The following is a 65,749-nucleotide window of genomic DNA, read 5'->3' as shown; positions in this document are numbered from 1 at the left end:
TCTTCTGTGCCCGCTGGTGTCGGGTGTGTTTGGTGGCGTCAGCAGACAATATGGTGAGAAGGCCAAAAATCAGTTTCATAATGTCGTGAAACCAGTTTGCGATTGTCTGCTCAGCTGGTCGATGGTGGGCCACATTCCCCGCCATCAGACATCGGAAACCTCATTGTAATATATCAGCATATCATTGGAAGGCCAGTCTGCTGGAATCATCCACCATCCCCCCCACAGCTGGATCGTCCGCCCACTTTGGTGGGAAAACACGCCGGTGCAGAACACATCTTGACAAATGTGACGTGTAGAAGCCGGGACTTAGTGCCAGGGCCTTGCTCACATTGCAAACATCCAAGGAGCAGAAGATGCTGAAGCCCAACACCGACGCTATCCTGGAAGAATGTCCATGGGTGGATTCTCATGGATCTGCTGAGAAGCAGCTCACGGAAGTTGGAAAGTCACCATTGATGCTCACAGTGGATGATGATCAAGGTGGCGAAAGGTGAAGGTCTAAGATTGATTGGGAGAGGAAGAGGTGCCGGGGGTGAGGTTGGCAGCAGGGGGAGGAAGAGGTAACAAGGAGAAAATGGCAACTGGGGAGGCAGGTGTAAGGGGCAGGGGGAGGGGGGGTGGGTGGGAAGACAAACGTGGCGGGTAGGAAATCTGCCACCCTTACCTGGTCTGGCCTACATGTGACTCCAGACCCACAGCAATGTGGTTGACTCTTAACAGCCCTCTGAAATGGCCTGGCAAACCACTCAGTACAAGGGCAATTAGGAATGGGCAACAAATGCTGTCTTTGCCAGTGACATCCCATCAAAGAATAATAGAAAAAACAGCCTGTTTGCAATCTTAAAATTCAAGCAAAATACTGCAGATGCTCAAGATCTAAAATATCAATAGACCGTGCTGGAAAAGCTCAGTGGATCTGGCAGCATCTGTAGAAAAAGCAGAGTTAACATTTCGAGTCCAGTATGGCTCTTCTTCAGGACTGAAGAAGTACCTCTCAGGCCTTCTGAGTTTTTCCAGCACTAGCTTACAACCTTTCTTGGTCCATTAGCTAATGAAACTCTCATCTCCTGCTTTGCCATCTCCAGACTTGATTATTTCAGTACTCCAAGCTGGCTTCTTATCCTCCACCCATATAAACTAATTCATCGAAAATTCTGCTATCCATAACCCATTTTGCATCAAGTCCTGCTCACCCATCACTTCTGCCTTGAATGACATAGATTGGCTTCTGGTTCCACTAATTTAAAATTATCATCCTCGTATTTAAGCCCCTTCATGGCCTCACTACTCTCCACCTTTGTAGCTTCCCCTAGCCCAACAAACTCCTTACCCACAACTCTCCAATCCTCTGACCATGGCTTCTTGTGTTGCCTTATCCCCTTTAACCCACCAGTGGTGGTTAGAACTTCAGCTTTTACTTCATAGATGTGGGAGCCACTGGCAAGGACAGCATTTGTTCTGCATCCCTAGTTGTCCTTCAACTGGTGATTTGCCAGGCTATTTCAGAGGGCAGTTAAGAGTCAGCCACATTGGTGTGGATCTGGAGTCACATGTAGGCCAGACCAGGTAAGGATGGCAGATTTCCTTCCCGAATGGACCTTAGTGAACCAAATGGGTTTTTATGACAATCGATAATGGTTTCTGGTCACTGTGACTAGCTTTTAAGTCCAGAGTGATTAATTGAATTTATGCTGCCATGATGGGATTTGAACCCTTTTCCCCACAACATTGGCCTGGGCCTCTGGATTACTGGTCCAATGATATTAACACCAACACGCCATCTTCTGCTCCACAGTTTTGCCCTAAGCTCTGAAATTCTCTCCCTAAGCCTCCCAGTCTCTCCATTTGCCTCTTCTCCCCTAAAATGACCTTTAGAACCCATCTCTTCCACCAAACTTTTGCTCACTACAACCATCTCCCATTTTCAGCATGGCAATCTATTCTCCTGATTAGGCCTCTTCAAAGGCATTGGGATGAGTCTTTGCATAAAAGGGACTCTATAAATACAAGCTGTTTGTATATGTTATTAGAAACGGTATCAGCTGACATCCATCTGTTTAAATGTACTATGTCAACAGTGACTATGGATTTTAAAATAGTAATTATACCCAGATCTAGGATTCTGTGTCCTGTTATGTTTTTAATAGGTTTGTCCCATAGATCTGACAGCCTGTGATTACATCCTGTGATTCCATCCTCCCTGAAATGGCCACCATGTGGTGCTGTGGAACAGATTTGTTGACATTCATCAGAATATTTTGATCCAATACTGCACTAAAATTCTAATATTCCAAAATAAAGGCTTTGAACTATAAAACTTTGAACTAAAAATTACATATTTTTCACTAGCATGACTTAATCTAGCCATTGGATTGTATTTTGATTCTTTCAATGCCTTATTATTATGTTTTATTTTACTTGAGGTTTTGACACTGCCTCCGAAGCCTGGGGTTCAGTTGGGCATTTTTACCTCACAACAGGTAATGAGCACTTTCAATGACATTGGCTGTATTGTCAGTACCCGCAGCATTTGCAGCATGTGCCCATTGCACCAAGAGGAGTGGGAAGGTAGATAGGTATATCCCTTCATCCTGTTTGAAAATCTCTTTGCTTCTTCCAAAAGCTTCTGAAATAAGCTGAAGAATGGATTCTCAAAGTTAACAGTGCAGCAAAGTGGTGAATTTAGATAAATATATTACAATAGTTCATTTTTATAAATAGTGCACACCTCAAAAACAAACAGAAGCACCATGTGAACAGCTGCATCTGTTAACAGTGGGAATGATAACTGATTGTGGAATTCTGTTCATATCAAGGGATTGATTACAGAGAATAGAATTAGAAAATCATCATCGTACATCTTTAGCATTTTCTGAAGCGATTTTTGTCTATGTATTAAAGATTCAACCTTGTCACCTCTGACCACTTCCTTGAATCTCTCACCACACACATCCTCTTATCCCTTTTCAACACCACTTCCTACTGTTAAACGTTTCTTCCAATTTAATATTGCAAAGCACAGAGCCATTGTCAGCTGTCCCTGCCAGCAATTCCTTCTCCCTCTCTGGCGACTGTCTCAGGTTGAACTCAGGTCCTAAGGGCAGAATCGACCCAGATTTGCGCTAGGTGCGGTAGCGGGCCGGTAAAACGATGTTTCACCCATCGGCTGCAATGGCGGTTTTTCACACCATATCGTCCCAAACCCACCACACTAATTATGCATTGCTGAGAAACACGCCATTTCCATGGTGGGCTCTCATTTGCCCACCATGCCATCACCTCGCTGCTTCATCATGTCAAGCACTATGTTTAAAGTCAATCTGCATGCACACCTCTCAGTGCTTCAAGACCAGGACTGCTGCATGAACACAACATGGCCCCAAAAGGCAAAAAGACTGCAGCCCCCATGTTTAGTGACCTGTCTCTTGAGCATCTTTTGGACGCCATGGAGGCCTGCCATGATGTCCTCTACCCCACTCTGGCCGCAGGAGGGCAGTGGCAGCACCAATCCAGCAAGGGAGGCTATGGCAGCGGTGGTCAGCACCAATGCCCTGAAAAAGAGGACAGTTACCCAGTGCCGCAAGAGGATGAATGGTCTCATCTGTTCCACGAGGGTAACTCACTCTTCTCATCGCTCTCAACTCACACACTCACAAACCCATCACACACCCACAGGGATCTCACACCTCATGGGACAACACCACTAACTCTCACACATACCCTCACATCTCCATCAGGCTCATATCCTCTTGAGCTCACATCCTCATCCTGACCATGGCTCCGCTCACCACACAAACATTCCACGTAGTGCCATGTGTCCTGCTCATACTCTCTCCGTTTGCATTCTTGGAGGAGAAGCTGGCTCACAACAGCAGGAAAAGGTCCCAGACCAGGGTGGAGTGGCCCACATTAGGCCTCTCACTCACTTTGAGGAGTGTGACATTGTGCTGACTGGTGAGGATGTGGACCCTGACTGTGGTGATGGTGAGGTTGGCAGCGAACACCCATGTGAGGATCCTGCACCACATCATCCCTCTTTCAATGCAACTGTGAGAGCTCTCTCACCTGCTTTTGACTCTGTTGCCATGCACTAGATATCTCTACTTTGGTTCACAGGTAGATCTGCCAAGCGACCGACACCCTCAGCCAGCCAGTCCCGCAGCTCCATCCAGGTCCTCACCTCCAGCCAAGAGGACACCTCCTCCATTGAAGAGCTGGAAATAAGCAGCCTGGAAGACCCGTCACAGCGCTTAACCACACCCTCCACCAGTGCAGAGACATGCACACCTCGGTGCGACCTAGGTCTAGAGCAGGCTCGGGGTTCACAATCTGGTGGTCACCACATGGACAGGCGCCTACAACTGGTTCAGCCAATCTCCCACGCACTCAGGGGACAGCTGGGCAAGAGGCAAGTATGAGGTCCGAGTCAGATGACGAGCCTCTGGATTCGGCTTTCCAACTCATCATGGAAAGTCAGCAGAAGGTTGGGGGGGGCATCATGCAGAGCTGTTGGAAGCCCTCAACAGAATGGTACATGAGTCATAGGAGTGCATCCGCCTGCCCTTATGGAGGTCTGATTGGGAGAATGGCAGACATCATGGAGACCCTGGTCCAGCAGAACTCGGAGATACGCGCAGGCCTGCACTCCATCACGTGAGCCATGGGTGTGCTCCTGCAGTAGCAATGCGAGAGGGAAGCGGGACCTCCACATCCCTCCAGGTGCTTTTTCCCCTGAACGAGTCAGGCTGGGATCCTTGGGCACCTGAGGGAGGAGGAGCAGCAGCTGGATACCCCTGGGTCATCCACTCAGGAATCTCAGAGGCTATTCTCTCCCTCCGAGTCCCCTTTGCCTGTGAGCCCCTCAACCTCGTCCTCTGTCACCACAGGGGGAGCAGCTGGTTAATGAGTGATTCTGGAGGGAAAAGTGTGTGTGTGGCAAAGCTTTTTGTAGTCTTGTGTAAACATTCTCACTCGCACGTGGATCCTTCATGTATCATACTCACCCCTCAGTGTCCTGAGCATTTTCAATGCTGCCTGCTGAGGTTCACTTTCAGTTGTCCATCTGATCTGACCCTGCATCTCTGCCCACCCATTGATCTCACTCCCATGCAGCACCTGTTCCCGCCCACCATGACTATTGTTTCACTTTTGACTTGGGCAACATGGTCTGGGTTCGGGTTTTCGTCAGCTCCCCCGTCTTTTCCCCTCCCCCAGTCACCCATTTCCTTTCCCCCATCACAGTTGACCCCCCGGCATCACCATCCGCCTACTCTCCGTGACCTACCAGCCACAGCCCTTTTCCTTCGGGGATGTCCAGGTGCATGTTCCCTTCCTTCCCAAAAATCCCACCTCCATCCACATTCACCTTCCCGACCTCCTCCTTCCAACCCGTGTCTGCCTCTGAGTCCCCACCAACCACCCTCGCTGACCCTTCTACCGCTACCATTGAACCCTCACCCTACCACCCTACCACCTCACTCTGCCCATGGTCATTCTCACCATTCCCTCATACCACAGCCACCCTCAGTTTGCTCCCCAGGAGGCAGTCATGGAGCCATCAGACCCCTCCCTTGCACATTCACCTGGACAACCCCCAACTCTGGCATTCTCCCTCCCACCCCACCCCCCAACCAGAACCCCTTCCCCTCGCCAAACCCCTTCTCCCCACCACACCTCTTCCCCCTTGGAATCCTTTCCCTCCTCTGGATCTCTTGCTCCCTGGAGTCCTTCCAGACTGCTTCCCCCATGAATCCCATTCCCATCGGAACCTTTTCCTCTCGCCTAAGTCCTCCCACCTCCCCCGGACTCTCCTTCCACTTAGTCCTTCCCCCTTCCTGACTCCTTCAGACACCCTTACTTCCTCCTCCACCCTTACTCCCTCTCCTCTTCGCACCCCTTCCTCCCCCGGACTCCATCCTCTCTCCTCACCCCTTTCTGCCCCTGACTCCTTCACCTGTCCACACTCCTTCCTCCCCCGAATCTCTCCCCTCTCCACACTCCTTCCTGCACCCTTACTACCCACCCCCTTTCCCGCACTCCCTCCCCCCTCCGAATTCCTTCCCTTACACCTTCAACACCCCCCTTACACCTACCTCCCCAGTTGCCAGCTTCTCCCAATTACTCCCTCCTCCCCCCCACTTCTTGCCCCCCAACCTCATCCCCCTGACATCTTCATTCCCCCTCCCAACCTCACCCCACCGATACCTTCATTCCCCCTCCCAACCTCACCCTTCCAACATTTTCATTTCCCCCTCCCAACCTCACCCCTCGACACCTCTTCCTCTCCCAATTGATCCTAGACTTTCCTCTCTTACCGTCTCGACCATCATCCATTGTGAGTATCAAAGCTGACTTTCTAACTTCGGTGAGCTGCTTCACAGCAGAGCCATGCCTGTAGAAATCCACCCAGCATGCCATGGATGTCCCTCCAGTGTGCCGTTAGTGTTGGTCTCCAGCATCCTCTGCTCCTCGGATGTTCGCAATGTGAGCAAGGCTCTGGCGGTAAAACTCGACTTCTGCACATCACAGTTGTTAAGGCATGTTTTGCACCGACGTGTTTTCCCGCTGACGTGGACGGATGATCCAGCGGGAGGGGGGTAAGTCCAGCGGGCTAGCCGCATTCTGATATTACAATGATGTTCCCAATGCCCATGGCAGGAAATGCGGTCTGCCATTGTCGGGCTGAGTGGATGATCCCAAACTGGTTTCATGATGTCGTGAAACCGATTTTTGGCCGCCTCGCTATGTTTTCCGCTCATGCCACCGAACACGCACGATGCCAGTGGGCACAGACGATTCCACCCTCAGTCTTGATGTTCTATTTGATCCCAAGCTGAGCATCCAACCCATGTGCTGCCCACCACAAAGACCAGACTTTGTACTATTGCCCGTTGCTGCTCTACCTCAACTGAGCTGCTGCTAAACCTTCATCCCCGCCTTTGTTCACAGCAACCATAGCTATTCCAATGCTCTTCTGGAGAAGCTCCCATCCTCCAAAACCTTTAGCTGATTCATACTTCAGCTGGCTGAATGCTGTGCTGCACCAATTACCATTCACCCTGTGCTGGCTGACATACATAGGCTTCCAATCCCACTGTTTCCTTGTTCTTCAGTCCCTTCATGCCTTGTTCCTTTCTATCTCTAACATTACAAAAGCTCTGCATTCCTCCAACTCTGCCTTCTTTTGCTTCCCCTATTCTCATCATTGGCAGCCATGCCTCCCCACTCTAAACCTCTCTTACTCTCCAGCACCCTTGTCCTTTAGAGCTATCCTTAAAGGCAACTCTTTGAACAAGCTTCTGGTCATTCCACCTAATACCTCCTTCCATCATTCAACGTTGATTTTCTAATAATGTTTCTGCGAAGATATGCCCTCAAGGGTATCCCCTAGTCTAGATGATCTACCCTTTCATGGTTACAAGCCAGTGTAGGCAATTTACCCTGTCAAAATTATTACCCAAGTCACTTGCCCTGTAAAGATTCCTACCCAATACAAAGAATCTTCCCTGGGAATGTTACCATCCAATTCAGGGCAATCATGGTTACTACCCACTATAGATGATCTGTAGCATTATTACTATCTATGTACCCCACCTTGAAAATGAATCCCTGTGGGATTTTGATGCCCCTTTGTAAAGCTATTTGGGAAAGATCCAGGAAATTGATACCATAAAGGGATTTAGAAAATGAATTCAAAATTTAAAAAGCAAACACAATTGGAAAGTGAAAAAGGGAAAAAGAATTTTGGAAGTGTTAACTCAGGAGGTGAATGTTGTAGGGTGTTGGTTAAAATTTGGCAGATCATTATAACTATTTGTGAAGTTCCAGTAAAGGGCACAAGCTAGAATCTGTCTCCATGCTTGCTGGTACACATGACTCTGTAAAGCACTCGACTGAGCCTGGGTGCTCTCTTACATCACTGTGTGGGCAGTACTGTACTCAGTCCCACATTAACCCTATATATATCAGACCCTTATACTACATCTTCCCCCAAGTCATTACCCAATGTATTTTAAGCGATTATAGTTTACCTTATGTCTTACATTGTTATTACTATCATATATTTACATTATCATTACTACATTATCGCTACATCATCTTCCTCCTTCAATTCAAAGGTTCAAATGGTCTGGAGATATTATAACCCTTCCATATCTTGTTCACACTACTGTCAGAGGAGTGGTAGGTTCGTTTGGTGCTAGTTCTTCCTGTAAGTTTAGATGTTGTTCTGGCATCTGGACATGTTTTCATCCTTTTCTTCCATTTTTTCATGTTGAACTGCAGTTGGTCAGTTCAGCTGTGGCTGCTACTCTAACTCGTTTCTTGTGAAGTGGATGAACATTGTGCTCATCTTCTTGCTATTTCTTCCAATTCTTCCATCATTATGTGGGTCATCGCGACACATGTGGAAGGTTACATTTCAAAAATGGAACCCTCGTTCCCGCTTGTTTCACAATTTGGCCCACGTTTTTTAGTACTTTCTTCTATTCCAGTTGTTTCTCAAGCTTATGCATATTTTCATTTTCAGCTCAGCAACTATTCTGGCAAGTTGAGTTGTCTTTGTTTGAGTTACCTATGGAACTCTTATTTAAGTTTGACAACTTCACCTGGGCATTCAGTTCTGTTCGGAATCTTTCTTCCATGGTCACTGACTGCTCCTTAGACTCTTTCAATTCATTCATCAGATCAACAATCTGTTTTGTAGAATTCACCTTTTCTGCTTTGCAAGTTTGGATTTGCTTTTTCATACTGCACATTTCATCCTTCATGTTGTTCAGATTGGACCAAAGTTCAAGAAGTTCATCAGTTTTGGTTGTTAATTCTGCTTTAAAGCAAGTGTCCTGATGCATCAGCAATTCCTTCTCCTGTTCCAGGCATTTTGCACGATGCTTACCAGAGACTCCTGATATTTGAAGTTCATCAAGGGCAGAATTTTATGAGTTGGCGAGCGGGGTGGGGGGCGGGGGAGGGGGGGTGTGGGGCTGCTCACCGACACGTAAAATGACGTGCGGAGACATCGGGGGGAACTCCCGACATCACCGTGCCCCATTTAAATTTTCAGGAAGGCGGGAGTGCAGCAAAATCAGCTGCGCCCCCGCTGACCTGTCAATGATCCAGCAGTGCAATATCCATCAGACAACCATGGTGTGAGCAATATGTCCTGTTTCACAGGCCACTGCCATGCACTAATTATCTCTCCTTACTTTTGCAGGCACATCTGGGAAACAGCCGAGGGGACCCACGACTCAGGTCCTCAACTTGAGTCCCAAAGACACCTTGGAAGAGGAATCTGCTGAAATCCTCATTGAAGACCCATCACAGCGCTCATCCACACCCTCCAGCAGCACAGAGAGATGCAACTCAGTGGGACCAAGGTTTAGAGTAGCCTCAAGGTCTCAACCTGGTGAGCACTTTGCACTGTCTGATCCACAATAGGCAGCAGCAGAGACTTCCCAGATTTCAGGCACTCAGAGGGCTGCTGGAGATCAGAAATCTGCTGAGTCCGAGTCAGATGATGAGCCTCTGGACTCATTCATGCTGCAGTTGCTGGAGCTGCAAAGGCAAGCTTGGGAACATCAGGAAGAGGTGTCCACTGCATTCCTCAGATTGCAAGGCACGTTGGAGGAGTCCATCTGCCTTCAGTCTGAGGTGATAGCACCAGCATTGCAATGCACCAAGGCCAACACTGTTAGGATGACAGCTGTCATGGAGACCTTCATCCAGGATATCAGTCCTGCACTGCTGCGCAGGCTGAACTCTATCGCTGATGCCATAGTTGGCCTCCAACAGTGTCAATGTGAGAGGGGTGCAGGGCAGCTCAATCTTACTCCAGCTACCTCTTCCGCTCATGGAGTCAGCCAGGGGCCCTCGGGCACCAATAGGGAGGAGGATCAGCAGGTGCACACTCCGGGCCCATTGATCCAGGTGACTCCGGGAGTGTCCGGCCCACCCGAATTGTCTCTTCCTATGACTCAGCAGTTCCAGCTCCACAGGCCAAGGTGGGTGTCACTGCCACACAGCAGGACCCTGAAAGTGGACCGGGGCCCTCCAGGTCTCGGCCCTCCAGAGAACAGCTGTCAATTTGATCGCAAACAGACCGTAGTAGTCAGCAGCCTGCCTTCACCCCCGTTGTGTGTTGGGGAGCACCAAGATATAGCGGCAGGTAAGGAAGGTTAAGAAGATGTAATTGCACAGCCTGGGCATGGGTGTTAATCAGTACTAATAATGTTCACTTTGTTAATAAACTCCCCAGAATGTCTCCCTGCCTGTGACTCCTCGTTCTGATGAGCAGTGTTCGTGTCACTCAGATGTGAAACCTAGGTCCCTGCACAAGATAAAGGCAGGTGTTTCAGTCCAGAGTCTCTTCCCTGTGCTTTGCCCAACCTTCCCAGTGCACTGATGGTGTGGCTTCACTGTCACTGGACACATTAGTCATGCCTGCACCTCGATGGGGCTTATCATTGTGTCAGAATGTTCTGGGCCGGTGGCACATAGTTCCGTCATTCTCTCTGTGTGCTCCTAGAACCTATGAGGTGCGATTGGCCTCTCCCATCTCATCAGCATCTGTGTCTGGTGACAGTGTGGTCCTGATGGGCTCAGCTCACGAAGGATGCCATAGGATCAGGAGAACTTAAAGTTTCCCCTTTGCATCTCCACAAGCGAGGTGCCATCAGCCCGACAGGAGTCAGACATTCACATAAGCTATGGAGTGTCCCCACTGCATGTCATCATCATCCTCCTGGAATGTAGGGACTAGGGCATCCACTGCGTCTCCATGACAGGAGCCTTATCACAGAGGTTATGTGCGCTGCCATCAGCCAGACAGGAGGCAAACGTTTACAGATGCAACGTGAAGATCCATGGTGTCTCCTCACTGCATGTTGTTATCATCCTTCACGAATCTAGCAGCTGTGAGGGCCTCCCAAGCATGCTTGCCTCGTCGGGCCAGTACAATGGCCTCATCACCACGATCTTCGCCTTCGAGGACCTTCTCACTTCATCCCTGTTGATGTCCTCCTCAGCGGAGGAGACATGCAGCTCCTTCATCTCCTCCTCAGGCAGCTCCTCTTCTGTTGCAGCGTCAGCTGTGAAGGGCGCAGCAGGCGATAATACGTGACACTCTGCGGACTGTATTGCTGGGCTCCACCAGACTGGCCCAGGAGACTGGCCCAGGCACCGCAACCTCATCTTCAACATCCTGATGGTTTGCTCTACCAAAGTGCGAGTTGCAGCATGAGCCTTGTTGTACCTTTGCTCTGCTGCACTCTAACGTTGCCGCACAGATGTCATCGGCCATGTCCTCTGTGGGTAGCCCTTGTCCCCAAGAAGCCAACCTTGCAGCTTCTGGAAGGCATCAGGGATCTGAAAACTACTGAGAATTTAGGAGTTGTGCACAATCCCTGGGAACTGTGCGCAGACCTTTAGAATACATTTGTGGTGGTCACACATGAGCTGAAAACTCAGCAAATGGAAGCCCTTGCGGTTGATGTAGTTGACTGCTTGTTGCTGAGAGCAGTCAATGGCACCCTGCACCTGTGTGAAACCTGAAATCTGGGCAAATTCCAGCGCTCTTGCATCCTGGCTTTCCTGCGCAGTCATCAGTGACACTGGTTCTTGGTTATCTGCAGGAATGACAAGCTCTGTCTATAGACCCTGGATCTAGTTAGGCGCGACCAGCAACAGCTTATGGTGACTCTTCAGCAGTGTGCGCTGGAACCCCAGCCTCAGTGGGAGCCCCAGCGAGATCACCCTTCCTAAGTATGCTACTCCTCCCTCTGCCCAGCCAGGCCCTCCATCGCTCTATTCTAGTTTGCCTCCACACTCTGTAAGACATGAGGTATACAGCTAGGTCACCAAGCTCTATGCTCCTGATGTACTCCTGCAGGATGAAAGAGAGATACGAATGGGTTAGCATGGGTGTACTAAGAACCTCTCTTGGTTAAGTCTGAAGGCCCCTTAATGCATTCCAGAGAGTGCCGGCCACACTTGGATGGCCAGAGTTTAGTGCGATGCATGGCTGCCTGAAACCCCTCCACCTCCATCCCACTGCACCAGATCAATTGGTGACAGCTTTGCCCACTGGACTGCATTCTGTGCTCTCAGCTCTGATGCAGGCATTCTCCTTAACCGTGCTGCAAGGCTGCACTGTTAGTTTGGACCATGGGGGAGACTGGTCCAAACTGGGATGATGATATTGCAAGAGGCTGTGAGCGCCTCCACCAGTCCATGGCCAACTTTAGCAAGGAGATTGTCCAACTTGCCTAGTCATCTAATTGCTCTGCAGTCCACTGAAACGCTTGTTAATTTGCAGTCTGTGCCTTAAGGGTGAAAAACTCTGGAGCACTTGGTGACACTTTAATGCCTCTGTGTTGCTTGAGTGGGCTTATAAGCTAGAGGCCTGACTCCAAGCATGTCAATGTGGCTGTGCTTGAACTGTCTCAGCTGCTGAGGAATGGTCACTTTATACAAGCTTTCCCTAATGTGTGGCCACTTTCCCCCCTGCCCCCACCCTGCACATGCTTGTGCCCTACCATCAACCACAATCCAGCCCTTGTCCTCCCACAACTTGCCCCAACCACAGTGCAGCCCTTGCCTCTCCCCAACCACAGTGCAGTCATGCCTATCTCAACTTGCCCCAACCACAGGGAAGCCCTTGCGCCACCCCCCTTCCAACTCAACCCAACCCAACCACAGGGCAGCCCTTGCCCCGGCACCGCACTGTCAGTCAGCAAGGAAAAAGCGACTTGCTTCTGCCCTCGCATGAATGCGCGGCACAGCAACCTTGAAGTCCAACAGGCGGCCCTCACAAGCGCTCACCTTCGAGTTCCCCTGAAAGTGCAGCTGGCCAATTGCACGCCTTATAAATGCTGTTGTAAACCATGTCCCGGATGATCCAGTGCTGGAGGATGATTCCAGCAAGCAGGGCTTATAATGAAATGCAGATTTATGAAAAGGAAGTTCCGGACACATGGTGAGGGAAACGTGGGCCACCATTGACGGGTGGAGTGGATGATTGCAAACTGGTTTCACAACAGCCTAAAACTGATTTTTGGCCTTCCACCATATTGCCCGCTCACACCCGCCATGATGCCCAACGCCCCCTTGGTGTCAAATTTTGCCTGATAATGTTCCTATGGAGCACCTAGGGACATTTACTCTGTTAAAAGTGCTATCTTAATGCAAGCAGTAATTGTTGTTAAAGGCCATATCAATGTAGATTATGTTGCTGTTATTGCTGTCCTGGGAGCCACTAATCTGTATTTCATCTAATGAAAGGTCATTGACCTGAAAAGCTAACTTAGTTTCTCTCCTCAGGTGCTGCCTGACTTCCCGATTATTCTAGCATTTTCTGCTTTTAATTACAGACACACTTGCAGCTTCCCCTTCTTCCTCCCATCCATGGGGAACATAATCTCCTCGTGGGCTGCTACAGCTGGAGCATAATGCCCAGGGAGACAGCTGAGCAGCTTGGTGATGCCTTTCACATTGACACCCCACTGGTAAAATCCCTGGCTCTTGACAACCCTTCAATTTAGACCTTTTTAGGGTTCCCTTTAAATGATGGAGCTGAAACAGACTGATGCGGCCCCACCATGCCCGAGAGCACCAATGGTCAGGACACCCAGAAATCAAATCGTCCAGTTAAAAAACCACTGACAAACATGTTGCTGAAACCTCCGGTTTCCTGACTCACCATCTGCCTCAACCTGCTGCAAACAGGCTGAGAAGTCAAAATTCAGCCCTATATTTCTCTTCCTGTATCTGATTTGATTCTAATTCACCCTCTTTCAAATGATTCCTGAAGAATGCTCTGAAGAAGGGTCATACAAACTTGAAACGTTAACTCTATTTCTCTCTCCACAGATGCTGTTAGACCTGCTGAATTTTTCCAGCATTTTCTGTTTTTATTTGAGATATTAGATGCATTGATTTTTATTGTTGTGGGGGTGTGATCGGTATGCCTTAAAGAAGTCTTGTAGACCTCCGCAGATTAACTGTAAGATTATATTAACTACTACAACAATTTACACATGTACAGTGAAGGGTATAGGCTAGGAGCTGTCTCCATGTTTAGGTCTTTACGTGCCTCTGCTCAACACCACACTCCCTTGGTCTCGGTCATGAGCCTTCTTACATCACTGTGTGGGCGGTACTATACTCAGTCCCACATTAACCCTGTACGTGCTAGACCGTTATACTACATTTATCGCCCAGGATTTCCCGAGATTCTAAATTTTAAAAATTTGTTCACGGGATGCACCGCTGGTTAGGCCAGTTTTTATTGTCCATCCCTACTTCCCCTTGAGAAGGTGATGGTGAACTGCCTTCTTGAACCACTGAAGTCCATGTTGGGTAGGTATACCCACTGTACAGTTAGGGAGGGAGTTCCAGGAATTTTTCCCAGAGCAGTGAAGGAATGGCGATATGATTCTAAGTCAGGATGTTGTATGACTTGAAGGGGAACTTCCAGTTGGTAGTGTTCCCATCTGTCTGCTGCCTTTGACTTTCTAGATGGTAGTGGTTGTGCTTTTGGAAGGTGCTGTATAAGGTGCCTTATTGAGTTCCTGCAATGCATCTTGTAGATGGTATACATCTATCTGCTACTGTGTGTCAGTGGTGGAGGGAGTGAATATTTGTGGATGGGACACCAATCAAGTAGGCCGCTATGTCTTGGATGGTGTCAAGCTTCTTGAGTGTTGTGGGAGCTGCACTCATCCATGCAAGTGGAGAGTATTCCATCACACTCCTGACTTGTGCCTTGTAGATGGTGGACAGGCTTTGGGGAATCAGGAGGTGAGATACTTGCTGCAGGATTCCTAGCCTCTTACCTGCTCTTGTAGCCACATCATTTATATGGCTAGTCTAATTGAGTTTCTGGTCAATGGATCCCCCAGGATGTTGATAGTGGGCGATTCAGCAATGGTAATGCCATTGAATGTCAAGGGGTGATGGTTAGATTCTCTCTTATTGGAGATGGTCATTGCCTGGCATTTGTGTGGTGCGAATGTTACTTGCCACTTGTCAGCCCAAGCCTGGATATTGTCCAGGTCTTGCTGCATTTGGACATGGACTGCTTCAGTATCTGAGGAGTCGCAAATGATGCTGAACACTGTGTAATCATCAGCGAACATCCCCACTTCTGACCTTATGATGGAAAGCCATAGATGAAGCAGCTGAAAATAGTAGGGCCTAGGACACTACCCTGAGGAACTCCTGCAGTGATGCCCTGGAACTGAGATGATTGACCTTCAAAAACGACAACCATCTTCTTTTGTGCTAGGTATGAATCCAACCAGTGGAGAGTTTTCCCCATGATTCCCATTGACTCCAGTATTGCTAGGATCCCTTGATGCCACACTCGGTCAAATACTGCCTTGATGTCAAGGGCAACCACTCTCACCTCACTTCGGGAGTTCAATTCTTTTGTCCATGTTTGAGTCAAGTCTGCAATGAGGTCAGGAGCTGAGCGACCCTGACAGAACTCAAACTGAATGGGCAGAATTGTCCATTCAATTTTAACACAGCAGCTACTATCAGATCTGCATTTCATTGCAGAGAGAGGAATGTAAATCTCCCCTTGCGTTTATGTTGGCTCAGGGATAACAAAACAATTTAATTACTGGCTGGCTGGCTGGCAATAGGAAGGGCACTGGCAGAGTGGCAGAGGTGGGATCAAGAATACTGTCATCCTGAGGCGGGGCAGCAGGTTCGTTCCTTTTCCACAGAGCCACTGGCACTCTTCCCCAGGCAATGCCTCAACAATATGAGTAATCCGTCAGGAGGACAGGTTGCTGGATTGTGAGAGTTCCTTTGAGCACTGGCCCATGTTGGCAGCCGTCTGAGCCTGCATGACAACAAGTTGGGCTTGCATGGCTTCAGTCTGAGCTTCCACTGCAGCAACCAGACGTTGGGTGTCTATTGCTGCTGCTGCAAAGAAAGCTGAGACATTGGCCATCAGATGCTGCATCATGGGCACCTGTAAGTGCTCTAGCGAACTTAACCATCACTTCCAAGCAGGGAAGGATGAGTCCTTGGTTGGCAGATTCCATTTGTACATACACAAATTGTTTAGGGGAGGCGGTGGTATAGTGGTTTTGTCACTGGACTGCTAATCCAGAGACCCAGGGTAAAGTTCTGAAGAAGAGTCACAAATTGTCTGAATTCCTTTCACGTGTATTTCCAAGCATGGGTAATGTCATCCTGCAAATACATTCCTTCACGCACATGGTGACACCATTGGAACTCCATTCAGCCTGACGCATGAACCTCTTGTATTGGTGTTTACCTGCATGGAGGATGATTCCCATGGCTAGAACTTGGGGTCACAGCCTCAAAATAAGGGGTTGGCAATTTAGGACTGAAATGAAGACAAAATTCTTCACTCAGGGTTGTGTATCTTTGTAATTCTTTACTTCAGAGAGTTGTGGATGCTCAGTTTTTGAGTATGTCCAACACAGAGATCAATAGATTGTTGCAAGCTAAGGGAAGCAAGAGATCTGGGGATACTGCAGGAAGATGTAGCTGAGGTGTAGGATCAGCCATAATCATGTTGCATGGTGAAACAGGCTTGAGGGGACCAATGGTTGAACCCTGCTTCTAACTTATGGCCGGGATTTTCTGTGCCCACTGGCATCGAGTGTGTTTGGTGGCATGAGCGGACAATATGGCACAGCATGAAACCAGTTTGTGATCTTCTGCTCAACCCACCGATGGAGGGCCACATTTCCTGCCATCAATTTTCGGGAACCTCATTGTAATACATCAACATGTCATTATTAGGCCTGCCCGCCGGACTCATCTCCCCGGCTGGATCGCTCGTCCACGTTGGCGGTGTCAGACTCACTGGGGATAGTGCGCTGCAATATCAATCCCCACTGCTCCCCGAGCTGTGACAAATGTGAAAAGTTTGATCAAACCACCTAACTGTTTAATTTAGGTTAATAGAATACAAGCACCTGGTTTGTAAACTTAATAAGTAAATGACTGTTTATTGAACAAATTGCCTTTAACCAGTGGCAAAAGAAAGAAATATGAACTGCTAATTTCTACCTCTATAACCTAAACTCTACTCCTTCTTAAATCCCTATGCACACACATGCAAGACTCAAAACACACACACAAACATTGATTTTAAGGGATGAAACAGTTCAATAGCACTGATTCTGGAGTACAGGATTTGAGGGGTTGATTTTGAACAATGTCTGCCAAGTTCCTTTCAGTTCTTTCTTGATGACATGAGGTGGTCTTCCAGCACATTCAGTCTTGAGTTCACTGGTTGAGCACTTGCCTTTCAATGTCTCAACAGCGATTTTCCCCTTTTCCCCCTGACAGGGGTTTTTCAGAGTGAGAGCAGGTTATAGAGATATGAGGGGAAAAAAACAGCTAGCTATTATTGTAGAATTACTGGAATCTTACACTCATAGGAGAAAGAGGTTTTAGGTCTTTTCCCTTTTCAGGCTAGGAGCTATTCTACTGCACTGCTGTCACATAAACCCTGGTCACCTGTTCAGGAGCCAATTAAAATATTGTTGCCAGGCAGCTCCCCATTAGGCCGAACTCTTCCTTGGCACCCCATCTTTCATGGCACACTCTGTTCCAGTGTAGCAACATTGTTTCTATCCCTCACACTGTTCCAGTGGACATGTCTTTCAAACTGCAGCTATTGTAATTTTGATCCACAATCCAACAGAAATAAAAAGATATGTTCTTTACAACAGTCCAACAGAAATAAAAAGATATGTTCTTTACAGTGGGAAAATACGCCGACATGTTTCACAACAGCACATAAACGACATGCACCTGACAAGCTACACTTCACTCAGAACTTCAAGGTTTGTTTGCCTACCTTGCTTTGGTAAGCACTAGCAGTCATCAGTGCCAGGCTTCACAGAGGGCACCAAATCACTTTAGAGGGTCGTGGGCAGGTCGCTACCTACAAGATCAGTCATATATGGCCGGGTTTTCAATAGCTGCAGGGTTAGGGCTTGCTTGGGAAAGGGGAGAAGTGGCCTCAGACAAGGGAAGAAACTGCAGGGCGAGGGTTGTACTGGGGAAGGAGGGTATCCCAGGGTGTGTGTGGGGACACATGCTGATCTGTGCAAGTGGCCGCAAGATCATGAGGGCTGAGGAGGCAGTCTCCAGAGGAGATGAGGCCAGATGGACATGTGAGGGTGTGTGTGTGAGAATGGGTGGTGATGTCCCTTGAGCTGACAGTAGGAGAGATGCCAGTGAATGTGTGATGGGCTTGAGTGTGTGAGTTTAGAGTGAAGAAATGGTTGCCATACCCTGGCTGCACAGAGGAGATCATTCATCCTCTATCTGCATTGGATGGCCAACCTTTTCTGTGCAGCATTGGCACTGATCACCACTGCCACCACCTGCCATGCTTGATTGGTGACGCCGCTGACTGTCCTGCGGCCAGAGAGGGGGTAGAGAACATCACGGCGGGCCTCCACGGTGTCCAAATGGCATTCCAGTGACGCATTATTAAACCTGGGGTCTGTAGTCCTTTTGCCTTTTGTGGACATCTTCCCTGCAGTAGTTGTGGGCTGGAAGAACTGAGATGTGCACGTGTGGCTGGATGAAGCAGCGAGGTGATGGCATGGTGGACAAATGAGACCACGCCTGCCATGGAAACGGCGTGCTTCCCAGGAGTGCATAATGAATGTGGCAGGGATGGTACAATACGGTGGGAAAACCCGTCATGGTGGCCGGCGGGTAAAATGGCATTTTACCTAACAAATTGAGAATTCTAAATGAGTTATTTAATTCCATCCTTTCTCCTCCCCCAAAGGCTACACTACCTGTTGATATTTTTGGCTCAACTTTTCTCCTCTTATTAAAATGCTGATTCTTCCTGAGGTGCAGCACCACAGCCATTGACACTTTTATTGGGACACAGCTCCATAGCTGTTGACAGCTGGCTAAGATTTTGTTCCATTGACACTGGTGCATGATAGTGTACCGTTCTACCTCTACCTCACCAAAACCTCACTTGACCATTGCACTGTCTCTAAATTATCAGGCTGCTTTGTCTGACATCCAGTTCTGGATGTGTAGAAAATTCCTTCAATTAAATATTGGGAAGACTGGAGTCATTTTCTTCATTCCTGTCACAACTCCAGTCTTTAGGCACTGACTTCATCTGTAACCCTGGCAACTGCCTGAGCCTGAACCAGACCGTTTGCAGCCTTCGGGTCATAGTTGACCATGGGATGACCTTCGGACACATATCCATGCCATACTAAGACCACCTATTTCCACCTCCATAACATCTCCCATTTCTGTCATTGCCTCAGCTCATTTGCTGCTGAAAACGTCACCCATGCCATTGTTACTTCTGGACTTCATTATTCCAATGAATTTCTGGCCAACCTCCCATGTTCTACCTTCTGTAAACTTGAGGCCATTCAACACTCTGCTGTCTGTGTCCTGACTTGCATCAAACCCTGTTCACTTATCACCCCTGTGCTTGCTGACATACACTGCGTCCTGATTAAGCAACACCTCCATTTTAAAATTCTTATCCTTTTCAAATGTTTTCAAATTTCTCCATGGCCTTGCCTTGCCATATCTCTGTAATCTCCTCCCACCTTACAGCCCTCTGAGATGCTTTTGCTCATCTAATTCTGGCTTCTTCAATATCTATGATTTGAATCTCTCCCCCTTTAGTGGCAGCTCCTCCAGTTGTCTCGACCTCAAGCTCTGAAATTTTCTCCCTAAACCTCTCTGCCTCACCACCTCACTTTCCTCATCTAAGGCACTCCCTAAAACTACTTCTTTGACCAAGCTTTTGGTCATCTATCCTAATAACTCTTAACATGATTCAGTGCAGAATTTTGTCTCATAATGCCCCTGTGAAGTACCATGCAAAGTTTTAGTATTTTAAAAATGCTATATAAATACATGTTGTTGTTACAGTTCCACAGGCACCAACTCATGTTGGCCTTATGATGAGGCCTCCCATATCCCTCATCAGCCTCCAACTCCAACTTCTCCCCCCATCTTGGGCTCTGATCTCCCAACATCCCAAGGCATCCGGCATACATTCTCCCAAGCCTCCGGTGCCCCCTTCCGGTTCAGAATTCATCCCTACCACATGGCCTCGACAGTTCGCCATGGCCTCTGACCTCACCCCGGGATTGGGTTTCCACCTTATTGACACCTCCCCCCAACCCCCACAGCATCCTGCCATGCCCCAGTCGGCTCCATCCTCACCTCTCAACCCCAGCATGGATAATTCTGCTGCTGCAGCCTTCACTGACTAATTCCTTAGTCACTCAGGCTCTCTTCTGGGCGAGCAGCCAATCAGTGACATCACTAACACTTTGTTCCGTCAAAACCCCACCACTTTCTGACTGACCAAAGAAGCAAACACTCCAACGATGTGTCCAGTGGTCATTTAGTTAAGAGAGGCACTGACTTCATGAAATGGTGTTTGGTAAACTTATTTCTTTTATTTTAGGGAGGGCAAAGGGCCATCACAGATTGATAGACAAATGTCACATTTCACTTGTGATATTGCATTTTGCATTGAACTAAACTTGTGAGTGAGAGTTCCACATTTCTACCACTGTTTGCATGAAGCAAACATTTCCTCATTTCCCCACAGCATGATTTTAAGGTTATGTCCACTTGCCCAAGGACTCCCAGCCAGCAGAAAAAGTTGCCCTTGATCTACCCTATTCAAAAATCCACAAAACCTCAATCAAATCATTGCCTAACCTTCTGTATTCCAAAGAATACAAGGCTATTTTATGTAATCTCTCCTAACCTGAACCCCAGAGCCATTGGATCATTCTGGTGTATCCTTGCAAGGCCAGTAGATCCTTTCACTGGTGCAGTGCCCAGGACTGTACACAGCATTCCAGATGTGGTCTAAGGAGAGCTTCATAACGCTGTTGCAAAATTTGCACGTCTTTATATTCCAGTCCTCTTGTTATGAAGGCTAACATTCTATTCAAATTTTTAATTATTTTTTGTATTTTACTTGACATTTTAAAGATTACGTCCATAGACCCCTAAATCCCACAGGCCTCCGCTGTTCTTTGCTTATCAACAGTTAAAATCTTCTCACTCCATTTTCTTTTGTTCCAAAATGGATGACCCCTCGCACATGCTCTGAAATCTATCTGCCACTTAAAATGTACTAAATGCTCCTTGTAATTTCATGTTGCCGTCTACACTATTTATTATGTCACTAGTCTTTGTGCCATTGGCAAACTTGGATACGCGGCGCTCAATTTCCTGATCGAAGTTAGGGCACCACCAGTCACTTCCTCCCAGGGCTTCTTAAACACGATCACTTTCAGATTCGTTTCTTTTCAGGGGAAACATGGCTGCAGCTGCTCTGACAGACTCTCTAAGGGAAGAGCTAACCTGCTCCATCTGCCTGCAGGTTTACAATGATCCGGTGGTGCTCAACTGTAACCACAACTTCTGCCGTGCCTGCATTGAAAACCTGTGGAAAGAGAACTGTACTGGCTTTTACTCCTGCCCAGAGTGTCGAAAGCATATCAAGGTAAGGCCCTTGGAGAAGAACTTCCAACTAGCAAACATCGTTCAGAAGTACAAGAGCTTGGCTATATTCCAGACCGTAGTTCCCTGCAGCTGCTGCATCAAGCAGCAGCTTCCTGCTGTTAAAACCTGCCTGAAATGTGAAATATCAATGTGCCCCACTCACCTCACGCCACATCAAGAAAATGTGGATTTTAAAAGCCACCCTCTCATAGACCCCATTGTGAATGCGGCTGCTGGAAAATGCACAGAGCACCAAGAGCTGCTGAAGCTTTACTGCAAGGACGATGAAGTCTGCATCTGCAGTCTCTGTGCTTTAGTGGGAGACCACAAGGATCACAATTTGATCAGCTTCAGTGAAGCGGTGAAGGAGCTGAAGGTATGTGTGCATTCGTGAAAACACATTTGAGGTAAATTCACTTTATAAAATGTAACGACTTGAAGTAATAGTGTCTCTGCTACTCCATGTTAGAGTAATATGGAAAATCAGCAATCCATGATCAAGATTAACATCATCATTATTCAAGAAGCTCTGGAGTTTCTTCAGAACAAAAATCAACGTACTTTGGTGAGTTTGAAATCAGCAGCATCAAATCAATTTTTGTAAAATTATTGGGCAGAGTTTTATGTTCACCTGCTGGCAGGTTTGTAGGTAGAAGATAGGCGTAAAATTTCTCGAATGGTTTTCCCGCTCTACAATTTTAGGCTGGGACAGGCAAGGCCTAGGCAGGTCCTTCAGCCCTTTCCCCTTTTGAGGCCCATTTGTGGCCAATTATTGACCACTTAAGGGCCATTTCCTGAACAGTCTCAATTTTCAGGATGGCGGGAGGAATTTTGGGGCTGATGGGGGTGGGAAGCCGGCAATGGGCCCCCCCCACCCCAGCCTCTCTCCCGACAACCCAATACCCCTCTGTCTACCTCCCCCAGGACTCAGCCACCCTCCCGGCCCTAAGACCCCCAAACCTTACCTGGTCCTGGACTCCCGGGACATTTGACTCTGGGGACTGCTTGTAGTACCAGTTCTGACCACTGCAGCACCTGGCACTGCAGAGACTAGAGAGCTGCTGGTCAATCAGATTGTCTGGTTGCTCTCTGAGGTGGGGTTTCCTCCCGAGAGAGGGGCGGGAGCCCCGCCTCCAGCCGAATAATACTCGATGGCGCATTAAATGGCTACAGGGCAGGCAGTATCGACGGTGATGTGTTGTCTGTCAACTCTTTGCATGATGGGAAGGGAAACCCCACCACCCTAAAAATCCTGGCCATTGAATTCTTTTTATAAATCAGGAGATAACATTTATATTGCATTGTGAACCAAATTGGATTTCATGAATAAGGAATTCCACTTTCTGAGCTTCCAAGCTGTTTCAGGCCAGCTACAATTCATTTCCTATATTAATGCAAAATTTGCAGGAGTTGTAATGATGCTTTTGTCATGAGGAGGTGTTGATTTCCTGTTCTGCTCAAGGAGGACAGTTAAGTGTTAGGGTGCATTTGCATATGGGCTCATGAACTTACTGAGTGTTGGCCTCTGAGGGGAGTGTGTTGGTTACAGAATGGTATGTCTTAAGGATATCTTCATAGCCTCCTGTAGGTTAACTGTAAGTGTCTATTAACTACTAGAACTATTTACACATATACAGTAAAGGGTACATTCGCGCCACACAAGTATCAGGTAATGACAATCTCCAACATGAGAGAGTCTAACAATCACCCCTTGACATTCAATGGCTTTACCATTGCTGAATCCCCCACTTTCAACATCCTTGAGGGTTACCATTGACCAGAAACTAAACTGGACTAGCAATATAAATACAGTGGCTACAAGAGCAGGTCAGAGGCTAGGAATTCTGCAGTGAGTAACTCAGCTCCCAACTCCCCAAAGCCTATCCACCACCTACCAAGGCACAAGTCAGGAGTCTGATGGAACACTCTCAACTTGCTTGTATGAGTGAAACACTCAAGAAACTAGACACCATCCAGGACAAAGCAGCCTGTTTGATTGGCACCTCATCTACAAACATTCACTCCCTCCATCACCAATGCATGGTGGCAGCAGTGTGTACCATCTACAAGATGCACTGCAGAAACTCACCAAGGCTCCTCAGGCAGCACCTCCCAAACCCACAACTGCTACTATCTGGAAGGACAAGGGCAGCAGATGGGCACACCACCACCTGCAAATTTCTCACCATCCTGTCTTCGAAATATATTGCTGTTCCTTGACTGTCACTGTTTCAAAATCCTGGAACACCCTCTCTAACAGCACGGTGGGTGTACCTACACCACATGGACTGCAGCGGTTCAAGAAGGCGACTCACCAGCACCTTCTCAGCGGCAATTAAGGATGGGCAATAAATGCTGTCCTAGCCAGCGATGCCCACATCCTGTAAATGAATAAAAAGAAACAAAAGTAAGTTGGTTCTTTGCTTCTCCAGAGTTAATGATACATGGTGATGAAGAGCGTGTGTTTACTGAAGGATTATTCCTGTGTAAATCACTAAAATGTTCCTTTTGAAGGAGATGATGTTTGAAACAAGCAAGAGTATTCAGGAGAAGTACAAAGCTCGCAGGGAGCAGATTGAAAATGAAGAGTTCATAGCTCTCCAAAAGCTCAGCAGAGAGCAGTGTCGTATAACAACAGTGATTCATGACAGGATCCTCACACTCCAGAACCAAGTGAAAGAGTATGAGAAATCTTTGACTGATCTGAATCACATTGGAACGAATGAAGATATCCTGCTTATACAGGTAATAGATTGCTTCAAAATTACTGAGCTACTTCTACAACAGACAGTTTTTACCAGCAATGATTGTTTTTAATTTTGCCTCTATAATGGTTAACAGGCTTCAAAATTGGTTCACTGGCTGTTTCATGCTATGTGATGCCGTTACATTATATGAATGGAAGTGCTTTGTTTTTTCTTCCTAAAGGTACTGTGCTAAGGCCTCAACTTTTTACAATTTATATCAATGACTTAGATGAGGGGAGTGAAGGCATGATAGCTAAATTTGCAGATGACACAAAGATAGGTAGGAAAGTATATTGTGAAGGGGACATAAGGAGCTTGCAGACAGAAATAGATAGGTTGAATGAGTGGGCAAAAATATGGAAAATGGAGTATAGTGTGGGAAAATATGAAGTTGCTGACTTTGGCAGGAAGAATAAAAAAGCAGAATATTGCTTAAATGGAGAATGGCTGCAGAATTTCGAGCAGCAGAGGGATCTAAATGTTCTAGTGCATGGGTCACAAAAAATTAGCATGCAGGTACAGCAAGTAATTAAGAAGGCCAATGGAATGTTATGATGAAAGCAAAATACTGTGGATGCTGGAAATATGAAATAAAATCAGAAATTGGTAGAAAAATTCAGGTCTGACAGCATCTGTGGAGAGAGAAACAGAGTTGATGTTTCGAGTCCGTATGATTCAGAGCTAAAAAGAAGTGGAAGTGTGATGGAATTTATACTGTTTAGGGGGGTGGAGCAGATAAAACAGGATAGAATGTCAGCGATAGGTAAGAGCTAAGGAGAAATTGACAAATATGTCATAGACACAAGACAAAAAGAGTGGCAATGGTAGTGGTGAAGACTAACAATGATGCTGATAGTAGCATAAAGGTACGAAAGTAGAATGTGCTGATAGCAGAACAAGGGTCTGCACTCTGTGAAAGAACAACATAGAACAAGTGACAGATGGCACATTTGGGGGTAGCGGGTGGTGGTTGGGGAAAAAAGATAAAAAAAAGGAGGGTAAAAAGGGATAAGACAATGAATGAGTGAATAAAAATGAAAATAAGCAAATAAAAAATAAATTTTTAAAAAGGGATTGAAAAATGTGGTGAGGATAGAGGAGAGAGTTCATGGTCTGAAGTTGTTGGGCTCAATATTAAGTCCAGAAGGCTGTAAAGTGCCTAGTCGGAAGATGAGGTGCTGTTTCTCCAGTTTGTGTTGAGCTTCACTGGAACAAAGCAGCAGGCCAAGGACAGACATGTGGGCATGAGAGCAGGATGGTGTGTTGAAATGGCAAACGACAGGAAGGTTCTGGGTCATGCTTGCGGACAAAGCAGAGGTGTTCTGCAAAGCGGTCATCCAGTCTGCGTTTGGTCTCCCCAATATAGGGGAGACTGCATTGGGAGCAGCAAATGCAATAGATCAAATTGAAAGAGGTGCAAGTGAAGTGCTGCTTCACCTAAAAGGAGTGTTTGAGCCCTTGGATGGTGAGGAGGGCGGAGGTAAAGGGGCAGGAGTTGCACCTTCTGCGGTTGCATGGGAAGGTGCCATGGGAAGGGGATGAGGTGTTGGGGTGATTGAGGAGTGAACCAGGGTGTCACGGAGGGGTGTCAGGAAGGGAGGAGTCATCACCCTGCCCTTGCTGCCAACCACCTCCACCCCTCCCCCATTGCAATTTCCACCCTGTTACCCCCTCCCACCCCTGTAGCCTGGGATCCAGCTATGATACTAGGAGCCTGCTGGGTGTCGTATGGCAGCAGCCACCACCCCGGCACTGCTTCTGCCTCTGAATGGCTGGAAGCTCTGGACGGGTGGAACTTCTGCTCTGGGGTCCTTGATCCTGGGGGATGGCTCGCTGCTGAGCAGTTAAGTGCCCGGGTACCACTGAATATTGTGGGGGCCTTCCCTAAAACAGGCTCTCACTGGCCCTCCAGCCAGCAGATGAGACCCGCATCCCCTCCAAGAAACACCGCCCATGTTACTAGGTTCAATAGGCTGGTAGTATTTTTATGGAACAAGGAGATGACAATAATTTTTGGCCCTGTTCTAGGGTGGCCTCGCACTGTGTCTTTAAGGATTGCTGGTTAGATCGCCAAATGCCTGGAATGGATGCGTCAAATGTGCTTGCTGCATGCTCTGTCCATTCTTACTTGAAACTTGCAGGCAGGTTACTACATCCAGGCAAGGGATACGGTTCACATGTTTCAGCAGCCTGTTACGAAAAACAGGAATGTGTGTTGCTCACCACATTCACAGGCCTTGGGCATCCATGATGCACCCGAGGATTATCCATCACAATTTTAAAAAATGAAATGGTTTCTAAAAGTTTATATATAAAAATCTGTTATCCCTTAACAGAATGTTAAATTAACTTAGTTATGCAGGATCTGTCCTTTCTAATAGTTCCTCCAAAATTCTACCAAATCCCATTCTCTTGTACATGTTTCGTGTATTTTATCTGACTTCAGTTTCCTTTGTCTCTTTTATTGCAGGCATATCACTCAATTGCATCCAGGTATGAGAAAATCAGCTTCATGTCATTCAGTATGTGAAAATTTGTCAAACGATGGACAAATGAGCCTCATTTTTCTACCCAAACCCTGTGCACTTTACTGTAGAATGTTGTAGGTGGGGAACTGGTAAAGATTGGCCTAGATTTAATCGAGCCCACTGGAGCAGGCATGATGGTGAGGAGGCCAGGAGAAATGCGTGGGTGTATCCACTCCCAATTCCCGACATCAGGAAAACTTAGTGGGTTCAGTAGAGGAGGGGAAGGGCCTGACATGGGAATCCCATCCACTGGTGGGGGAGTGATGTCATTTAGGCTCAGTGATGAACCACTTAAAGCCAATTATGCCTGAGCGCATTGGAAGTTAATGGTGGCCCAGGGATTTAACAGGGCTTGCACTAGTCTCCCCTGGTTCCTGAAGACTGTCCAGCAAACCCTGTTTGTTAAGCCAGAAGTTTACCAGATGGGTCCCTTTATTCACAGTCACTCAGTGCTTGATCAAGGAGCCCAGAGTCAGGAAGTGGTGGGGGGTGGGGAGCAGTCACTGAAAACCATCCTCCTGCCTTTGCATCTGACACCCCTTGTCCCTCTCCCAGTGACCCTCAACCCCCCCCACTCCTGTCTCAGGGATCCGGCAATAATCCCTGGTGAAGGCCTCAGAGCATTACCAGCAGCAGCCATAGCTTTGGGTGGTGCTGCTGACAATGGAGAGTTGCCAGCCTGGATTTCTACCTTACTGGGGTCTTAATCCAACGGGAGGCTCAACGCTGTCCAGGTAAGTGCCTGGTTACCAGGTAATGGCATCAGGCTGCCCAAAGAAAAGCAGCACGAGATTTCCACTGATTCGCCAGCCAGTGTGTTGGGTGTGCTGGTGGGGGTCCCTGTTGCTGAAACTAAATTCCACAGTAAATGAACTTTTTGTGATGAAAGGCAATTGGGAGATATAAGTCCCCCAACATATGGTCAACAATTCATGTTAATTGGATGCAAGGGCCACCTTATAACTTCAGTCACTATTGTTCAAAGATTCAGTGACGGTTTTCCCTGTCGAGGCTGTGTGTAGCCCCTCCCAAATCACTGCTGTGTAGAGGCTCTTAGAGGTAGGTGTAAAGATTAAAGAAGGGGATTTCCATTCTAATGATGACCCAGAAACCAACAGCTCACTTAATGCTGAGGTAGGCCTCAGCAAAAAAGAAAAAAACTCTCAGCTCAGCAGTTCAAAATTGTCAAAAACCAGTACAAATGGCACCAGTACTATTGGAGTTCCATGTTCAGGTATACAGGACCAGTTCGGCCAGTCCCAACCATTTCCAAGTTTTAATGTTTTTTCCTTATGGGGGACACCTTGGTGGGGACTGTGGAGATCTATATCCAGGTGAGCTCAAGGCTGGAGGCTCCAACAAAGTCAGACGTGCAAGTCCATGATGGCTAGAAGTCTCATCTCCCAGGACATGTGCCATAATTAACAGGGCCAGCAAGCTCAGGCCATCTCCTCCATGGTTCCAAAATTCCCATGGAATGCCGCACTGGCTCAGTTCCAGCAATAGATGCTTCTTTTAGTCTCATTTATTCTGTGTGTTCCTTCATCACTAAAGTACATTCTAGGCATCTCTGTATGAACTAAAGCACGGCTGATTTATGCATGCAAACCTGTGTAAAACAATTTGAAAAGTCATCATACAGCACGTCTAAAAATAGACCCACTGAAACAGACAATTCCAGAGTTTACTTCATGTTGATTGTGGTATTGTGGAACCAGATGTGAATGTTAACTCATGTCTTAAGCTAAGTTTTCTGTGATCCCTCCAATCTGTATTGTTTCTCCAGAATGAACAAAGCAGCTGAACTTTTGGATAAATCATCCATTAAAGAGATGACAAAGTATCCAAAGGACCAGCAGAGAGAGCTGTGGGACCGAGGAGAGATGATCAGACTCTGTAAGTACACCTCAAAACAGGGAAATTGGGGAAATAATATGCTGATTACTGTGACATGGCTACTGAAAAATCAGGGCTGGGAATTAAACGTTGTAGGGTATAATGTATTGAGAAACAAGTGAAAAGAGAACTCAGCAGAGCACAGACCTCCACCGCACTGTGTTAACTCAACATTATTACAATTACGCAGATTTTGCTTGTGGCTTTTCCCTGCCTGGTTGATGCTGCGTAACTACAAAGCTTAAAAAAGAAATCTTTATGAAGAGGTTCCATCTCACCGAGGAGGCTTCAGGTCATTCCACATCCAACAACTTGCTCTGAAAACAAATTCCATCACAGCAGCTGAGACAATCCACAAAATTCTAAAACAGTCAACGACGCTCTAAATAAAACAAATACTGTTCTAAAAAAAAAGTCAACTCAGCCTATTGCCCAATGTAAACAGATCCTTTAAAACATTCCAGGGTCCAGGTCTATATCTTGTCCAAAAACTAATCAGTTCTTCCTTGGGCCATACCCTATCGATGTATCAAGTTTCAATGAAATCCGTCAATTAAGTTTTGAGATATAGGACTGTATTTTACAGGGGTGAGAGGGGGGTGAACAGTAGGAAAGTCGGCTGGACGCCGACTCGCTCCGTGCCAGCCTGCTCCGCAGCCTATAACAATCTGTGGGTGGGCTAAATTGATGCAAGGTGCGACTTCCTTCTGTCACTGGGGAGGACATCCCTCCCTCAGGAGCTGCAGGCCAATCCGATAATCCGATTGGTTGTCGGCTCCAGCAATCCCAGCAGCGCAGTAGTGGGAGTTACCAGGACTGCAACCATGACCAAAACAAAGGCCTAATCAATCCCGGAGTGAGATAAGTCTAGGGTATTGAGCAGGAAGGGCTTGGTCAGCTTAAAGAGCGGAGTGGGAGTGGTGGTGTTTGGAGGCCAGGCAGGCAGGAAGAAAGGGGACTATTATCTTAGGGACGGCTGCATCCGCTGATATGCAAAGGGCAGCACCCCCGAAGATGATACCCCCTACTTCCTTCCCACCCTTTCAAAGATCTTTTACAAAAATGGCCTGCCCACTCCACCTGACTTCCCACACCAACCGTATTATGTCATGGGCAGTGTGTTATCGGGGTCCATTGGCTTGTTAACAAGCTCAGTTGACCCTTAATTATCTATTTACATATGGCAGGGGGTTGCTGATTTTGGTACCTGCCTGCCCACCCACTGTTGTATGGGGTGAGCTCGGGGATGGGCAGGAAGGTGGTGGGCTGCACATCCTCCTTATTTTATGTGCCCCCTGCTGAAAACACGACCAGCAGGGCCATGTAAAATTCAGCCCATATTGTTTACAGACAAACAGACTAACAGGGGCAAAAAACATTATCTCCACCCACATTCACTGGCGGAAGTTATAATGATAGGGGGGGAAAGGGGAGGTGGAGTAACTATTCTCAGAGAGAACATAATGGCAAACAGAAATAGAATCCATGTGAATAGAGATAAAATATAATAAAGGATCAATCACACTAATAGGGGTAGTCTACAAAGCATTTTTTAAATTCATTCATGGGGTGTGGGCTCGGCCAGCTTTTATTGCCCTAATTGCCCTTGTTCAGAGGGCATTTTAAGAGTCAACCACATTGTAGAGGGTTTGGAGTCACATGAAGGCCAGACCGGGTAAGGACAACAGATTTTCTTTCCTGAAGGACATTAGATTAGTGGAAGGGAGATGGAGGAAGAAATACATGGAATAATAATCATGGCTGATCTCAAATATATTGAAATTAGTTGGCTAGAAAAATAGGTAAAGGGGATAAGGGAATGGAGTTCCTGCAGTGTGTACAAGATTTATTTCTAACCCAGTATATGAGAAGCCCAGTAAGGGAATATTTGCTACTGGATCTAATAGTGGGGAATGAGGCAGAGCAGACGAGGGAAGTAAAAGTAAGGAGCATTTAGGAAATGGTGACCATAATATAATACTGTTTAGGACAGGCTTGTTCAACTTTTTCATGTGGGGAGCCACATTTCAATTTTTTTCTCACTCCAGGGGCTGATGAGCAAATTTTGGCAAGATAAGGTTTGGCACAACAGTAAACATGAATTTAAAAAAATGATGTCAAAGCAATAAATTAGTAATTTTTTGAAAAAGTAATTAAATAAAAAGACCATTGAAAAGTGTCAAGCAGCAGCGTTAACTAATAAAACCTTCTTTGCCTTTTTGCTGTGATAGGCTCACCAGAGAGCAGACACAGGAGAGAACTGGGCTCTGATTAGAGAAGCAGTGCCTTGCAGAATCTTTCATTGAACTTGTAGTTTGAACACTGGCTCCTGGGAGCCAGATACAGAGGCTTCCGGGGCCCCAGGCCATGGGTTGGACAGCCTGGTTTAGGATAATAATTAAAAAGGATATTAAGCATGTTGAAGACTAGGGTAATAGATTGAATAAGAGCTGATTTTGAATGCCTGAGAATAGAACTTAAGATAATATTGAACTTGGCAGCAATGTTGGCAAGCAATGATGTAGAAAAGCAATGGGAAATATTTAAACCACAGTTCAATATAGTCCAAGAAAAATATATTCTGCTAATGGGCAAGAAGAAACTGAACACTGATGAGACACTATGGAAGAATAAAGACACAAGGGAAATTTTGAGGGTAAGGGAAGGACACACAATAAATAGATGGACAACAGGACAGAGCATGATAAGGGAGAAAAAAAGAGATTAGAAATGAAGTCAAAAAATAAGTAGGGAAAGAGGAAAAATGAAATCAAATCACCAAAGGAACGTAAAACAAAATAATAAACTATTCTACAGGCACATAAATTTTAAAAAAATGAAGGTCGGGATGGAAATCAGATCATCAAGAGACGGGCAGGATAAAATCACAGAAAGTGACATCTAAATGGCAGTAATATTAAATAATTATTTTGTTTCAGTGTTTACCATGGAGATAGATCGGGTGGACGTGACACTAGAGGATGGTGTTAGAAATGATTTAAGTACATTTAAAATAAAAAATGAGGAGAATATTAAAAAACTAATCAAACTCCGAGAACAAACTCCTGCTTAAGACAGGTGATATCTGTGTATTTTGAAAGAATCTAGAGGCGCTATTGCACATACTTAATAATTCATTGGAAAGAAGTTTAGTGCCACAGGACTGGGAGTTAGCTAACATTATACATATATCTAAAAAAGGAAAGAGAACATGTCCATGGGGCTATAAACCTGTCAGCTTAACATTGGTAATGGGAAAAATAAAGGAAAACCACGCTTGAGAGAATCAAAATAATTTGGACACCAAAATATAATAATGTATAAAATTTTTCTTGAGCAACCTCCTTGAATTCTTTGAAGAGGCACCAGGGACAGTAGACAGGGGTAATTCAGTTCATCTACATTATCTAGATTTCCAAAAGGCCTTCAATAAGTTGCTACACAATTGACTAATGGAGTCAGGGAACAAGTTGTCGAATGGATAGCCAGCTGCAAGATAGAAAGCAGAGAATAGTGGTAAAAAGGTAGTAATTCAGAATGCCAAAATGTGGGACGTGGGTCCCAGGAAGATCAATGCTGGGACCACAATTTATATTAACAATTTAGACTTTGGAATAAAAAAAAATTCTAGATTTGCAGGTGACATAAAATTGGGGTGGATAGTCAACACTGAGGAGGACTGCTACAAATTACAAAAAGACATTAATAAATGTGTAAAATGGCCATATAATTTGGAAGATTAATTTCAACACAGAGATCTGAAGAAGAGTCATACGGACTCCAAATATTGACTCTGTTTCTCTCTCCACAGATGCTGCCAGACCAGCTGAGTTTTTCCAGCATTTTCTATTTTTATACTAAAAATAAAGATGTGGCCATAAAAATGTAAACCAAGAATTAGGGTTTATTACCAGAAGGAAAAGAATTGAAAAGTAGAGAAGTTATAGTAAACTTGTATAAAAGCTTTGCTAGACGACACTTGGGGCTGATATTTCACTGGGCGGGCAGGCATGTGCCCAACTTGCTCAAGTGTAAAATGACGCATGATGATGTCAGGCAAGCATCCTGAAGTCATCAAGCACTCGCGTGAGATTTCAGTTGGCTGGTGCGCGCGGGAGTTGGCAGCTCACCCGCCAGCAATTAACAGCCCAATTAGGGCCATTAAAGTATTATGTGAATGCAATTTTTTGCTGCCCGTCTAACCTTATGGAGCTTTCATTGTGCGCACTTACACGCATGCGTAGACTTCCACACTCACCCTCCTCCCGCCTCCACCCCAGCAGCACTGAGCACTGCAGCATGCATTTCATGCTGGCTGGCCATTAATTGGCTATATGAAGGTCTAAGGAGTGTCCTCACTGCATCTGGTCATCATCCTCCTGCAATCGAGCGACTATTAGGGTCTCCACTGTGTCTCCATGACAGGAGCATTCTCACAGAGGGTATTCACGCTGCCATAAGCCAGACTGGAGTCAAGCGTTCACAGATGTAATGTGAGGGTCTATGGGGTCACCTCACTGCATGTTGTCATCATCCTCCATAAACCTAGCAGCTATGAGGGCCTCCCATGTGCCTGCCCCATCTAGCCAGTGCGAGGACCTGTCATCATTGCCTTCGGGGACCTCCTCACCCTCATCCCTGTCGGTGTCCTCCTCATCGGAGGAGACCTCCAGCTCCTCCATCTCTTCCTCAGTCAGCTCATCTCCCTGTTGCAGCGCCAGGTTGTAAAGCGCGACGCCCTCTGCGAACTGTATTGCAGAGCTCCACCAGACCGGTACGGGCACTGGAAACCCATTTTTGGCTTCCCATGGTCTGCTCCACCAAGTTGCAAGCTGCAGCACGAAACTCATTATACTGTTGCTCTGCTACAGTCTGAGGCCACTGCACATTAGTCATCAGCCATGGCCTTGGGTAGCCCTTGTCCCCAAGGAGCCATCCCTCCAGCCTCTGTGGACCCTGGAAGATGTCAGGGATCTGTGACCAACTGAGGGTGTAGGAGTCATGCAAATTCCCTGGAAACCATGTACATACCTGCAGGATGCGTTTTTGGTGGTCATACACCAGCTGTACGTTCAGCAAGTGGAACTCCATGCAGTTGATGTAGCCCAACCTGTGTTGCGACGGAGATCTGAGCGCCACGTGAGCGCAGTCGATCATGCCCTGCACCTGTGGAAACCCAAGACCTGGGTGAATCCAATCGCTCTTGCGCCCTGGCTGTCCTGGTCCCGTGTGAAATGCACAAAGTTGTGTGCCATCATGAAGATGGCATGTGACCTCATGGATGCATTTGTGGGTAGAGGCTTGTGAGATCCCACAGAGGCCACCAGTGGAGCCTTGAAAGGAGCCACTGGCATTGCAATTCAGCGCCGTGGTCACTTTCATGGCCATTGGAAGTGGATGCCCTCATGATCCCGTAGTGCCAATTTTTAAAAATTCATTCGTGGGATGTGGGCTTCGCTGGTTGGGCCAGAATTTATTGCCCATCCCTAATTGCTCTTGAGAAGGTGGTTGTAAGCTGCCTTCTTGAACTGCAAGAGTCCATGTAGTATAGGGACACCCACAGTGCTGTTAGGGAGGGAGTTCCAGGATTTTGACCCAGTAATACAGTGAAGGAATGGTGATATATTTCCAAGTCAGGATGGTGAGTGACTCAGAGGGGAACTTCCAAGTGGTGGTGTTCCCATCTATCTGCTGCCATTGTCCTTCTAGATGGTAGTGCTTGTGGGTTTGGAAGTGCTGTGGAAGGAGCCTTGATGAATTCCCGAAATGCATCTTGTAGATGGTGGAGGGAGTGAATGTTTGTGGATATGATGCCAATCAACTGGACTGCTTTGTCCTGGATGGTGTCAAGCTTCTGGAGTGTTGTGGGAGCCGCACTCATCCAGGCAAGTGGGGAGTATTCCATCACACTCCTGACTCGTGCCTTGAATGGTGGACAGGCTTTGGGGAATCAGGAGGTGAGTTACTCATTGCATGATTCCTAGCCTCTGACCTCCTCTTGTAGCCATAATATTTATATGGCGAGTCCAGTTCAGCTTCTGGTCAATGCTAACCCGCACGATATTGATAGTGGTGGATTCAACGATGGTGATGCTATTGAACATCAAGGGGCGATGGTTGGATTCTCTCTTGTTGGAGATGTTCATTGCCTGACACTTGTGTGGAGCAAATTTTACTTGCCACTTGTCAGCCCAAACCTGGATATTGTCCAGGTCTTGCTGCATTTGGACATGGGCTGCTTCAGTATCTGAGGAGTCGCGAATGGTGCTGAACATTGTGCAATTATCAGCGATCATCCCCACTTCTGACCTTATGATGGAAGAAAGGTCATTGATGAAGCAGCTGAAGATAGTTGGGCTGAGGACACTAGCCTGAGGAACTCCCACAGAGATGTCCTGGGGCTGAGGTGACTGACCTCCAACAACTACAACCATCTTCCTTTGTGCTAGGTTTGACTCCAACCAGTGGAGAGTTTTCCCCCTGATTCCCATTGACTCCAAACAAAAACAAAAATTGCTGGAAAAACTCAGCAGGTCTAACAGCACCTGTGAAGAGAAAGACAGTGTTAATGTTTCAAGTCCATATGACTCTTCTTCAGAGCTAAAGAGAAGTAAAAATGTGATGAAATTTATACTGTTTAAGGGGGCTGAGGCAGGTGAAGCTGTATAGAAGGCCAGCGATAGGCGGAGGCAAAGGAGAGATTGACAAAGATGTCACAAACAAAAGGACAAAGGGGTGTTACTGGTAGTGGTAATGGCTAAAGGAGGTGCTGATGGTGGCATTAAGGTCAGAAAGCAGAATGTGATAATAGCAGGACAAGGGTAAGCACTCTGGAAAGAACAAGTGACAGATAGCCCTAGTGGGGGTGGGGTGGGGAAGGGGACAGTGGTTGGAAAAAGATCGAAAATAGTATAAAAGGTGGGGATAAAACAATGAATAAAAATTAAAATAAATAAAAATAAAAATATAAATAAGTGGATGAAAAATAAAAATTAAAAATTAAAATTAATATTGAAAAAAGGGAATAAAAAAGGGGTGATGGTGGAGGAGAGAGTTCATGATCTGAAGTTGTTGAACTCAATGTTAAGTCCGGAAAGCTGTAAAGTGCCTAGTCGGAAGATGAGGTGCTGTTCCTTCAGTTTGCGTTGAGCTTCACTGGAACATTGCAGCAGGCCAAGGACGGACATGTGGGCATGAGAGCAGGATGGTATGTTGAAATGGCAAGTGACAGGAAATGCTTGCAGACATACCAGAGGTATTCTGCAAAACGGTCACCAGTCTGTGTTTGTCTCTTCAATGTAGAGGATACCGCATTGGGAGCAGTGAATGCAGTAGACCAAACTGAAGGAGGTGCAAGTGAAGCGCTGCTTGATCTGAAAGGAGTGTTTGGGCCCTTTGATGGTGAGGAGGGAGGAGGTAAAGGGGCAGGTGTTGCACCTTCTGCGGTTGCATGAGAAGGTGCTGCGGGATGGGGAGGAGGTGTTGGGAGTGATGGAGGAGTGAACCAGGCTGTCCCGGAAGGAACGGTCCCTACGGAATGCCAACAGTGGTGGTGGGGCGGGAGGGGGGGGGAGATGAAGGGAAGATGTATTTGGTGGGGCATTTTGATTTAATCCCATTGATTCCAGTTTTGCTCGGGCTCCTTGATGCCACACCCTGTCAACTGCGGCCTTGATATCAAGGGCAGTCACTCTCACCTCAGCTCAGGAGTTCAGATCTTTTGTCCATGTTTGAACCAAGGCTGTAATGAAGTCAGGAGCTGAGTGGCACTGGTGGATCCCAAACTGGGCATCAGTGAGCAGGTTATTGCTAAGCAAGTGTCGCTTGATAGCATTGTCGATGACCCCTTCCATTACTTTACTGATTATGGAAAGTAGACTGATGGGGTAGTAGTTGGCCAGATTGGATTTGCCCTGCTTTTTGTGGACAGGACATACCTGGACAATTTTCCATATAGCCGGGTAGATGCCAGTGTTGTAGCTGTACTGAAACAGCTTGGCTCGGGGTGTGGCAAGCTCTGAAGCACAAGTCTTCAGTGCTATTGCCGGAATATTGACAGGGCCCATAGCTTCTGCAGTATCCAATGCCTTCAGCTGTTTGCTGATATTATGTGGAGTGAATTGAATTGGCTGAAGATTGGCATCTGTGATGCTGGGGGCCTCTGGAGGAAGCCGTGATGGATCATCCACTCAGCACTTCTGGCTAAAGATTGTAGCAAATCCTTCAGTCTTATCTTTTGCACCGATGTGCTGGGTTCTTCCATTATTGAGGATGGGAATGTTTATGGATCCTCCTCCTCCAGTGAGTTGTTTAACTGTCCACCACAATTCATGAATGGATGTGGCAGGACAGCAGAGCTTAGATCTGATCCATTGGTTGTGGGATCACTTAGCTCTGCCTATCACTTGCTGCTTATGCTCTTTGGCATGCAAGTAGTCCTGTGTTATAGCTTCACCAGATTGACACCTCATTTTTGGGTATGCCTGGTGCTGCCCCTGGTATGCCCTCCTGCACTCTTCATTGAACCAAGGCTGAGCCCCTGTCTTGATGGTAATGGTAGTGTGGGGGACATGCCGGGCCTTGAGGTTACAGATTGTGTTCAAGTACAGTTCTGCTGCTGCTGATGGCCCACAGCGCCTCATGGATGCCCAGTCCTGAGTTGCTAGATCTGTTCAAAATCCCATATAGCATGGTGGTAGTGCCACACAACATGATCAAAGTGATCTTCAATGTGAAGGCAGGACTATGTCTCCATTTCGTCCCTCACTACCTGCCGCAGACCCAGTCCATTTAGGACTCAGCCAGCTTGGTCAGGAGTGGCGCTAGCGAGCCACTCTTGGTGGTAGACATTGAAGGCCCTCATCCAGAGTACATTCTGTGCCCTTGCCATTCTCAGTGCTTCCTCCAAGTGGTGTTCAACATGGAGGAGCACTGATTCATCAGCTGAGGGAGGGTGGTACATGGAAGTCTGGGTCAAAATTGTGGAACTCCCTTTCTAACAGCACTGTGGGTGTACCTACACCACATTGATTGCAGCAGTTCAAGGCAGTTAACCACCAGATTCTCAACTAGGGATGGACAATAAATGCTAGAGCAGACAGCGAAGCCCACATCCCGTGAATGAATAAAAAAAAAGGTCAGCAGGAGGTTTCCCTGCCCATGTTTGACCTGATGCCATTAGAGTTCACGGGGTCTGTATACCACTGTGCCGCCACCTCTGCTGGGTCTATCCTGCTGGTGGGACAGGACATACTCAGGGACGGCGACCCAGGTCTGGGACATTACCTGTAAGGTATGATTCCATGAGTATGATGCTTGACTAGTCTGTGAGACAACTCTACCAATTTTGGCACTAGCCCCCAGATGTTAGTAGGGAGGACTTTGCAGTGTCAACAGGGCTGAGATTGCCGTTGTTGATGCTTAGGTCAATGCCAGGTGGTCCATCCGATTTCATTCCTTTTTTGTGACTTTGTAGCGGTTTGTTACAGCTGAGTGTCTTGCTAGACCATTTCAGAGGGTATTTAAGAGTCACTCACAATGCTGCGGGTCTGGAGTCACATGTAGGCCAGACCAGGTAAGGACGACAAATTTCCTTCCCTAAAGAGCATTAGAGAACCAGATGGGTTTTTACAACAATCAACAATGGTCTCATGGTCATCATCAGACTTTTAATTGCAGATTTTTATTGAATTCAAATTCCACCATCTGTCTTGGCAGGATCCAAACCCGGGTCCTCAGAGCATTACACTGGGTCTCTGAATTACTAGTCCAGTGACAATACCACTACGCCATCGCCTTCCCCGTAAATCCTGTGGTACTGGCAGATGTGACCAACTAGTTCTCTAGACATGCGCAGTCTTTGGTGAGACTGGTTCTCGGTCATCCGCAGGAATGAAAGGCGACTTTGATAGAGCGTGGCTGTCAATAGACTCCCTGTGACTCTTCGGCAGCGTGTGTGGGAGACACAGCCGCCCCTTAGGTTGCTGCTCATGCCTCTGCTCAGCTAGGAGCCTCAGTCACTCTCTCCTCCGTCGTCTTTGTTCTCTGCAGGCCATCTGGCATGCAGCTGGTTCACCAGGCTCCATGATCCTGATGTACTCCTCCTACAGGATGAAAGAGGGAGAGACATGGTTAGCATAGGTGTACTAAAAACCTGTTCTGGTTAAGTGTGAAGGCCCCTTACCACTTCCTGGAGAGTGCTGGCCACCATTTAGATGGCCAGAGTTTAGTGCACTGCATGGCTGCCTGAGACCCCACCTACCTCCGCCCTATTCCACCTGACCGATTGGCAGCAGCTTTGCCCATTGGACTACATGGACTCTCACCTCAGGCATAGGCATTCCCCAAACCTGCACTGCAAGGCTGCACTATTAGCTTGAACCATGGGGGAGACTGGTCCAAACTGGGATGATGACATTGCAAGGGACTGTGACTGTGACTGCTCCATAGCCAGCTTTAGCAAGGAGATTGTATAATGTGTGCAGTTGTCCAAGTCAAAAGCTCAAGACTTTGCAGTCTGTGCCAGGGTTGGGGGTGAATAGCTTTGGAGCACTTCGTGGCACTTTGATGCCCCTGCGTTGCTTGAGTGGGCAACTAAGCCAGAAGCCCGACTCCAATTATATCAATGTGGTTGTGCCTGAACTGTCTCAGTTGCAGAGGAATGGTCACTTTCTACAGGTTTGCTGAATGTGTGGCCACTTCCCTCGCTTACCCTACCCCCACCCCAAATTCTTGCACGCTTTATTCAATGGTAGAGCTGTCATTGCCCTTTCCCTCCCCACCCCCAGGTCACCCCAACTGCAAGGCAGCCCTTGCCTTGCGACGCCCCCACAACAGACCACCTCAGCGGCAGGGCTGCCCTTCACCGCACCCCCCCCTCCCACCAAATGCTCCTCAGGCTTGAAGTCCAACAGGTGACCCTGGTGAGTGCTGCACATCGCTGCTGTGCACTCCCCTCTGTGTACCCCTCAAAGTGCAGCCCGCCAAGTGCACGCCTCTTATACGCTGTTGTGAAACATGTTGGCTTGCTTTCCCACCGACGCAGACGGACGATACAGCTAGTGCGGTCGGGGGATGATTCTGGTGATGTGCTGATGTATTAAAATGAGGTTCCTGACGTCTGATGGTGGAAAACGCGGCTTGCTGTTGGCAGACTGAGTGGACAATCATGAACTGGTTTCACGCCGTCTTGAAGCCGATTGCACCATATTGTCTGGTCATGCCTCCGAAGACACCCGACGTCGGCGGGCACGGAAAATCCCGGCCCCTGTCTTTGGACTTGCACAGTAACCCGATGGAGCTAAATGGAAGTTAAGGGAATAGCAATTCACCTTTCAATACTGCACGCACAGGTTTAAACATGGCAGCTGTGCAGGTTCATGTGAAGGCAGAGAAATAGACTGCAGTAACATAGAAAGGGGACTAATATTTAGAATCCTCAGTCACTTTGCTAGGAGTGAGGACAGTGAGTTACTTGAGCCTATCTCTCACTGGCTGGGATTTTCCGCTCCTGATCCTGATGGGTGTCATGCCGGGTGCGGGAGCTAAATCTCACGAGGAGGCCCAAAACCGGTTTTACAATGATGTAAAATGAGGAAGTGATTGTACGCTTAAGGCGTCAATTTCCCGCCGTCAAATATCACGAAAGTCATTAGCATAAATCAGCATCTCATTATGACACCTGCTTGCTGGAATCATCCCTCCACACTGGATTAAGAGCCCACGTCTGTGTGCAATTAGAACAACGTGTTTCACAACAGGGTTCCAACAACATGCAGCTGGCGACCTGCACTTCACTCCTGACCCCAAGGTGAGTTCACATACCTGCCATCACGCAGCCAGGCTTCACAGGCTGTACCACATTGGTTTCAGGGGGGGTCTCAAAACAAGTGTACCACAGCAGGGTTAAGGCTTTTACTGTGCTGCAGGGCAAGGGCTCCATTGGGGACAATGAACGGGGTAGGTTGCAGTGAGTCACATGACTTGGGGGATTGGGGGAGCACTCAAGGGTCACCCAATTGAAATGATAGTTCCAACATGAGGACAGAGGCACAGCTGAGACAGGTTAGCAGATGTTCAATTGACATGCAGGAAGTCAGGAAAGTGAAGCAATAAGGCCCATTCAGCACTGATCCCTCAAAATGGCAATCGTGTTCCCCTAGATTTAACCCCTCGTTTGCAGCCTTCAAAGTCACCAGAGTATTATAGAACTGCAGAACTATTGAGTGATTGAAGAAGGTCTAAGGAGTATTTGCTGCATTTGGACATGGACTGTTTCAGTATCTGAGGAGTCGTGAAAGGGGCTGAACATTGTGTAATCATCAGCGAACATCCCCACTTCTGACCTTATGATAGAAGAAAGGTCATTGATGAAGCAGCTGAAGGTGGTTGAGCCTAGGACACTACCTGAGGAACTCCTGCAGTGATGTCCTGGAGCTGAGATGATTGACCTCAAACAACCACAACCATCTTCCTTTGTGCTTGGTATGACTCCAACCAATGGACTTGGTTTTGAGCCAGCTTGTCCTGCCTGAAGGCAGATGGAGAAAATGTGAGCAAGACACATGTGAGGGCAAATGATAAGGTGGAGAGTGGAGGCTTGGACAGTGTCAGGATGCAAACTCCAGAGGAGATGAGGCTAGATGGAGATGTGAGGGTGTGTGAGTGATTGGTAATGTCCCTTGAGGTGGCAGTGAAAGAGATCCTTGTGAATGTGTGACAGACTTGAGAGTGTGTGAGTTGAGAGATGAAATGGTTGACTTACCATGGCAGAATAGATGAGATCTATTCATCTTCTTCCTGCACTGGGTGGCTGACCTCTTCTGCAGGGCATTTGCACTGGCCACCGCTGCGACTCAAGCCGGGTTGGTTACCTTGGTGGAAGGCTTGGGGCCAGAGCAGGGGTAGAGGTCACTGCGGCAGGCCTTGACTACATTCAGCAGGTGCTCCAGTGAGGTGTCACTGAATTTGGGTGCAGCATGCCTTTTGGAGGCATGTCTTCACTGGAGCTGTTGCAGAAAGTGTGAGTGCTGTGCAGGTGTGCTGTTATGGCACAGCTGATGGTAAATGCTGAGCTGCTCCAATCCCAAAGGAAAACTTGAAACAACTGCCACAATTGTTTTGCAATTTGTATAAATTTTGAGATGCGTGCCTTGAATTCAGTAGTAATAAGATCACCAAGTCTTATAGGTTTCTTACAAAACCACATTAAACCTTAATTAATAGAAGAAATGATTTTGAGTACATACATAGATCTAGAAATTACTACTATGATAACTTCTAAACCCTCTAATTAATCTAACTCCCAGTTATACTTGCATTAAGGCAACAGTAAGTTACATAGATTTTAAAAGACCCAGGCAAAGAAACATGATACCTGAACAATCCAATTCAAAATGAGTTTTCTTAACTTCAGCTCTTTGCAGACAGCAGCTTGAGGCTTAGATGCTGGAGGCTTCTCACACTTTTAGATCTCAGTATGCCTACCCTTACACACAGTCTTTGCTCCTTTATATATATTTTCCACTTTGAATGCAAATTCCCATTGTTGCATTATGTGTTTGCACTTTGCCTCTCTGATAATAAAAAATCTCTCATAGTACCAATTTTACCAGTAATCTTTGGGAAAAATAAACACACTGGGCAAAATTTTTACCTTGGCGGGCAGGCCTGTGCCCGACCTGCTCGAGTGTAAAATGACGCGTATTGTCGTCGGGTGAGCGTCCCAATGTCAACACACAGTGGCGCAATATTTCAGTTGGCAGGCACGTGCGGGAATCGGCAGCATGCCAACCGACAATCAAAATGTTTGTAAGATCATTAAAGTCTCAATTAACTGACATTTTTCACTGCCTGTCCAACCTTACGGTGGGTGAGCAGCGAAAAGGCCAATCAGCCTTTTTGTTTATTAGGAAATCTTATCCATGGGCGAGATGAGGTTTCCTAAAGCAAATAAAAATAAAATAAAAATTTTTAAATTGCTTTAATAATATATGATTGCTCATGTGACAGAGTCATAGAAGGGACACGTTTTCTAATATTTTTCATTTCTTTATACTTTTTAAAAACTCGTCATCTCCCTGAGGCAGCTCTTTGCTTCAGGGGGATTCTCAAGAGTGCAATCGCCTGCATGAGCGAAGTTCACGCTTGCCCTCCTCCTCCCCGCCCGCGCAGGCAGTGCTGAGCGCTGCCACTCACGTTTCATGCTAGGCGAGCCTTAATTGGCCGGCCAGCGTGAAATCGCCTTCTGGCTTCGATCGCAGGTAGCAGTCGGCTTCCTGGCCACCCCCCACCCACCAGTCCCTGCTGAGCCCGCCCGACAAGGGCTAAATTCTGGCCACTGTTTCTTACTTCACCTGGCTAAGTGACACATTTCACCCCTCCTTTGAAATCAATCTAGCCTGGTTTATTTAAAAAGGCAAATCTTCCCTTTACCCCTATGTTCACCTACTTAACATTTCAAACCTAGCTTATCTTCTAATACACCAAAGCCTTAAGACCAGCTGCCTTTCATTCAATTAATTCACACACACACACACACACACAAACAGACATAGACCCATAGGCACAGAAACCACTCTACAATAAATTCCATTAACATTATGAAAATTATTATATCTTCCTGACATGCACCATTTAGATATGGTGTCTGGAGTTAGGCAGTGCTAAGGTCACAGCAGAGTGGATGAATCAGATGCTGCCCACCAGTGGAACGGTCTGTTCCCCGCGGATGGATAATTAATCAGCTGCAATGCGACGATTTGCCGCAAAAAGCAGCCATTGTGGCCGGCGGGTGGAACGACATTTCTTCCTGCCCGCTAACAGACTGCGCATTTCAGGGAAAATCCTGGCCACTGTAATTGATATCCTCAGTCACTCTGCCAGGAGTGAGGACAGTGAGTTATTTGTCAGCATCCCACTGAATTTAAAATCCTCAGCCTCTCTGCCAGGAATGAGGACAGTGAGTTATTTGTCTGTCTCCCACAGTATTTAAAATCCTCAGTCTCTCTGTCAGGAGCAAGTGGCTGATTTATTTTGATTTCTCCTTTGATTCGTAGATGGACGGACGCTGACTCTGGATCCTGATACAGCACATCCCTCCCTCATTCTGTTTAACAATAACAGCACTGTTTTGGGATCTTCAGATACACAGCCATATCCAGGCAGCCCACACAGGTTTAACGGCAAACAACAGGTCCTCTGCTCTTCAGGAGTGAGCTATGGCCGCTGCTATTGGGAGGTGGAGACCAGTAAAGCAGTGGGATGGAAAGTTGGAGTCTGTTACAGAAGCATCAGTCGAAAAGGGCGGGGTAATGAATGTTCTCTGGGACAGAATGATAAATCCTGGTGTGTTCAGTCAGGGGTATTCTCCTTTTTAGCCTTGCATAATCAATTTAAAACCAAACTACTTAATTTTAAAGAGCACCCCACCACAGTGGGAGTGTTTGTGGATTTTGATTGTGGGATAATCTCCTTTTATATTGTGTCAGATGACAAACTAACCCACTTGCACACTTTTGAGCAAACATTCAGTGAGCCTCTGTATCCAGCACTAGAGATAGCTAATAATATAGTTATGACCATGTTGACAATGGAGGACATTCACTAAGTTTGCACACCGATATGTTCATCTCAAGTTCTCTAGTTAGGATGGTATTCATGTTTCCCACCTCTTCATTGTGTAGTCCCACAAACCCAGGCTAAAACCTTTGTCAAGGATCCCCTCTCCCCATCTTGTTCCCATCACACCAATGTTAAATGCTGACCTTAATATTTACTTAATCTTGAATTTTCAAGCAATAATTGATCCTGATAACTGCAAGCAGAATTCTTCTCTAAATGTGCTTTCATCATTTCACTAAGTGGATATTTCTGTTCTATTTTGGCTTATTCCTGAAGCAAGGGTGGTATTTATTTTTGATTCCTAAGGCTACTTGTACAGGAGTAGAAGAGGTGCTGCGGGAATAAAACATCTAGAAAGCAGTCTAACAACTGGCTCAGTGCTGTTTCCTGGCAAAGCCCTATTCCTCTGTAGACACAGCAGACCAACTGAAGCTGCTTTAACAAGTCTTTTTTCATACTTGTTCATGGAACAAGTGTCATTTATTGCCCATCCCTAATTACCCTTGAGAAGGTGGTGGTGAGCTGCCTTCTTGAACAGCTGCAGTCCAATGTAGTATAGGAGCACCCACAGCGCTGTTAGGAAGGGAGTTCCAGGATTTTGACTCAGCAACAGTGAAGGAACAGTGATATAGTTTCTAGTCAGGATGGTGTGTGACTTGGAGGGGAACTTCCAGGTGGTGGGTCATCCCATCTATCTGCTGCCCTCCTAGATGGAAGTGGTCGTGGGTTTGGAAGGTCTAAGGAGCTTTGGTGAGTTGTTGCAGTGTATCTTGTACACACACTGCTGCCATTGTGTGTTGGTGATGGTGGGAATATATGTTTATTGTGGTGAATGGGGTGCCAATCAAGTGTGCTGCTTTGTCCTGGATGGTGTTCAGCTTCTTGAGTGTTGTTGGAATTGCACTCAGCCAGACAAGTGCTGGGTATTCCATCAGATTCCTGACCTGTGCCTTGTAGACGGTGGACAGGCTTTGGGGAGTCAGGAGGTGAGTTACTTGCTGCAGAATTCCAAGCCTATGACCTGCTGTTGTAGCCACAGTATTTAGATGGCTGTTCTAGTTCAGTTTTTGGTCAATGGTAACCGCAGGATGTTGATCATGGGGGATTCAGCAATGGTAATGCCTGTAGAATGCATTACCCTAAATTTCTCCATTTGCCACAGTTCTGTCCACCTGATTAGTCCATTGATACCTTTCTGTGGCCTACAGCCGACACCAGGGGCAGGATTTTCAGATCGTCGATTGGACGAGCGTGGTGGGCAGGCCCGGGAGCAGCTGGGAAACAGTCTGCCACCCATGATCGGCCCCCGACCACAATTTCACACTGGCTGGCCAATTAATGGCCAGCCTGCATGAAAGAAGCATTGAGAAGCTCAGTGCTGCTGGGGTGGGGGGTGGGAGGAGTGCGAGGGCAAAAGTCTGGGGGTGGAGGAGTGCACGCTGAAAGCTCCCTGGATGCAGGGAGCTGCCTTAGGGAGCTGAAAAATGTTAAAATCAAAAATAAAGATTATCAAAATCTGAAAAAATGTCCCGACGTGGGACTCACTCAGTACATTTTTATCACCGGCTTCTGTTATTAAAAGTCATGGAATTCATTACATGTTTGAACTGTTGTTTAAATTTTTAATTAAATTTTTATTACAAACAAAGTTTCAAAGTTTGTTTTACTTTCTCTTAGTATTTATGTGAAAGCTTGACTAACAAATATTGCGTATTAATTCACCCAAGTGAAACCTTCACAAGACTTTAGTAGAACAGAAATAACTGAAAGTGAAAGACCATCTTAGATGCAACTCCAGTGTCAGCATTAAATATTATCTAGTTGGAAAACTCTTTACCCTCAGTTGCCTCTGTGCCAAAACTAAACTGACCACCACTGATATACATGATCTCCAATTTGTGGATGACTGCAGTGTCGTTACGCACTCTGCAGCAGATTTGTAAGCCGCTCTCGAGTTCTTCAATTGTGCATGCAAGAAACTTGGCTATCCTTGAATTTTGCCAAAACAAAACTCATATAACAACACACACCTTGCGAGTTAAATATTCCACAACCCATGTATGTTGACGGAGTGACTCTGGAATATGTTGGCCACTTCCTATACCTCTGCAGCCGTCTCCCTCAAAAGGCCATCATTGACGAGGAGATCCAACACCAGATCAGCTGTGCCAGCTCAGCCTTCTGCAAAGTGCCCCAGCGTGTGTTTGGCAACAAAGACCTCCACAAATCAAGTCCTAGTGTACCGAGCAGTTGTCATCACCACACTCCTTTACTGCAGTGAGACCTGGAGTGAGACGTGTCAGTGACACAAGAGTGCCAGAAAAATTCCATTAGCAATGCTCATGCTGCATCCTCCAGATTCAATGAGACAGTCGTTGAACAAATGATGGTGTCCTTTTTGAAGCCAACTCCACAAGCATTTAGGCAAAATAACTTCAAAATCAATTTCGAAGGATTGAACACCATGTCCAGGATGGCTAAAAACCATCTCTCCCAGTCAGTTCCTGTTTCCTCAACTCTCAAATGGCCAATGATCTGGGGGAAGACAAAGCAAACACTTCAAAGACACTGGACTGAATTTTTCCGTTGGCGAGCAGAGGGCAGGGCCCACTTGCTGACGTGAAAATGATGTGGGATGACGCTGGGGGGAATCCCTGATGTCATCCCGCCCCATTTAAATCTTCAGGATGTCAGGGCAGAGCGCGATTAGCTGTCCGCCCGCCAACCTGTCAATGGCCAATTGAGGCCATTGACAGGATAATTAAAACAATTAAAGGCCCTGCCCGTCCAACCTTAAGCTGGCGGATAGGTCAGGAGCCCCAGCGGCCTTCTGAAAAAACATGAAACCTCATCCACTGGCGGGATGAAGTTTCATGTCGGTTTTAAAAGAGTTTATTAAAGTTTCAGTGAAATTTATGAACATGTCTCATCGCATGTGACATTGTCACATGAGGGGGACATGTTAATGATTTTTTTATTTTTCTATTTTTAAAGTTTGAAAACCTTCCAGCGATCTCCCTGAGGTGGCACTCAGGGAGATGTGCGCTCTTTTGTGCGCATGCATGAAAGAGCACACTCTCGCATTTGGGGAATTCCCCCCTCGCCTGCACAGGAAGCGCATAGCGCTTCCCACCGGACATCAGGCTGGGTGGGCCTTAATTGGTCCACCCGCTTAAAATGGTGGCGGGACCCGCTTCTCCAGTGGGGATCGACTCCCTGCCCGCCAGAGATTGGGTCAGGCCTTCCCGCCCATCAGGCAAAAAATTCAGCCCTCTGAGGCTCTCCTTGAATTGCAACAGCATTGACATTAATGACTGTGAGGAACTTGCTACCAGTTCTTCAGAAAGGTGACGATTTGTTCAAGCTGCATCAGGCTTTGAGTAACAACGGGCGGAATTTTACACCAACAGGAACTTTTGAATGGCTTGTCACATATTACGGCTCTGCCCCCGCCACAATGGGACCCTAAAATTCTGCCCAACGCCTTAATAATGAGATGCAGTGGCAGTAGAGATGTAAAGAAAAGAAAGCAAACTCTGCAGTCTGCACACTACTGTCTGGGATGTCCTGCCCTATGTGCAAAAATATATGTGGGTTAAGAACAGTCTGTTCAGACTCTTGGGGCCCATGGCAGAAACCTGCGACTCTGAGTGGACGTCATCCTTGAACTGAGGGACAGTCGACGATGAATCTACTCATATGAAATCAAGAAAATGGATGTGTATGTACATATTAAAATCGACCTTCTGTAACTGTCTACCGAATGCACATACAATTCAAACAAGAATTAGTATTAATATAATGCCCCAAGGTGCTTCACAGGGGCATTATAAAACCAATTATGACACTGAGCCACTCAGGGAGATATTAGAGTAGATGGCCAAAAACCTCGTCAAAGAGATAGGTTTTAAGGAGCTTCTTAAAAGAGCAAAGGGAGCTAGAGAGGCAGGGAGCTTTAGGGAAAGGATTCCAGAGCTTCTGGCCTAGGCAACTGAAGGTGCTTTCCATTAATGGTGGAGCAATTAAAATTAGAGATGCTCAAGTGACCAGAATTAGAGGATGTTGACATGGGGTTGTGGGGGTGCAGGAAATTACAGAGGTAGGGAAGGTGAGAGCTTAGGAGGGAATTGAAAACAAGGATGAGAATTTTAAAATTGAGGCATTGCTTGACCAGGAGCCAGCGTAGGTCAGTGAGCACCGGGGTGATGGGTGAATAGGACATAGGCAGCAAAGCTCTGGATGACCTCAGGTTTATGGAGAGCAGAATGTGGGAAGCCTGCCACGAATGCATTAGAATAATCAATTGCAGAGGTAACCATGAAAGAGGGCTTCAGCGGCATGAGCAGCTGAAACAAGCGCAGAGTCCGGTGAGTTATTGAGGTGGAAATAGCTGTCCTAATGATGGTGGAGATAGGTGATCAGAAGCTATCACTGGGGTCATGTGTGACCCTAAGGTTGTGAACAGTTTGGTTCAGTCTCAGACAGAGGGATCGAGTTGGTAGCTAGGGAATGAAGGTATGGCAGGGACTGAAGACAATGGCTTTGGTCTTCACAATCCTGTAATTAGTTGGAGGAAATTTCTGCTCATCCCAGTACTGGATGTCAGATACGTACTCAGATAATTTAGAGATAATGAGGAGGAGGGGGCGAGGGGTGTGTTGAGAGATGTGATGGTGAGGTAGAGCTGGTTGTCACATATGGAAACTGACATGTTTTGGATGATAAAAGCAAAATATTGTGAATGATGGAAATCTGAAATGAAAACAAAAAATGCTGGAAAAGACTCAGCAGGTTTGACAGCATCTGTGGAGAGAGAAACAGAGTTAACTCTTAATTTATTGATTTTGTTTCCAATTTCCACCCCTCTCTCACCTTCACATGGTCCACCTCCGACACTCCCTTTCCCTTCCTTGACCTTTCTGTCTCCATTTCTGGTGATAGACTGTCCATCAATATACAGTGTGAGCCCACTGACTCACACAGCTACCTTGACTACAGCTCCTCATACCCTGCTCTCTGTGAAGACGCCATCCCATTCTTTTAGTCCCTCCACCTCCGGTGCATCTGTTCCGATAATGCCACTTTTCAAAACGGCGCTTCTGACATGTCTTCCATTATCCTTAACTGAGGTTCTCCCCCCCCACCAACCCCCCCACACAGTGGTTGACAGGGCCTTCAGCCGCGTCCAACCCTTCACCCACACCTCTGCCTTTATTCCTTCCCTTCCCTCCCAAAACTATGATTGAGATGAAAGTGAAATGTCCTCACTTTTCACCCCACCAGCCTCCACATTCAAAGGATCATCCTCCTCCATTCTCACCAACCCCAGTATGAAGCCACCACCAAACACATCTTCCCCTCAACCCTGTGTCAGCATTCCCTCCGTAATAACCCAGTCTACTCCTCCGGTCTGTCCGCAAGCATGACCTAGACCTTCCTGTAGCTTGCCATTTCAACATATCATCCTGCTCTCATGCTCATATGTCCATCTTTGGCCTGCTGCAATTTTCCAATGAAGCCCAAGCACCTTATCTTCTGATTAGGCACTTTACAGCCTTGCAGACTTAATATTAAGTTCAACAACTTCAGACTATGGACTCTCCCCTCCATCTTTACTCCCCTTTTTTAATCTAACTTTTTATTTTAATTAATGCATTTGCCCTTTTATTTATTTTTTATCCTTTTTCCCAAATGCGCCCCCCCACCAAAACACAGGGCTATCTGTCACTTGTTTCTATGTGGTGCTTTCACAGAGAGAGCTGAACCTTGTTCTGCTCTTGACAAATTCTGCTATCTTACTTTTATGCCACTATCAGCACCTTCTTCAGTCTTAACACTCCCTTTGTCTTGTGTCTGTGACTTCTTTGTCAAATTTCTCCTTAGCTCCCACCTATTCCTCACCTTCTATTTTCCTCCACCAGCTCCACCCCCTCTTAAACAGTATAAAATCCATCACATTTCTACTTCTCTTTAGCTCTGAAGAAGAGTCATACAGACCCGAAATATGAAATCTGTTTCTCTCTCCACAGATGTTGCCAGGCCTGCAGAGTTTTTCCAGCGCTTTCTGTTCATATTTCACGTTTTGGATGATATTGCTGAGGACCAGTGTGCAGATAAGAAATAGGAGGGGGCCAAGGATAGATCCTTGTGAGACTCCAGAGGTAACTGTGCGGGAGCCTGAAGAGAAACCACCATTGCATTAATACACCGGATTCTGTCATGGACAGAATGTATTTGCTGTCTAATTGTCCATAATCAGTATGTTGTGTATGGAAAGAGGTGTCTTTTCTTACTCTTGGAGTGCGCATTCCAATTAAATAATTCAGCAGCAAGCTTCCATGAGCTTGAAATAATGAAGGTTATTTATTTTCAAATTACCATGAATTAATGCAGCATCACACACTAGGTCTCATGTATGAACACACGCACACACACACACACACACACACACACACAAAGATTGAATACAGATAAAGAAAGTGCACCTTTACAGATTACAGTTAAATCAGTCTCAGATTTACGATTTCAAGTCTGTCATGTGGCAGCTCTGTGGTTTCTTTAATAGGTTACATGGTTTAAAGTGAAGTGAGAGGCTTGTAAAACAAAGGGTTTGTGGCAGTTTGCATGGTTTCTTGTGGTCAAATATCTAGGAGGCTGGTCCTCAGGTGAACTTTGAAACTTTAATTATTTTGTATTTATCATGTTTACATGAATGCATTTTCTGTATGTCTAATTCTGAGGTGATTATTTCAAGCATTGGGCCAAAGGATATACAAGCCATATAAGGAACTGACCCAGTCTGCGTCTTAAACAAGAGAGAGGGTTTGTAGAAAACAACTGGAGGAAGACCATTCATCCTGGACATACGACATTCATTCTGGGAAATCTAAAAGAGAAAAACCTTGCCTGCTGTGAAATCTGGAAACAAGGGATTCATTCATTAGATTGTCAGTAAATAGTTCCAATTAAGACCGTGATGGCAGTTCAGTTAAACACAGGCAAAGCTGTAATCAAGTGAGTCCTCAAACTGATAAAGCTAATGACTGAAGAAAACTTGAGAAACCATGTTATCAGTAAAATGTCTTATTTAATTAAAGTTAAGCGCCAGGCAGAGGAAAGGTGTGTAATACCAAATTGAAGTCCTATTCCACATTAAATTATCAAATACCTTCATAAAACGCTCAATATGTACAAAGATTTTGACTAAAAAATATCCATTCCCTACAAACAATCTCTAGTCATAAACGGAATTGTACAATTAATTGCTTTCATTCCCACGGCTGTCTTGCACATGGTAACAGCTGCAGCTGTTGCTTCTGTATTTTTGCCATTCATTAAAAACGCACTATTGTAATATACGTATCTAAACTCACCATTTGTAGTTCAACTCGACAAACCTCCAGGAGACTCTGGTACAGGCCAAATTGTTTATTAATCATTCAAGCGTACGCAGGGAGAGACAGCCTTGGGCAGTCCAAGACCGAACTCTACAGATTACAGCAAAGTCACATTTTTTAAACACAGTCACATGCACATATTCTAATCTTGTCAATTCACAGTCACATGCTCAATAGATGCCTTTGGCTTTGGTCACCTATTTTCCATGTGCACAGACACTAGACATTGTTCTCATCCTTACAGGATCACCAAATCTTGCTGATTGTGCAGGAGCCTGGGCCTACTTGATATCAACATCCATTCCTTGGCCTTGTCCTTTGTTTTTTGAACTTGTCTGTCTCATTTCTTATCCTGTCTAAAGCACATCCGCTATTCTCCTGTTCTGCTTTTCTGCTTATATTTTATCTTTACTAAAAGACACTTCTAACTAAAATCTTTTAACCCTTCCACTTGCATTAAAAACTTTGAGTGTTCATCAATTTCTTTCAAAAGATTTTGGGTGAAATGAATTGACTTTCCAATGGTCAAAAAATGAGGGGACAAACTCTTCCACCTTCTCACTGCCCTTGGTACATGGATCACATACTGCAATCACTTCACATGCTGACAATACATCAATGTTGTCTAATCAACTGTTGTGGGGGAAAAAATATCCAATTAAATCCCAAGCTTTGGAGGCAGTCTCAAGACTTGAAGTTAAAGAAAAGAGGTATTGAAAGGCCCAAAAGACAGTTCAATGGCTGCATTGAATCATTGATTGTGAAATATGTGACATTTTTAATTTTTAATTTTGTTCCAACTGTTATCTTGGAAAACAAAAATTTCATTAAAGCAATGGACCAAAAATATTCAGATAAATGTTAACATATAATTCCAGATAAGCTTCCCAATCCTGCCCCTATGGGTTGTTGTCTACTGGGATGAATGATTGTCAATAAAATTGACTGTAAGATCAGCCTCACTCATGATCTTGAGGTAAGGCTTTCAAATTTCAGGGCTTTTTTTGCTACTGGCATGATTCACATGAATCTCCCCAATTTTAATTGCTCCAACATTGGTGGCTGCACTGTCATTTACCTAGGCCCCAAGCTCTGGAATATTCTTCCTAACCTCTGGAATATTCTTCTACCTCCATTTCCTCCTTTAAGACACTCCTTAAAACCTACCTCTTCATCCAAGATTTTGGTCATCTTACTTAATATCTCCTTATATCGCTCAGTGACGCACTTTGTTTTATAATATTCCTGTGAAGTGCCTTGGGGCATTTTGTTATTGTTGTCAGAAAAGGAAAATCAAAGTAAGTGGCTTCACTACAGGTGCAGATACAATGCAGGCTGAAGCAGTGTGTACCTAGTAAAAAAAAAAACACCAGGCTTTCAGATAAGCACCCGTTTCATCTTGCCTGTTCTACGGATATCATCATTGGGAATTCTGGAAAAAAAGCAACCCTCAGAAAAACACCTGGAAACGTTCAAACATGTAAATTGGGCCTGAAGATGCAACAGCCGATAACAGGCTTTTTAAGCCCAGCTCAGCAGACTTCAGGTCAGAAGATTACAAATGCTGATGTGCTTTTTTGAAAAGCCACTGTAGAATGTAAATTACTCATTGCATTTGCAGACCATTTCATACAATTGGTGAAGCTGATATTTCCCGACTCAAACATTGCAAAAGAATTTTCTGACTGGAGGGACACTGCATAAATAAAAGCTTCTGCTGCCTACTATTCTGAGATGGACCAACGCATGCTAAAACAGGCCTAAATCTCCCTTGTGATCAGGTTAATGTGGGGTATGCTTTCTCCCAGTGCAGAGAAACAAAACTACTTTGTGGTCCAAAAAGTGCGGCAAAGTTTTTGCTGCTGCACTTGTTACAATAAAAAATATTTCGGCCTACAATGAACCTTTCGACAAGCTACTGGAAATTGTTAAATTCACCATGCTCCAGCAAGTGTCATCACAATCACTGTCATTGTAACCTTAAACTCAGATAAATCTAATTGGTGATAACAGGCAGGATTTAAAAAAAAGTTTCTTCTAAAGCTTTTGGGATGCAGTGATGTTTTTGTAAAGAGCTCTATAAGAGATTGAATAAGCCTCTAATGTATAAAACAACTGTCAATCCATACTTGATTATGTTTAGAAAAAATAGCAACTCATTATGATCTGAAAGAGTTGAACTCAGTGTTCAATCCAGAAGGCTATAACGTGCCTAATCTGCAGTATACCTGCTTTTCCCTCACACCACTACCCCTTTTGTAATTTAATCCCTCCTGTCTTTGCCTTTTGTTCTTTATCTCCTCGTGCTATCCAGCCTCTGTACTTTTTAACTTTTTCCAATTCTGATGAAATTTTATTGATTGGCCTGAAACTTTGGGTGGAATTTTATGGCCCCCCTCACATCGGGGCTGGAAAATGCCACGAGCCATTCAAAAGTCCACTAACTTTGGCAGGGCTGGAAAATCCTGCAGGTAGGAAGGGACATAAAATTCCGCCCATTAACTCTATTTCTCTCTCCACAGGTGCTGCCTGACCGGCTGAGCATTTCCAGCATTTTCTGTTTTTATTTCAGATTTCCCACATCTGTAGTATTTTGCTTTTGTCATTCAAATGTTTGTTGCTCATATCCTATCCCGCACCTAGTCTCGCTCAGCCATTATCCCTCTGTGGCCCAAATCCTGCCTACTCCATTCTGCTTACCCATCAACTCTTTGCTATCCATATCCTACCTGCACCAAGTCCCATTCACTCATCATCACTGTGCTGCTCATGGTTTCACTCTTCCTTATCTCTGCAGCTTCCCCTAACCCTGCAATCCTCTCTTGATAATTCTACAGTCCTTTCCAAAAATATTTCAATTCAGGAACCATTCCTTTAAATTGGAAAATTGCAAATGTCACTCCATTGTTGAAGAAAGGTGACAGAGGAAATCCAGGAACAAGCTAGTCTAAAAGCTGTTGTTGGGAAATTTCTAATTAAAAATAAAATGACAGAACTCCTTGAAAATTTTCACATCAGGGCAGGATCGTGTGGGGCTGACCCACTGGTCGGAGAATTGGGAATGAAAGCCCATCAATTCCTTGGCGGAGGCCCGGTGGAAGCAAGTACCCTTCAGGCACTTAACTGGCTTAATTGGGCCTTCCCAGCAACTAAGGTCCCTGGCAATGGAAGTCCCACCACGCGCTACTGGCTAATCAGAGGTTTGCAGCTACTCATCGCTTAGCAACGAGAATCCCTTCGCTGTGGTGTCCAAGTTTGTTTTTACTCCACTGTCTACTCAGTATCACCCATCCTACCAAACCAGGCTGCCTTTTGAATTGCCTGCCGCCTGCAGCCAACACTGACTTTCCCCTGAGTTTCTGCCTTGTCATAGCTGGTGAGGTTCTGAAGATCTATTGTTCTTGTGAGCCCCTCTTAAAGTGAAAAAAAGCTGATATAACCACCTTTGTTACCATTTTCATGGAGACCAGTAACATTTTAAAAAACAATAAATTTCCCACTGACCGACAGAAATTACAGAAGGACAAGATTTGACATTTTAAGACTTCTACTGTAACAAACAAATATCATCATGGATCAAATAATACTTAACAGGCAACTAATACACCACATTAAAGAAAAGGTAGTTTTGCATTGCCTAATTAATTCAATCGAACTAAGCCTTATGACGTGTTTTAATGTTACAACACACTTCTAGCAGATGTATGGCATTAAAGATTAAGTCTCAAGGCAGTCACAGCTTCCAGCAGGCTTACTTCTCCCTACCACACCAGGTCAAATCTTCTGATGTCCTTTGAAAATCGTTCTACTTAGGCTGATCATTCAGAACAGACTTCCACCAGCAAGGCCCACCTCCGCGAGCCCTTGTTCCTTACATCTCAAAAATTCCCACCAGTCCTGTTCCCTTCCTTTTGAAGTGAAAACCAACTTTTACAAGCATTCTGTTTAGTTGTTAACAGAAGAACTGTTGCCCCTACTCTTTACAGCAGCAGTTGCTGCTTCTCCCCTCATAGCAGTAAATCCTTTGTCTCTCTCTCTCTCCCAACCTGTGTGTCTGCCTCTGTGTCTCTGTATCCCAAAACCAACTCTCCCTCTTTCTGTGTCAAGGTGTGAAAACTGTGACTTAATTTTCAGTAGATTTCAGTTTGGATCACATGGTCCTGTCTCTAGGCAGATTTAGTATAAATCCCACCCAATCCCTCAACCCTCCCAGGACATTCTGTTTTACCTTAAATTAAAAGAGACACTTTAAAACATAAACATATTGCAATGCTCTAAATTTGTACCACCATTAGCTGCCTGTTTAACAAGTTTAATTACCATTCCGTCCCCTTCAAACATGGCCTTTCTGCTAGCCCAGCCATCTCTGGTAATATCCCTTTGTGACGTAAGCACATCAGGCTTCCATCTCAACACAATTTGTTGCCATTGTACCCCACCAGCTGTTTCTTAGCCCATCTCTAAACCTCTGAGAATATTGAGGCCTATCACGCTATGACCCTATTCGTAGTGAGTGGCTGTATGTGATGGGAATGTTAATGGTGAGTCTGAGTTAGCTGTTCAGATGGAGATTTGAGGAGGTGGCTGGAGAGAAAGGAATGCATGGAACTGCACACTGTGTCAGTCAGAGGGCTGCTCGACAGGAGAATCTTGGGGAAGTCAAACAGTGATGAATGCTACCTGAAGTTGGTATGACACTCACCTTTACTCACCTGGCCAAATGAGATCATTAAACCATTTCTGACACTGTATTGAGGTCCTGGACACCACACTCCTGTTGCTGAAAGCCTCCACCCTCTGCAACTTCCAACCATACTGGTTTAGTTGGGATGGCTGGTCTCTTCCTCCCATCTAAGTCAATTAGGGAGGAATTAAGCAACTATGCAAGCAAAAGTCGTATCCAACCAGTCCATGCTTGCAAAACTCAAAACATAGGCTGGAAATTTTCGTTCGGCATGCGGGCGTACACACTCGAGTGTAAAATAACGTGTGATGGTGTTGGGCGAACATCCCGAAGTCATTATGCACTTGCGCAATATTTTACTCAGCAGGCATGAGCATGAGTTGCAGCCATGCCCGCCATCAATTATGAGGCCAATTAAGGTCATTAAAAAGACAATTGAGCTGTATTTTGCATTGCCCGTGTAATTTCAAGCTCATCACATGGGCAAAATGGGCAGGCAGGCTGCCAACAGTTTCAAAAACCTCATCCAAGGGCAGGATAAAAAGGGTCAGCAGCATTGCCAGTGTGTGCAGTGAGGAATTTCGGAGGTAGTTTGCTGCTGGTTGTTTATTGGTACTTGGCATTTTCACCTCTGTTTGGGGCTTCAGTCTTAACAGTTCCAGGCTTCATTTCAGGTCTCATTGGTGTCTCCAAGGCCCCTAGAGGATTCAGACATGTGGACCCTTCCAGGTATCAGACAGCCTTCCGTTACCCTGGTAATGGGGATTGTGGTCTCCACTGGGGCACCTCCGCTGAGGAGGAAGAGAGAGGAAGAAGGGAGAGGAGGCCAGGTGTCCCAATGCAGCTTCCAGCAGAGGGACCTGTGGGAGGAGAAGTGCAGGCACAAGGGGCTCAGGGCCAGCAGGAAGTCTAAGGCAGAAGGGGCTGCAGAGAAAGCCACTATCCTGCTGCCAGGGTTTACAGGCAGCGATGCAGCTACCTCAATATGTCTGAGGTGCAATGCCGAAGAAGACTCCACCTTTCAAGAGAGACAGAGACCTCTATTTGCCAGATGATTGGGCCTGAGATCAACTCCGAATGTATGGTTGGACACCCCATGCCAGTGACTTTTAGAAGATCACAGCGACCCCCAATTTTTATGTCTCCAGCTCTTTCCGGGGGTCAGTGGGGGATCTGTGTGGAGTCTCCCAATCAGCTGTCCATTGTTGTATCAAGCTGGTGATAGAAGCTCTGTTCAGTCGGGTTCTGACCTTTATTCTTTACTGTACGGATGAGACCAGCCAGGCTGAGTGAGCCAGAGGCTTTGCAGCAATTGTTGGGTTTCCTCGCTTCCAGGGTGCCATTGACTGCGCACATGTGGCCATCAAGGCGCCAGTGGGTGAGCCCGGTGTCTTCATCAACAGGAAGGGCTTCCACTTGATGAACGTGCAGATAGTGTGTGACCACAAGATGCAGATTCTGCAAGTCTGTGCAAGGTACTCTGGCAGCTCCCATGACGCATACATCTTGAGACACTCCCAGATGCCGAGGTTCTTCAGTGCTCCAGCTGGACTGGATGGATGGCTGCTGGGTGACAAGGGCTATCCATTGAAAAGATGGCTCATGACGCCACTCCGCAACCCAAGAACAGAGGCAGAGAAGCGCTACAATAGGAGTCATGCCTCCACCAGGGCGGCAGTTGAGAAGACCATAGGTCTTCTCAAGTCAAGCTCCCAAAGCCTGGGCCGTTTAGGAGGTGCAGTACAATACCCCCGAGAATGGGTGTCACTGATAGTGGTTGCATGCTGCACTCTCCACATTCTGGCACTGGCAAGGGGGGATACACTGGAGGAAAAGGATCTTGACGCAATTGCACAGGCCACAGGTGATGAGTCCAGCAGTAAGTCAGCAGAGGACCATGGTGAAGAGAACGCTGAGAGTGTGGAGGCAGACCTCAATAACCTCCAGAGAGGCAGGAGCGCTTCTATCCAGCGCTTCTTCGACTAGGCTTCCAAAGATTTGCTTCCAATTCATGCCAGGGTTGCCACCTCCATCCCAGATATCTGGAATGACCCTTTTATTTGCACCCAAAGTCCACTTGATGCCTCCGTATCCAGCCACTCATGTCCAGCATTACATACTGGCATACCCTGCACCAGAAAGAAAAATGATGAAGCATACTCATACCCCCACAACAAAAACAAATTTAATGTTATTGTCACATTGAGAGCATAATGGCATTACCATAATTGGTGTTGATGTCCATACCAGCAGACATATAAACCAAGCATAAATGAACAGAAAATAACCTGTGAAATGTTCCCCTTGTGCTCATGGCGCCTTTAACTTATGTTTCTGAGTGCTACGTCTTGGTGCAATCCCCCCTCCGCCCAATCCCTCCTCGCTGGCACCGGCATTGGAGGCAGCCTGCTGACTCTGGTGTCTTGTTGGCCTTGGTGACCTTGGCAGTTGTCCTCTGGTCTGTGCTGGCCCCGCCTGGAAGGGAGTGGCTAGTGCCATGGCTGGCATCTCCCCAGTCATCGCAATCTCATCAGGTGCCATGGTCACTGGGGGAGGAGCTGCTGTCATCATCCAGAGTGTCTGAGTGGAGCCCTCAGAGACAATAACCTCCTTGCTCACCATTGGTAGATGGGCAACTAGCTGGGCTACTGGGTGCCTCATCCATCTCCCACACTGACACTGACCACCTGTGTGGGGGCTTACAGGTCCGAGCACAACCCCAGGAACCCCTGATTCTATCCCTGGAGCTGCCTCTCCATGAGAGTTGCCACTCTCTCAATGGAGGAGGCAGTGCACTTGGCTATGAGGGTCAAGGCAGTGCTGATGCTCTGCATGGATGCCTCCACAATGGAGACCATGGCACACAGACCTTCATGGCTCTCCGCTAATCCTCCCACATATCCAATGGACATCCAGCATCTGCCGCTTAATGAACGATTCCATAGGTTCATCATCTGCCTTCGACTGAGCATCGTCCTGGTCCCCAGCAACCCTCTGACTGCCGGTGCCCTGGGCACTCTCTGCCTTTGCCTGCGCCTCAAATGAATGTGAAGTGTCCTCACCAATATGCACCAACATTCTAGCCACCAATCTAATGCCCACTGAGGTGCTGGTATCTGCGCTGGTGCCTGGTTCAGAGAGGGGGTGTGACGCAGGTGCAAATGAAGCCCAGTAGTTCTCCATTGTTAGGGGTGGCCCTTCAGGGTCCAGAGAGTGACTGGCAAATTGAAGGGACAACAAGGACATGTCATTAGTTAAAGTCATCACTCTGTCACTGTGCTTGCCAGGCACGCTGGTGAGACAATGGGGATCTGCATCACGGTGCCATCATCTTTCAATGATCAATGAGGACTCCAGGTTTGAAGCTCCCATCAATGAAGAGACTACACTAGAATGTTGCACAATCCAAAACTCTCACCTCTGTGCACTGCACTCTTACCTTCGTCAGGTACCCCCGCCTCTCCATGCCCAGCTCAAGGATGCCCTGCTCGAATCAGGTGAGCAGCAGCAGCAGGTTGGGCAGGCCTCCACCTGTCCATGACTTCTCCAATTGGTTATGGCTTGGGCAGAACTCATGAGCCATATTATAAGGCTGGGAAGACTTTGAAATGCTCTGAAACTGTCAAAATAAATAAGCTTCCATTCAAACTCCCCTTGAAACTTGGCATAATCCTTTCAATTGCTCATAAAGCTATACAGTACTAAAACAGGCAATCAAAAATGACTTTGAAGAAACATAATCCCGTCAGTTCATAAAAATGTCAATCAAACATAGCTTAATGTCCCCTTTACAACTGTGTAAAAAAAACCCCACAGAGCAGAACCATTAGTAGGTTTTGGAACTCATCCAAGCATTCATATTGTGATTTCATTGTATAGCTGTGTCAACAGAGGTTCTAAAACTGAATACATTGAAAACTTTGAAGCAGCTTAACAGTTGGCCAGTCTGACAATTAAAGAAGTCAGCTATCTGGTGAGCAGAGGTAGGTGAAGGGTGATATCCTGTATGCCTATCATTCATTTACAGAACTGGGCCATTGTAGGAGTAAACAGAGGTGGACCTTCAAACCTGCCAGCTCCAGCTTGCGCCCATATCTGACATCACATGATAAAAATAACGTGGGTGGGTAGAGGCGGCCAGGAGGCGGGTTCTCAACTTTGGGACATGGCTTGACTTGCGATTCCCTCCCTAGGAATGAAAATCTGGCCCAATGCCTCCAGATTTTCATAGATGTAAAACTTCTCTTAAGTTCTCGCTTGACATCAAAGTGAAGCATAGGTCTTAAACATTCTTGCTTATTAGTTTTGATAAATTTTACAATTTTTTATTCATGTAGCAAAACATTCCATAGAATTTAGGTGTTATAACCCACTGCCTTTGTATTCAGTGAGGAACAAAACCATGCTGCATCTGCCGCCGACTGCATACAGCATAGCTTCCTGTATTTAAACTCTCAACATTCCTATGTTGGATAGACTTACAAGTCTCAGCTACAAATTTTGATTAAAATATTAGCATCTCTTAAAACACTAATCTCCATGCTGATGACAAGCCTCTGGAGACAGAAGATTCTGGAACTCCGGCATGAGTTTTGTGAAAATCTAGCAGAGATTCCAGAGGATATCTGTGCCCTGGCTCAGATAGTGGAAGAGTTCACCCAGGGGGTGTGTGTGGGGTGTGTGTGTGTGTGTGTGTGTGTGGTGAGGAGGGGCGCGGGGGGGGGTGGGTGTGGGAGGGTGGGGAGGCAAGTCAACATTTTTAAACCCCATTATTTTCGTGGAGTCAGGGCTATTTTCTCAGGAGTGCTGTGCTCTCCCTCTGGTCTGTGCGCTCAGCTCCCCTCCAATGCGAGTTGGCAATTCTCAAGGAAAGCCAATCCAGCAGACTGGGGATACATGCAACATTGCTGCTCTAACATTTACAGGAAACTGAGCCACTGACTGTAGATCTCCTCTGGTGGGAAGTGCCACCTGCGCACAAGAGGCTGGTAGTGTGCCCTTTTATGCCTGCCTCATTTGTCCCCCCTTCCTGATGCCCCTTTGGTGCTCACTCTCTCGATGGCTGTTGCGCTCTCCCTGCTGGAGGTCCCAAAGCCTGAGTGAATAAGGCCTATAGCATTTTACTACCCTCACTTCTCAGGGCCTCTCGCCCACCCTTCCTCTATACATACAAGTGCCATATCAGAGAGGACACTCAAATAGAATGCTTCCACTGTGCTAGCCAAGTTTGTCTCTACTCTAGATTGTTACTGCCACTGTCTACTCAGTATCACCCATCCTACCAAACCAGGTTACCTCTCATAATTCCTACCACCTGCAGCCAATACTGACCTTCCCCTGTGTTGTGGCTATGATCTATGTGCCTCACCAGGTAGGAAATGATGTTATATACCACATGTTAAGTAGTCTACAGTGTGTAGCCAGCCAAGTAAGATGTGTTATCAAGAGCTCTCCTCAAATGTACATTGTTAGAAACCCCGAAAATATTTACATAATTCAGGAGTTTGAAGCTCAGGATCTGTAGTTCTCAGCAGGGCTCGGGCCTCCCTGCACACGTATGAGCCGGGGAACGGGCGCACACATGCAGTTCCTCCATTGTTACACCTTCAGGCCGGGAACTGACCCTGCGCACATCAGCGAAGATAAAGAGGAAAAATGGAATGGCGTGAAACTGGAGGTCAGGTGATCTGAAGAGGAGCGCCATTGAAGGGAAGGTGTCCCAGGGAGCAAGAGGTGGGATGAGGGGCGGGGGAAGGTCCCAAACAAAGAAGAAATTCCCAAAGCAAAGAGTGGGGCAGAAACAGGCCCCAGAAGACAGTTTCAGGTACCCGAGACGGCAGCCAAACGTTGGTGACTCTGTGCTGCAAGAGCAAAGGTGCCCTTTGGCATAATGGCGTTCAGCTGTGTTTCCCGTCATCGGTCAGCGGGGAGCTCATTGTAATACATCAGCATCTCATTAAAAGGCCATCCCTCCAGACTCCGGACCCCAGCCGGATCATCCGTCCACGTCAGCAGGAAAGCACGTCGATGTGTCTGACAATAGTACACAGGCGACGTGCACTTGGCAGCCTTCGCTTTGGGGGAACTGAGGTGAGTGAGCAGCAGCGTTTTCCTCAACTCGCCAGGGTCACCTGTTGCTGTGTGGTCTTTACGGGCACCGGCGGGGGAAGTGCCGCCCGGGCCCGGAGGTGGGTGTAGTCGGGGGAGGTGGTGGTGCGGGGTGGGGGCGGGGGGAGGGGTGTCCGGGGGCAACTGCTTCCCTGGCATTGGATCCCACGCACAACCAATCCAGGTGGGGGCAGGGTAAGCGAGGGCAGTGGCCACACGTTAGGGACACTGTTTAAACTGACCAGGCCTCTGCAACTGAGACAGATCAGGTGCAGCCACAGTGATATGATTGGGACCAAAACAAAAATAGCTGGAAAATCTCAGCAGATCTGACAGCATCTGAGGAGAGGAACAGAGTTAACGTTTTGAGTCCGTGTGACTCTTCATCAGAACATACGGACTCGAAACGTTAACTGTGTTCCTCTCTGCAGATGCTGTCAGGCCTGCTGAGTTTTTTCAGCTATTTTAGTTTTTGTTTCAGATTTCCAGCATCCACAGTATTTTGCTTTTATCTGTGATATGATTGGGGTTGGGCTCCTAGCCTGCCCACCCATGCAAGCAATGCAGAGGCACCAAAGGGCCACCAAGCACTCCACACCTTACCCACACCATCCCCCCAGCCCCCCACAACCCCCCACCCACCCGGCACAGACTTCGAGTTTGCCACTGCTTTATTGGACCGTGGAGCAGTTGGACTGCACACATTGTACAATCTCCTTGCTATCGCTGGCCATGTAGCAGTCACTGCTGGAGGTGCTCACAGCCCCTTGCAATCTCAGCATCCTGGTTAGGATCAGTGTCCCCCATGTCGCAGGTCGACAGGGCAGCCATGCAGCGCACTCATCTCTGGCCATCCGAGGGGTAACTAGCACTCTCCGGGAAGCATTAAGGGGCGGTCACACAGTGTCAGGAAAGGTGCTAAGTACAGCCATGATAACCACGTCTCTCTCTCTTTCATACTGCAGGATCATGGATCCTGGTGACCTAGCTGTGTGCCTGGTGGCCTACAGAGACAGTAGAAGATGGGGGAGAGAGTGACTGAGGTACCTGGATGCACAAAAGCAGGAGCAGCAGCCTCATGAAGAAGGGGCAGCAGGGGCTCCTGCACACACTGCCCAGGCGTGACAGTGAGCCGTGGCTGGTCGGTGCCTAGTGACACCCAGGGTCTATAGACACCGCCTGCCATTCCTGCAGGTGACTGATAATCAGTGTCGCTGATGACTGCACATGTCTAGGGACCTGGAGGCTCACATCTGCCACTTACTGCAGGACTTGGCACCAAGGGGACATGGAGGGCATCCACTGCCAGTGGCTGTGAAAGTGACAGCGCCGCTCAGTTTCTATGCCAGTGGCTCCTTTCAGGGATCCACAGGGGCCTCTGTGGGATTTCACAATCCACCACCCACAAATGTATCCATGAGGTCACGGATGCCATCTTCTCCATGGCACACAACTTTGTGCATTTCACCCAGCACCGGGACAGCCAGGATGCAAGGGCCATTGGATTCACCCTGATCTCTGGATTCCCACAGGTGCAGGGTGCGATTGACTGCACTCATGTGGTGCTCAGGTCTCCATCGCTACACTCGGTGGACTTCATCAATCACAGGAGCTTCCCCTCACTGAATGCGCAGCTGGTGTGTGACCACCAGAAACGCATCCTGCAGGTGTGCGCACGGTTTCCAGGGACTATGTATGACACCTACATCCTCAGAGGCTGCAGGGGTGGCTCCTTGGGGACAAGAGCTGCCCACAGAGGCCGTGGCTGATGACACCCATGCAGCAGCCTCAGACTGCAGCAGAGCGACGCTATAATGAGGCTCGTGCAGCAGCTCACAACTTGGTGGAGCAGACCATCGGGATGCTGAAGATGTGTTTCCAGTGCCTGGGCTGGTCAGGTGGAGCCCTGCAATACAGTCCGCAGAGGGTGTCACACATCGTCATCGTCTGCTGCACCCTTTACAACCTGGCGCTGCAACAGGGAGAGGAGCTGGCTGAGGAGGAGATGGAGGAACTGGAGGTCTCCTCGGGTGAGGATTTCGGCAGCAAGGATTAGGGTAAGGAGGTTCTCGGTGGTGACAATGCAGGGACGAGGCTCTCACACTGCCTAGATAAGGCAGGCGCGCTTGGGAGGCCCTCTTGGCAGCAAAATATTTGGAGGATGATGATGACATGCATTGAGGTGCCACCATAGATCCTCACATCACAGTTATGAACATTAGATTCCAGTCTGGCTTATCTCAGCTTCAATACCTTCTGAGAGAATGCTCCTGTCATGAAGGTGCAGTGGAGGCCCTAATAGTTACTCGATCGCAGGAGGATGATGACAACATGCAGTGAGGACCCTCCATAGATCTTCACAGAGCCTCTGAGAATGTCTGACTCCTGTCTGGCTGAGGGCAGCTCACTTGCGCTCCGTGATCAGGGCCATCTCAGAGACGCAGCCATGAAACTTTAGACACATCTGATGCTGTGTCCGCCTTCAGCACCTCAGCCCTTCAGGAGCTGGTGCAAAGCATCACTGGTCACAGATGCTGGTGTGATGGGGGCCAGCCTCAATTTAAAGGTGCTGCGAGCACACAGAGCGTATGAGGGAACTTTGTGGCCCCTGCCCACTACATTCTGGCAGCAATGACCAGCACCGCCAAGGTGCAGGCATCAGTAATGCTTCCAGGGAGTGTGAGGCTGTACCATCACTGTGGTCTGAAGGCTGCACAGAGCACAGGGAAGAGGCCCTGGACTGAGAAACCTGCCTTTATCTTGTGCAAAAAGGTTTCACATCTGAGTGACACGAACACTGCTCATCAGAACAAGGAGCCACATGCAGGTTGACATTCTTAGGAGTTTATTGACTTTAGAGAACAGTAGGTACAAGTGATCAACACTCGTGCCCAGGCTGTGCAACTACTTTCAACTAACTTTCCTAACCGTGCCACTACGTCTTGGTGCTCCCCAGACATCCACAGCAGAGGTGGAGGTAGCCTGCTGACTGAGACGCCCTGTCTGTGATGAATTTGGCGGGTATCCTCTGGAGGCCTGAGACTTGGAGGGCCCCGGCCTGCTTTTGGGGTCCTGCTGTGTGGCAGTGGCACCCTCCTCGGCCTGTGGAGCTGGCTCTGCAGAGGTCACAGGAAGAGGGGATTTGGCTGGGCCGGTCACTCCCAGAGTCACGTGGGTGGATAGCTGCGGAGCATACACCTGCTGATCCTCCTCCCTCTGGGTGCCCGAGGGCCCCTGGCTGACTCC

At 46.9% G+C, this 65,749-nt stretch overlaps 1 protein-coding gene across 3 annotated transcripts; it reads left to right on the top strand.

Annotated features, from left to right (window-relative positions):
- Positions 1–21,111: 21,111 nt before the first annotated feature.
- LOC121274462 (E3 ubiquitin/ISG15 ligase TRIM25-like) lies at positions 21,112–50,632 on the top strand. 3 transcript variants are annotated; one of them, XM_041181815.1, is made up of 6 exons: positions 21,112–21,898; positions 21,992–22,087; positions 24,037–24,267; positions 26,740–26,762; positions 28,584–28,693; positions 50,344–50,632. In XM_041181815.1, exons 1-6 carry the CDS (start codon positions 21,338–21,340, stop codon positions 50,436–50,438), a joined length of 1,116 nt encoding a protein of 371 aa, XP_041037749.1. In that variant the 5' UTR covers positions 21,112–21,337; the 3' UTR covers positions 50,439–50,632. The 3 variants fall into 3 exon arrangements, with proteins under 3 accessions (XP_041037749.1, XP_041037744.1, XP_041037739.1); XM_041181810.1 differs by lacking the exon at positions 50,344–50,632 and adding an exon at positions 43,750–44,916 and having other exon boundaries at positions 21,113–21,898; positions 26,740–26,757; positions 28,579–28,693; XM_041181805.1 differs by lacking the exon at positions 50,344–50,632 and adding an exon at positions 43,750–44,916 and having other exon boundaries at positions 21,116–21,898.
- The last annotated feature ends 15,117 nt before the right edge of the window (positions 50,633–65,749 follow it).

This window comes from Carcharodon carcharias, chromosome 2, assembly GCF_017639515.1.
Source record: "Carcharodon carcharias isolate sCarCar2 chromosome 2, sCarCar2.pri, whole genome shotgun sequence".
NCBI classification, from domain to species: Eukaryota; Metazoa; Chordata; class Chondrichthyes; order Lamniformes; family Lamnidae; genus Carcharodon; species Carcharodon carcharias.
The sequence above is the reverse complement of the archived record's forward strand: the minus strand, read 5'-3'. Positions and strand labels throughout refer to the sequence as shown.

Excerpts from the sequence above, each read along its gene's own strand:
- LOC121274462 (XM_041181810.1), top strand. The coding sequence starts at position 21,338 with ATGGCTGCAGCTGCTCTGACAGACTCTCTAAGGGAAGAGCTAACCTGC. Across the intron at positions 22,088-24,036 it reads ACAAAAATCAACGTACTTTG|GAGATGATGTTTGAAACAAG; the intron begins GTGAGTTTGAAA and ends TTCCTTTTGAAG. Across the intron at positions 28,694-43,749 it reads AGGAGAGATGATCAGACTCT|ATGGACGGACGCTGACTCTG; the intron begins GTAAGTACACCT and ends TTTGATTCGTAG.